The 71,916-nt window shown below is 41.7% G+C and overlaps 3 protein-coding genes across 5 annotated transcripts; 2 read left to right on the forward strand and 1 right to left on the reverse strand.

Annotated features, from left to right (window-relative positions):
- Positions 1-2,685: 2,685 nt before the first annotated feature.
- On the reverse strand, positions 2,686-17,273 carry adamts15 (ADAM metallopeptidase with thrombospondin type 1 motif 15). Its single transcript, XM_022768088.1, has 8 exons — positions 16,320-17,273; positions 13,355-13,487; positions 11,441-11,608; positions 7,657-7,940; positions 7,407-7,584; positions 6,684-6,859; positions 5,169-5,344; positions 2,686-3,856 (listed from the first exon to the last, which is right to left on the reverse strand). The coding sequence occupies exons 1-8, from the start codon at positions 17,271-17,273 to the stop codon at positions 3,079-3,081; spliced, it is 2,847 nt and encodes a 948-aa protein (XP_022623809.1). The 3' UTR covers positions 2,686-3,078.
- A 1,925-nt stretch (positions 17,274-19,198) lies between these two features.
- adamts8 (ADAM metallopeptidase with thrombospondin type 1 motif 8) lies at positions 19,199-35,304 on the forward strand. Its single transcript, XM_022768084.1, has 9 exons — positions 19,199-20,117; positions 22,182-22,421; positions 26,689-26,821; positions 26,970-27,137; positions 27,873-28,165; positions 30,882-31,068; positions 31,900-32,072; positions 32,507-32,682; positions 33,598-35,304. The coding sequence occupies exons 1-9, from the start codon at positions 19,398-19,400 to the stop codon at positions 34,340-34,342; spliced, it is 2,835 nt and encodes a 944-aa protein (XP_022623805.1). The 5' UTR covers positions 19,199-19,397; the 3' UTR covers positions 34,343-35,304.
- A 3,534-nt stretch (positions 35,305-38,838) lies between these two features.
- On the forward strand, positions 38,839-54,607 carry zbtb44 (zinc finger and BTB domain containing 44). 3 transcript variants are annotated; one of them, XM_022768080.1, is made up of 6 exons: positions 38,839-39,366; positions 43,152-44,255; positions 44,582-44,666; positions 44,930-45,081; positions 47,337-47,637; positions 50,427-54,607. In XM_022768080.1, exons 1-6 carry the CDS (start codon positions 39,303-39,305, stop codon positions 50,842-50,844), a joined length of 2,124 nt encoding a protein of 707 aa, XP_022623801.1. In that variant the 5' UTR covers positions 38,839-39,302; the 3' UTR covers positions 50,845-54,607. The 3 variants fall into 3 exon arrangements, with proteins under 3 accessions (XP_022623801.1, XP_022623802.1, XP_022623803.1); XM_022768081.1 differs by having other exon boundaries at positions 38,839-39,122; XM_022768082.1 differs by having other exon boundaries at positions 47,337-47,420; positions 50,427-50,547.
- The last annotated feature ends 17,309 nt before the right edge of the window (positions 54,608-71,916 follow it).

The following is a 71,916-nucleotide window of genomic DNA, read 5'->3' on the forward strand; positions in this document are numbered from 1 at the left end:
GGTTAATCCGGTGTGGAGACAGCTCTTGGTGAGTAAAGGAAATCGTAACATTTCTTCTAAACTTGTAAGTCTTACAGCTGCTAATGCGAAAGTTGACAGTGTAGGGATAGCAAAACTTACAAATAGCTCCTTTTTAAACTTTTTCTTCCACAGGGAAATAGTCTTGGATCTTACTTTGTTTTCAGAACTGTGACCTTTTTCATCCCACTTGAGTTTTAGGCTTAATCTGTTTATCTGACTGTAAATCAGCAGATTACAGGGATGTAAACAGGGAAATGTTTCACAAAATGTTTAATTTTGCAAATACGTGGCCTTTAAATCACCTCTCACCTGGGGTTAATAAAGTTAAAGAGGCACTCCACCGATATTATATAGGACCATCAGTTAACTAGTAATGGTTAGTTCTCTTTACCTTGTGGAAACAGTTTCATGTCGTGACTCATCCACATTTTCCAACCACAAATATTGATTTTAGTACCTTCAAACCTGCACGTAGGTCAAATCCTCAGGGTGAGGGCATCCAAATCTGAAAGACATCTGTCCAACAATGCGTCAGGCTCAATGGGCAGGCGCTGGCCAAGCTGGGTGTGTTATTACAGTACAGCTGCGACAACAGAGCTTGAATCAGCAGAATACCAAAGTGGATGAATGACTGTTCATCGGTCATGCTTCAGCTGGAGAAGACTGTCTCATCTAATGTAAAGAGAGACTGCAGGCGCAGCAGAAATCTGATGTAACAGATACTGCAGGAGCACAGGGAGACATTCAGGAGACAACAGATATCCGTAACGTCCTTATTGTCTTAATGTAAAAGATCTGAATAATAGAAACTTTCACAGACAGATCATCAATCATGATTCAGCATATGGGTATAATCTCATATATATACTTTATTTTATGCTGCTAGATGAATGTATACATAGTATACAATACAAAAGACAACTGATGAAAATAACATTATCTGTACATGATGTAAAAGAAAAAAAACTGTACAAAACCATCTTTTAGATGGTGTAACTGCTGGTCCCTCTGAACCAAAACAAACTGGGGATTAAGACTGAAGGGTTTTCCGTTAAATGTTAAGACTCATCACCTTTAAGTACAAAGAGTTATCTATCATCATTTTGTGATGTCTGATGGATTTTTACCAAATATTTGTAAGACTGTCGATTCATTTGAACTCCACATATTTCCAGGTGTGTTGGAGATGTAGTAACAATCCCATCGAAACAACAAAATGCAATGCCAGGATGTAAAGTACAACAATATCTGTTTGGTGGTTGATTGTTGTTTTAAAGTGGATTTTACCTTTAATTTCACTATGGGTATGTTTCATGGGGAATACCTACTGAGCATATAGATATTCAGTATTTATGCTGCTAAGAGTGGTTTGAGAAAAATACAGATATTTTGATACTTCCTGGTCGAGAAAACTAGTGAGAAATGTTGGTCACATTTAGGGCTGGCTATCGTTCGTAAATATTGGATATTGGTACTGGCATCAATTCCAGTTCTTAATCATACTTAACATACTCAATTTAATCAACTCCTTTTAACAAAAAGAAAATTACACACTGAAACGTTTGTAGTGTTCGTGTAAATAAACAACCAATCACCAGCGTTATTAGATCTAGGTCCAAGCATGCTTCATGCTCATTGGCTCACTGACGCTGATGAGATTTACTCATTTATTCCTTAGGTATCAGATGACAAGACATTTTTTGATTCTTAATAGTATGAAACCAATTTGGTTGGGCATAAAAGTATTAAAGTTCATTATACAGCGCTAATCACAATTTACCACACCTTGTCACGATGTCTTCAAATTGCTTCTTTTGTCCAACAAACAGTTCAAAACCCAAAGATTCAATTAACCATCACATAAAAGAGACACAAGCAGCAAAACCTTCACAGTTCAGAAGCTGGAACCAGTGAAGTTTTGGCTTGAACATTACTCACTAAAGCCACCCTTTGATTATCATTAATTTCCTGTTGACAGATTAATCGATTGGTGGACTAACTTTTTACAGCCATCTTTAAAGCCTCCAGCCGCAGGAGGTGGGAGTTTTAACAGTCAGGAGAACATTTGAAGGTGATGACAGAAATGTAGCGCAATGGTTCTTTGAGTAAAGCCATACTTCTGTCCAGCTCATGCAGAGACGTGTCTCTCACAAAACTAAGGCTTTGTAGAAGGTTATAACTCTTTGGCAACACAGAACAAACAGTTGAGCAGAACAGGCAAAGACGCATTAGGATTGCACCATAACAACAGCCTACATTTACTTTAAAGACGATGCTAACATCTTAATTCTGACTCAACTAATTTTCCTTTTATAAAAAAATATTTTAAATTTTTGGTCTCTAGTAAAATTCAGGGATTCTTTGTTATTGATCCAATTGATAAAGACTGTTTCAAGTGTGTAGGATATAATGTTGACTGTCATGTTGGAAGCTTGTAAAGCCATTTTTTTAAGATGAACTGACTCTGAATGGCAGACCTCAGCCGATAGCACCGAATCAAGAAAAATAAACAAAGAAAGATGTAAGAACTGCAATCAGGTCTTGAACATGGCAGATACAGTACTGTGTTTCACATATCGATTAGTTCCTCAGTGAAATGAGAAAAATGTCAGTTCACAGATATCAGCACAGTGTGAGTCTCACAGACTTTCATCCATCCTTAACTTGGAATTTCATCCTCTGCATGTGTAGAAATGATGTTTGTGTGCAGATGTGTGTGATCACTGTCTCTGCATCTTTCTGCTCTGTGTACAGTTCACACAGGCATCATGTCGTCGTTCCTGGTCGAGGTAGACTAACCGAAAGTCAAACCTGCCACAGATGGTTTGACAGTTTACGAGCAGACAGCTTTTCGTCTTTATTTTCATGTAAACATGATGGGGGAGGATCCTCTCTATCTCCACTGGGTTTCCTCTGCAACTACAGTCAGACTGAAGTTGAGAGTATTTCTACCCAACACAGCGAAACAATCATTGTTACGCTGATTTGGGCTAAAGGTCGTGTCAAATCATCAGTTTGACTTCCAAAGATAAGTCCATGGGCCGCGTCAGTTCTGCTCTAACATGGTTTTAGGTTGCACAGGTCCAGTTCCTGAGGCTTCCTCCTTCCAGAGCAGTGCTCTCTGGGTAGATTCCCACCATTCTCGGTCATGCAGCGCACTGGCCGCCTTTTAAAGCCCCTTCCACAGGACTTGGAGCAGTGAGACCAGGTGCCAACATCCCACATGGGGCATGGATCCCCACATGCTCTGACTGCTGCAGGCCTGTCAGCACTGTCGCAATCCACTGCAGGACGCCCCTCCATGCTCTGGCACTGCACCAACCTCTTCTGGAGACCGCTGCCACAAGTCACCGTGCATAATTCCCAACTTCCTGTCACCCAGTGACTAACTGGCCTCTTACCCATCACCTGCTTCTTCGCTTCTACTTTGTTGCTGTCCACTAAGACGCTGTTCTGCGCTTTGATGCTTCTCTCCTCTTTCTGCAGAGTTTTCTCCTCCTTGCTCTCCTTGGAGATGTAGAAAGAGTAGCGCACCCTGGGTGGAGTCATCTTCCCCACAGAGAGCACCTCCACAGTCAGAGGCTCCTGCAGGGGTCTGGTGGCCTGCAGAATCTCCACGGACGTGGAGGTGCCGCTGTACCGCAGCAGGCTGCCCTTCACCAGCAGGTCGCGCTCCACAGCCGACACCACGTAGTTGCCGTTCAGGAGGTACTTCCCGTAGCGATTCTTCACAGCTAAGTAGTTTTCATCACTGACCATTCCTCGATAGCCGCGCTGACGGATGTCAATGTTAGAGGCTCCTGCTGGCAGCATCACCACGAAGTTGTAGCCATGACTGGAGAGGAAGAGTGGAGATGTAAACTATTAATTATGCTATACATTATACATCAACACCAATGCATTAAGGCAAAGTAATAGTAGATATTATCCCTTCAGGATGTAAAATCTTGCGAGTATCACCTCGTGTTAAAAAAGCATTGTGTAATGCAACAAAGCAATGAAGATGATTTCCTGCCAAATCCAGGATGTTTTGGTGGGAAACATGAAATAGATTCTACATGAGTGTCCTGTACTAAAGGAACACTGTGACATTTTGGCCCAGATATGGTCATATATCATATATCACATATGGTTGACTCATGAACAGAGATGTTCATGCTCCAGTGATTCCTTTAAGCCTTTAGCTTTTACTCTGGGCTTCATTTTTACCTCACTGATCTTTCTTAGTTGTGTCTTTGAGTGATCTTAGCTGGGCGCCCACTTCTAGGGAGAGTAGCCACAGAAGTAAATCATCTCCATTTATAGACAATGATCTGGAAGAGCCAGAATAGCTTCGGCCCTCCTAAGAGCATGCTGATTAAAAATGACAAAAATCTTTGACTTTGTCAAGACTCTTGAGACTGGACATGTTGAGTCTTTTACTGGACAGGCTGAGCTTTTAATACCACACTACAGTGCAAAAAGATGAAACAGATCCAGTCTGCTGTCCCGAAATGTTTGTAAGTATCTACCCGGGAGACTTCAGAGCCTAGCTGATGAAGGACAGTGGGGGATTTCCTGAAATCAACAATCATGTTCTTTGTTTTGGTAACATTAAGCTGAAGGAATGACTGTTGGCACCATGAAGTGCACCATGACCCTGTTTCTGCTGCTGTAAGACGCTGACGATCTCTGTATCCTCAGCAACTTTTATAATGTTCGAAACTCTGCGGAGAACCAGTTATACATTGTATATCTGTGGAAGCGAGGTCTAAACGTAAATACCAATATACAGGCACTCTTATATTCCCAAAGAGGACAGACATCGGCCTGTAGTTCCTCATCTTTGTTTCAGTGACTGCAAATTTGCCAAGACAATAGCAGGGAGAGGAGTACGATTTCTTCACTGTAGTTTCTTTACGTGTCGCTGCACGCCTCCCCTCTGGCCCTGTCTCCTGTTTGAAGGCCCTTGATCGTTGCGTCCTGCTTTAAAACTCTGGTCGTCCCGAGGATGAAATACTGTTTTAAATTTACTTCTTCAATCTTGTCATTATCATTACTTTGGTCGTTTAACAAAAAGAAAACCCCTAAACATAAACCTAATAATAAAATATAGTCGACCTCCACATTGACCTTTTCCAGCGCTTGAAATGTGCCGATGGACTTACACAGGTTTGGTGAACATCCCCGAGACCTTCTTGCAGCCCTGGTTGTCTCCGCCACACACACCACACTTGTCAAACTTCTTGTTGGAGTCCAGCTTGCCATCGCAGCCCGCCTTGATGCATTTTCCCTGAACACATACGGCTGAGGTGTCAGGAGAGCAGGGCGTCCCATCCACAACCTGCAGGGTGTGAGGTTTTAGAGATTACATCATGCTGGGCTGATGTCATTGGGTTATATGTGAGTAGGAGCAACAGTAAGAGAGTAGAAAGAGAGAGCAAGACAGACGTTTTTTACTCCCAGTCTCCAAAAAAAACAGTTAGAGCAGAGAGAGTGTGCAGTGTCCATGAGTGTAAACGAGATGTGGCCTTGTGTTGCTGCTACATACTTGTTTTCATGCTGGTTGCATAAATAGTAGCTGACTGGCCACAGCTGTGAAGTGATACTATCCCTGCATGTTTCCCTTTCTCACCGCTCCATCCATCCTGCAGCAGCAGCCACCAGCACAGCACCACTCACTGCTGTGCCGCTGATGGAGCTAGCTGTTACTTATTGCATTGTGGATAAGAGCCAAATCACACTAGGCAAATAGTTACTGTAAACACAGAGCGCCTCAATAAATGCTTCAATTTCCCCTCCCATGAGGCTTTGACTCACGACTAAGTGTTCAATGACAAGGAGTTCAGATTTCATTAGCGAGCACAAAAGCAGCTCAGAATATTGAGAGAATTTCCCAAAGTCACGTCTCATGTTTTTAGGCAGATCTAAGGACATTTTTATTCGTAGCCGCATGATGGAAGCTGACAGAGCTGCTGTCTACAGGCCACATGCAGCCACATTCACAACACAGCCAGCAATTACCAGGCTCAAATCAGCCTCGGGTAATTATGATTGGCTGGTAATGCGAAAGCAGTGAATAGATTTGCCTTTCTCTACTTTATGAACACATCCCGTCCACAGGGTTGTCTAGTAAACTTTATGTTCTTGAACTTGTTGCACTTTTTCAGTGATTAGAAAAAGTAAACTATGATTGAGGCTACGTCCCACTACCTTGTGTTTATTTTAAAACAAAAATGACCTCCGTCCAGATGACCGGTTTAGCTCCGCAACAGAAACTATGACCATCCACGTACACTGGGCATGCATGAGCTGGTGTAAACAGGAAGCAGATTGTCTACTCTGCAGTTGATTAGTTGCACAAAATACAACAAATGAGAAACAGCAAAGACAGTTGTGGCAGTAAAAGCAAAGACAAAAAGGTCAGTAACTCTTGTATTTCGTTATTCATGTTGCTTTCACGACTCGTAGTCAAGCCTGATAACCGGGGGTGTCTTCAAGTTCAAACAGGGACAGCAGCATTTCCAAAGGACTCAGTTTTAGGGGCTGGAAAACTAGCAAATATGTAGCAAAACTAATGCGTTTTGAAACTAACACGTAGTAGCCTGTATGTAGCCTCAAACGGATACAATCTGATGTTTGATATCAGAAATGATTAAGTGTAAATAGTAAGTTGGACACACCTTCGGAGCGAGGACGTAGAAGTACCCAGTCCCGTTAGCGCGGCAGATGAGCTTGCATTTGTCCTTGGGAGAGATGCCTGAATACTTGGGAACCCAGACCACAGATGACCCCAGCCGGTTGGTGTTCAGGTTTAAGCCGTTGAATGCCTCACATTGCTCCTCACGGAAACTCTTACCTGGAGGTGGAGAAAAACAACCATAGAGTAGATTGACAACTCCTCGAGGGATCGTGATTGCACTTTTGCAACCCCACTGCCCCCAAGTTAGCATGGCTAAGCTAATCAGGCTTTCTGTTCTTGTATATGCATTTTACAATAATAATAACACGGGCAATTAAAAGGGGTCTTATTGGGTGTGTTTTGCAAACGTAATGTAATCTTGGTTAACTTCGACTGTGGTTGCTGGAGTATAATTTTCCAAAAACCAATGTAGCATGTAAGCCGACCATTTAAATTTGAGACATTTTGAAAACTTATAGCTTTCCATTAAAGTGACAAAAACAAGCTTAACTAAGAGACCGACTAATATAGTTTGCAGGTCTTTTAAACTGAGAACAAATAAACTGACTTCTCTATAGATCTAATCCATGTTGCAAGTAAATTTGTATGATGAATTTAAACTTTTCATAACATTGTGAAACATTGTGCTCCCTCAAAAATCTGAATGCATGATGCCCTTTGTGTGTCTTCCTGTGTGAACACACTCAAACAGAGATGAGTGTACCTGTGTCAGGGCAGGGGTTGAGGTTACAGGAGCGATATTTGATGCGAAGGCCGTAGCAGTATTTGCCTCCGTTCTCAGGGACCGGGTTGTCGCACTGTCTCTTGGCGAGCTGAACTCCTCCACCACAGCTTCGGGAACACTCTCCAAACGCACCCCACTTCCCCCACCGGCCGTCCACCTGCGAGGGACAGTGGTCCATCAGTTGTGCTCATAAAAAGTGACCAAGAAGGACTGATGGGTCAACACTCACCTTGATGTGCATGGTAGTGTTCTTGTCAGTGCAGGCTCCTCGGTAGCAGACCTTGCTGTTGCCACAGCTGGTGCCGTCCGCCCAGGGAAAGTGTCGGGTCTGACAGACCAGTTGTCCACGGGCCTTCCCGGTGCACCACAGTTTGGAGCAGGGCTGCATGTATGGGCACGGTTTGGAGGCGTGACCAAAGGCTAGCTCACACTGACGGTGCAGGCTGTAGCTGGAGCCAGGCAGATTATCAGGGAGAGACAGCTGCCTCTGAGGCTGGTCCAGCAGGCAGTCTCCTGTGAAACAAACCAACAGCACGGCCATAAATCAGACTGCAGCTGCATTCCCTCATATGGATATTAAAATCGAGGTGACTTAATGACTAAAATCTGGAAGTGTGTTCAAATATCCTTCCATCTGAAGCCACCATGACCAGAGTTTTCTGTGGCCTTTGGTTGCAGCTTTTTTAATCATTGACTGTTTTGATTTCCAGCATCATCCCTGTTTCCAGCAGCAGCTGTTTTCAGTTTATAGAACAAAAGCTCTAACAAACCGACTGTATGCTACCAGTCAGCAGACAGACGACGTTAGTGACTAGCTGGTGAACATTTCGAAACGTAAAAGCAAGAAACTTCCCTCTGGAAATAAATAAAGAACAGATTAATATTGACACAAGCTACACAGTCCAGACAAAAGCCAAACAAATAGTTATGTTTATTTATATGCATACACATGATTACACATGTGCATACGTTTTCTCTGCTGGCAAATGTGGTTTCTTGCCAGGAGCAGGTGGTGGTGATTGTTGCTTGACAAGAGCTTTAGGTGTCATTGTATTCACAAGATAAGAGGTTATAATACGTCCTGTGAGCAGCGCTACATCATCAGGGTAGATAGAAAAGTGACAAGACGGGCCAGGGCTAACTGGTTAGTGTGCTAACTAAGAAAAGATGTGATAGAGACAGGAGTTAACATTGGCGTTGCTTTCCACCTCTGGAGACAGATGTTGGTGAGTAAAGGAATAAAGTTTGATACTGAACTCACAATGTTTCTTCCAGACTCGTATGTAAACAGCTGTTAATGCTAATGTTAGCTATGTAGCAATAGCAAAAACTTAGAAATAGCTCCTTTAAAGTTGGTATTTAAGTTTCTCTTTACACGCACACTTTTAAAAACATTTGATGATGAACAAATTTGTATGAACTTTATACATTATTTGTTCAGTACTATAATCAATCAGATCATGAAATTTTAACAGAGCAAGTTCAGCATCAAACTTGATTCCTTTACTCACCAACAGCTGTCTACAGAGGTAGAAGGCAACCCTCCTTATTAGCTTTTATTTGTATAACATCTAATGAAGTTAGAATGCTAGCCAGTTAGCTACAGCCAGGCTGGCCTGTCTTGTCACTTTCCGATAGGGAGTCACTGTAGCGTCCACTCTACCCTGAAGAAGTAGCGCTGCTCACAGGACGTATTATAACCTCTTGTACTGTAAACACAACAATGGCGGAAGCTCTTGGACTGGTCACTAAACAGCTGTTAATGCTAATGTTGGCTAAAGCAAAACTTACAAATAGCTCCTGTTATGTCCAGTTATGATCTGATGTGATGATAATTCTTCTTGTAGTATAAGAACTGGATTTTTTTACATTTTGTTTGTATTTTGTCATATTTCTAAGCAATAGATGACGTACGGAACAATAACTGAGCAGTACAGGACCTCTCCCATCAATCTAATTGTTTAGATTTTTTTGCTGATCTCTTCCTCTTCGGTGTTTGATTTTTCTTTGGTGGTATCTTCAGTAATTTTAAAAGGTTTGGAGCCATTAGTGTTCCTCGATCTGCACCATGTCCAGTCCATCAATATGAAAATAATATGAATCAACTAAAAGGGTAACGCAAACTTGTTATCATCTCGTGGGAAGAACATGAACTGTATCATCTTCCTGATATCACGTCTCAAAATCAATTTTGCTCTTTAAAAATATTCATTGCAAGGATGGTCAGGGAAGTTCATGTAAGGTAATGACTGCAGGTTTTACAAGTCTGTATGGTTTATAGTATTAAAGCAATATTCAAAAATGACTGTACAATATGAACAACAACAGATATCATTTGATCATATAAATAATGCATGAATGAGTTTAAAGCAGTTAGTGCTATATGATCAATAACTTTGTCTTCAGTCTGTAGAAAAGCAGAGATAGCTCCATGTGAGAGAGGACAGGCACCTGATAATGTTTAGATTAAGCAAATTACTTATGTAGCAGAGACAGCGGTGTTGCTTTCTGAAGTGAGAGGTCTGTTTTAGTGGAGGTGATGAACTGGCGTGTAATTCCTTCTATTACACACAATCCACTTGCAGTCACTTATGGGAGTTTACACTCAGGCAGGAAAAACTTGGCGAAAAGGAGCTACTGAGGAGATGATATATTAAAACATTTATTAATGTTGATAGTGGAAGAAGGAAAAGTACTAGGATATACACAGTTCTTTTCCTTTCAAATGTATTTGTGCATATTCATTGCAGTCGATTCCATTAAGTATCTTTTCTGACTTTAATATAACAAATATTTTTCTAGTCCCATCCACTGATGCAGATGCTGGATATCTGGAAACAACATCACAGTACAGCAGAATATACCCAGATATTCAACAATCTGACCAGCCGACAACATAATCCACTTTATTAGTTTTTCATTCTCCAACACTTCACAAAGCTTTGCTGTAATCTTCTCTGAGAAGCTGAGAGCTGCGTCACTTTGAGTTTACTGGATTGGAAACAGGATTTCTGGAGACGGATCCAGAGCTCTGATCCCATGTGAGGTATTTTAGCAACACTATCAGAAGTTTTAATGTGTTTTAGATCGATTATTCCATCATTGTACCGTGAACAATATGCCCTTTCTTTCAACATGACATGGCAACTGCTGTACAGATGCCTACCAACCAAAATTTCCTGATTTTCAAGGGAAATATCCTCAACTAAATGTACGAAACCTCCGAGAAGCAACAAACTTGTTGCAATTTCCCTTGAAATCTTGCAAAGCCCCTTTCATGTGAGACAAAGCTCAAACGGATACATGAACATTTAGCAAGATATAAACAGTATCCTGATTCAAGAGACATTGCTTGTTTCAATTCCCTTTGGATGTTAGCAGAGCTTTAGTAATCTGAGATGCAACTCAGTATTATTTATTACTCTCAGATGAACGTACCTAAAGATGCTAATGGGATCTTAATACGAGAGAAATCTTACAGCCAAAATCACCAGCCACAACCAAGTTTGAGTAAAATATTCTTCAGTTCAATATCCTGCAAAAAACAGCGTCCTACAACTTCAAACCCTGACAGAGTGGACCACCGAGGAAGTGGGCAGCAGCAGATGCACGAAACGCCATGATCGCTTACTCCTTAATAAGTTGTCCGAAATTAGAAGCACCAGCGACGTCAGGTCAGAGTAACAGTGAGGAAGGGTCAGAATGTAATGTGATGTACACCTGAATGATTATGACTGGCTGTTACTAGCTACACAGCTGTGACTGTAAAAGATACTTCAAAGCCAGTCAGTCAATTCAAGAGTGACTTTAGTGCTCTATGCTTCATTTTCTTCATACAAGAGAAATATTTTTGTCCTTCAGTCATACTACTGAAATAATCAGTATAACTGTGATAAATTAGAGCCAAGGTCTGTTTCTTGTGGGTTAGATTACTACCAGCTGACAGCGTGAAGCCTGGACAGAATTAGTGGTCCATCTGAGTCCAGAGACATATACAGGAAGTGTTTACTAACCATGACCTCTGTCCAGGAACTCGGTAATGATGGCGGCGCTGCACACAGACCAGGGTCGGCTCCTGTCAATCTGAATCAGCGTGGGAGACATCATGTGGTTGTCCTTTAGTTTCCCAAATACCTCCTCACATGCCTTCACATTGTCGTGGGGCATGTTGAAGACGTGGCCTGGGGTGGGGGGGTTGGTGGGAACAGAGACAAGAAGGTCACGGCTGTTGTTAGAGTCAAGTAGGTCTATTTACAGTCGCACCGTGATTTAAAACACGATAAGGAGTTAGTAACAATTGCCTGGTAGACACAGTGAAGTTTCTGTGGTGATGACACTGAAATATGCATCTGCTAACTCTGTGTTAGGCAAAGTGGACTCAAATTGGACTGGTTTGAAGCTGATATCATAGCAGACAGGAATGCATGTGTGCATGGGAATATACAGCGTGGCATACATCCATGTTCTAAAGCTAGACTGATGGTGGTGGGGGGGGGTTGGTTCCCAAGGAATTTGTGTCCTTCCCTAAATATGAACATGAAGTACTTTCCAAAAGAAAAAAAAACAGACTGTTCAATCATGGGGACAGGATCATGTTGAGAGGAAATTGTGTAATTACTTAACATACATGAGGTTAGTGTAAACCAATGCCTCTCTTGGGGCCTCAAGAGTTACTTGTGCATCTGGTCTGAGGCAGGAGTCCTGCTTCTTTTACAGACCCCACAACCACTGATTATTGAAAATGTGAAATAACAAGTCACTTGTATTATTAACAGGGTTAGCATTAGCAATGAGTAAAACTACATGTATTTTAATGCTATCTATTAAACTGCATCTGAAAACAGATTAGCAGTGTTCAACTTTAGCTCTTTTTCCATTTTAAAATCTCACATATTTATCAGACTAAATCACAAACTCCTGAGGAATAAAAAAAGTATGTATTGTCAGTTTAGTTGCTGTGAATTCATTACTTTAAGCTGTACTGGACACATAAATCAAATCAGTATAATCTCATAATTCAGGTCCATGAAACGTCTAATGTAATGTCAATCAACAGTTATCAGTCTCTTGTCTGTGCGGCTCAGTTAGAAGAAAACCTATAACATAACAGTTTCAATGTGGTTATATGGTTTTTTTCTTGAAAAATAACAGTTTGTTCATCTGTTTATCCTGTTATGTCCTATTATGGCATCTTTTTGGTTTTGGTTTCTGACACGTTGGAGCCAAACCTGGCAACCTCACTGGGACATCAGGACTTGATAAAACTTGATAATCTGCGCACAGTTACCAGACATAGCTGTTGATTCTCAGGCAAAACTCATGGCATGTAACTTCCCCTAAAACCACAAACAATCATTTTTACATTTCTCTTTCTGCACATAAAAAGATGCACCATATAAATGAGTCGGCTTTTAAAGACGTTATAAACTTTGGATAAAGCAGGCTAACTGTTAAGCTAGGCTAACCATGTCCTTGCTCCAGCTCCTTAATTAATACACAGACATGAGAGTGGTATCAAACTTCCCATTTCACTCTTGGAAATCTAAACTTTCGTTTGGAAGACCCAGAGATCTGCTAGTTTTGATTCTGCTCGCCTGATTAGGGACTGATTTACAAACGAACATCAGGTAAATGTAATTAAATAGCTGGTAGGACTGAAACCCTGCAGTGTTCTGGGATCAGGACTGAGAACCACAGCAAGACCAAGAAAGTTGCAAAGCCCTCCAGGCAGGCCGGTTTGCACACTGATTATGTGTGTATACGTCCGTCAAAGCAGACTGCATAATTCCTCTGACACTTTAAGTTAAGGTTATATGCAGCTCTTGCCTTGAGCGCATCTCACTCTGAGGCCTGCTACAGCTCAGGTGTGTATTAGCATAAATCCAGAATGCATAGTATGAAAGTTCAGCCCCTGCCAATCAACTGACCGAGTTCGTGGGCCGTCGTGAAAGCGGAGGGCAAGCCGTCGTCCTCGATGACAGAGCAGCTCCTCTTCGGGTCACACATGGTCCCAACGTCAGCCATCCCCAGTGTGTCACAGGTTGTGGCCCCGCAAAGATCCTGGTGACACACAGAGAGTTAAGGGTTAATTTTTTCTTTATTCTCATAGGAAGCATGAAAAATCAGATCGGACTCATGTTCCAAACATGCTTTGTGTGGTTACAGCATTAATAGACCATAGAAGGCACTAATACAAAGCACATGGCACATGGGTTTGCTTATTGCTGCTCCGCTCTCAAAATATATTGCGGCACAAGGTCAGGGGAGATAGCCCATTACAGATTTCCCCTCGGTGTTTGGATAAGGGGTAAGACGTAAGGAGATAGTTTGGGAGGTCTAGATGAGTCCCACCTGCAGCCCAGGGTAAAGGGAAACCATGTCAACTCCACTCTGCACTACAGCTTAGTCTTTATGAGTTAATGGCTAATTCTTGCTGTTTACTCTTTTCCCCTTGGGGTACTTCCACTTTTGCTAATTTTCCTGGCCTTGTCAGACATAAACTTCAAAACGCCTTAAACAAACATCCATACTTGTCATGTCATGGTGCTGTGATTATCTTTTAAGCCTCCTCAGCAATAGCAATGGCTGTTGGGATCGGTCGGTTGGTTGTTTGGTCGGTCGGTCGGTCGGTCGGTCCACCACTTTGGTACAGACTGAAATATCTCAGCAGATGTTGGATGGGATCCCATGAAATTTTGTAAATTTTCTTCAATGATGAATCCCATTGACTACAGTGATCTCTTGACTTTTCCTCTTTGTGGATTTGAGTTTGTTGAATTTGTTTAGACATCAGGAGGAATTGTAATAACTTTGGTGGTCCCTTAGCTTATTATCTAGCACCACCTACCTGCATGACATTATCCTCAGCTGTACTTTGTGTTTTGTGCTAATTAACAAATGTTAGCATTTTTACACTCTAAACTGATAAGGTAGACATTACACATGCTAAAGGTTAGCATGTTACCATTGTTTTTGTGATCATGTTAGCATTAAGCTCAAAGCAGCAGTGGTCCTCAGTACATCACATACAGCTAACACAGCTGTAGACTCTTAGCATGTTAGCATTTTCACACACAAAACTAATATGGTGAACACTAGAGCATGTTGGCATTGTTTTTTCTGAGCATGTTAGCATGCTGACATTAGCATTTAGTTCAAAGCCCCAGTGGTCCTAAGTAGATGTGCAGCTTCACTAGCAGCTAGCATAACTGTAGACTCTTAGCATGTTAGCATTGTTTTTGTGAGCATGTTTGCATGGTGATGTTAGCATTTAGCTCAAAGCTTCAGTGTAGGTACATACGCAGCCTAGCAAGCAACTAGCATAGCTGTAGACGCTTAGCATGTTAGCATTTACACACACTAAACTAACATGCTGAACATTACACCTGCTAAACGTCAGTATGTTGGCATTGTTTTTGTGAGCATGTTAGCATGCTGATGTTAGCATTTAACTCAAAGCATCACCGTGCCTCACAAGCAGCTAGCATAACTGTAACCTCATTGTCTTGTCACTCAACATCATAGGAAAAGTTACAAGCCTTTTCCCTCTCACACAAGTCATTATTAATGGAATATTGGCCACGACTCATTGGTTTTAAGGATGACTGATGCTTTGCTGCATCCCATGGCTCTCTGGGTGTATCTAACATTTATTTTATTTCTGTTTGGATCTTTCTGGTCAGGGACTGTGTTATTATGTTTCATCAAAATAACTTTCTTGTTCTTTTGTAGTGTTCAAAGTAAATCTGAAGACACTGTGGATGATGAACTTGTTAACCCAGTGTTTCAGTGAGGCCCTGGGATGCCAGAAGCGATTTCTGCCAGCCATGTGTATTCCACACCACTTGCTCTCCGTAACCTATTACAAGATTTTTTCCAACGCAGCAGCTGCGCTCATTGTGCCCTACAAGGACAACAACACTGGACATGGACTTTCCTATATATAAGTGGCCTCAGTGTAAATGAGGGATCTTTCCCGTCACTGGGATGATTGTTCAGTCGTTCTGACCTTGAAGTGTTTTTATATGTTGCTGTGCAGTGAAGGAGAGAGGTTGTGTATCAGATGGCCAGCCGGAGCCAAAGACTGGACCTAATTGAAAGCAGGCAGCAACAGCGAGACGTCAGAGAGAAGTTAGTGACTGTGGAGAAAGATTTACTCGTCAGCGGTCACAGCTCTGGTGGCCACATGGGATTATCTCACAGTTGTGGCTTTGCTGAGAGCTTCAGATAGTGTCAGCTCACATCAGCTCGAATGAAGGAGAAATTTGGATTCTAGTATTTTTATAAAACGCTTTGGTCTTTATGAAGGTTCCTTATGAAGGCAGACAATGACCCAGTTATTATTCCGTAGAAGCATAGGTGAGGTCTTTCATGGAAAGAACTGGCTCAGTTGATCTTTTCCAGTGACTCATTGAAGCAGCTAACACAGAACTAAATGAAAGGCATTGAACAGCTGTGCAAGATAACACATTGGTTCACAGATGGATCAGTGAATGCGTGCAACAGTCACAGGTCAAGTGGAGAAAGTGACCACAAAGATGCAAAACGACTGCAAAGAGACACAAAATGAACCCAAAAAGATGCACAATGAACACAAAACGACAACAATGATCACAGTGTAAACACAAAGAGATGCCAGATGAGTTGTTTCTGCGTGGCTGAGTCTTGTGGTTCACCTGTACAGACTACAAATGTCATTTTGTGTCCCTTTCAGTCTGGCTGTCTTTCTCATATGTCTGTGCCCAGGACCCTTTATCTTATAATCTGTCTGTGCACACATGTATGAGTGCAGCATGTCTATTCTCTTCCTTCTACCAGCCACTGTATTAGATGAGTTCAGAGTTTGATGGAGCCCCCTCCTCCTCCCCTGCTGCTGCTGCTGCTGCTGCTTACCTGCTTGGTGAAGAGTATGGCCGTGTCCCAGTACTCAGGATGCTTGTCATTGTGTTTGTTCAGCTTCTTCTGCCAGGAGCAGAAGTTGCGCAGAGTCAGAGCGGCATTAGTGGAAACCTTGGGTCCCTTGTCGGCTTCATTCAGCACCATGAAGCCCACCACCACTATGTTTATGGAGTTGAAAATGCTGGGGTGTTTGTACAGCCTGGCTGCCACTGACATCAGGGTCAGGAGGTAATGCTTCAGGTCGTCCCCGTGAAATTTAGCCATAGATTCATCCGCCACCACGAGCACCTCCACAAATCTGGGGATGGAGGCGAACCTCTTGGATCTCCCCAAGGTTTTCAGCACAGTTTCAGTTAAGCCATCGTTATCCAGTTCACTCATGTACTTGTATTTCTCCAGGGAAGCGGTGGAGCTGGTGTCAGGTGCAACTCCACACCTGCTGGTGAAGTTGCCTCCTGAGTGCGCAGCGCGTCTCCTGCGGCGGATGACATGCGTCCTGTCCAAAGAGTTTCTAAATCCTGCTGCGTCTTCAGTCCTGTCCTGGCTGATGAAATACTCCATGCCGTTATAGTAGAACCCCCCGTGGAGACCTTTGCACAGGCTGAGCGCGGCAAAGGAGTCCGGATCTGTGTTGACATCACCGGAGTAGAAGCATTCCCTGAGGTCGGAAGCGTTGGATGCTAAGGAGCCGCTCTCAGGAGGGAAGGTTCCCGGTGCAAGGAAGCTAGAATCCGGCTCGAGGTGCAGGTAAAATTCCTCTTTGAACGCATTTAGTTTAATAACGATCTGTCTTTCATTCACCTGCTCCGCGCGCCGGTGCAGATGCTTTTCATCCTCTTGGTGATCCACGCGAACAGGTGTGAAGAAATCTACCTCCATGCAAAATGTTAGTTTCAGATAAAGAATGAATTTTATAAAAACAACGAAAGAATGAATTAGTGCAGCCATGTCTGCTCCTGCACGGGAAAAGTCCTCACTGGAACTCAGCTGCGGTGCGTTTGCGTGCAGTGAGAAGTTGTGCGCAATGGCAGGCAGCGCCGCTTGTGCGTCCTCACAGAACTAAGCACCTTCACTGGCGTCCAGCTGCTGTCCCATCCTGCACCGTCTCCACTCTGGACACCAACTTCTCTGAGCAGCTGCGCTTTAAAGTCGCGCACAAACACTGACGGTGATCACTGATGTCAACTGAGACCTGAACGTGTGCGCGCGCGCGCGCTAGAGAGAGAGAGAGCTCATTGGTCATAGCGTCTCGGTTTGCGCTGCAGACTGCAGCCACTTGTAACTCTCCAAATATTATTGTTGCTGTACAGCATGTGTGACAGGAACTGGAGCATCAGCCCCCCTCCCACCGCCCAGCCTCACTGAGAGGGGGACACACAAGCAGCAAAAGGCAACACGCACGCGCACGTGCACATACACAGACTGGTTTAATTTGGAGGTTTTAAGATAAGATAGTCTTTTATTAGTCCCACACAGGGGAAATTACTGTGTCACAGCAACAAGAAACAAAAACAATACAAGAAACAAAAACTGCAAAATGTCAATAATAAATACTCAGAAAGATAAATGATAGACAATAATACAATATTTACAGTTCGTCATTCATTTCAAACGAATGTGTCTGCACCATAAACTTAAACCTCATAACTGTAAACTTAATGAAGGAACACATATCTCCACAGATCTCTCATGTCCTTTTATTTTTTGTGGATCATTTTCTTTCCTTTTCAAAACACCAAATTTTACCTTCTTATCAAAATCAACATAAACACTGTCATGCAAACGCAATTGTAATTTTCTCTGCGCATCCTCCTGCAGAGGACAGAGACAAAGGGGGAAACGCAAACTTAAAGCAAAGGCAAAGAGCGACACCTGTTTGCGCCTGAAATCTGCTGGAGCATCATCGTGTCTGTATGCGCGGATAAGTTCGTAATGCTCTGGCGCCATCTGCCGGTTAATGCGTTAAACTGCGTCTCCAGGATCATTTTTATTGATGAAAGTTCTCACATTCCTCGCGCACAGGCTCAATAAAGTCATTTACAATGCGCCGGACAGAACATGAGTCCAGTCTTCAGCCTGTTAGAATAATCTTCTATAGCACCGTGAATGTAATGCAGACTTTATTGTACAAAGAAATATTTATAGATATAAAAATGTTTCATATCTGCAGCATTTGATTTTAAAATTGGACACATTTGGTTCTTTGTTTTTATTGAACTTTTGATTAAAGAAAGAGGTTTATTGGAGGCATTGCTCCTTTATAAGTGAAGTATGGTTTTAACAAATTCACTTAAAATTATTCAAATGTTTTTGGGTAAAGAGCACGTGAAGAAAACAGATCTTATAGGTTTCTCCATGTTGAGCAAAAACACACAATTAAATGATAATATTCTTCTTATTGTCTGGCTCTAATGTGATTATACCTTTCTCACACACAGCGCCTGTCAGTGTCAAACGGTGGTCTTTTGTGCAGGGATAAAGCAGAACACCCAGTGTGTGTGTGTGTGTGTGTGTGTGTGTGTGTGTGTGTGTGTGTGTGTGTGTGTGTGTGACTCCGAAATAACTCGGAGTAGCGGACTTCCAGCTATGCATAGTATTGATGTCCTGCCGCTGCTATATAGCCCGCTGGGTTAATAATAGGAACGCGGTTGTCAGGCTATTTCGGAAGGGGGGAGTGTCGACCTATTCTCATTGGATCCGTTTTATCCGCCAGTTTCTCCTGAAGTGCGAGTGGGAGGAGAATTTCCAGGATATCAAAAATAAACCCCCTCATGTCCAAGGAAGAGCAGAAAGTATAAATACCACCGATATGTCCAGACTGCAGCGGTGCTGGTGAGTGGTACAACAAGACTTGAGCTTGGCTCTGGGAATTAGAAACGACTCAGACAGACTGAAATTAAATACCAGACACATTTGACTGAGACTGGTTTTATGTTTTTACAGCACCGGAAAATCTCTTTTAATTTGAAGAGATCTCTGATTTTGAGAAGTTTCTCTTTCGCCCGGAGAAGACGCGCCACTTTCCAGAGATAAAGGACTTAATAACATTGTGATCAACTCCCTCTGCAGAAGATGTGTCCCACTGTGCGTTTGATCGTTTTATCCATGTGCGTAATGAACGCGGCGCTTTCCGCTCCGTTTGAATCAGAGGATGTTGTACCTGTGCGGATTAGAGTCAGTGGCCGCTTTTGGAAAAGAAGCGAGGAGCTGCCGAGGTTTGTCCTCAGCGCGTTTGGCAAGGACTTGACTCTAAATCTTATACCGGACACCAGCTTCATCGCTCCTTCCTTCACCATACAGCGTATCAGAGCCAGAGATGTTGGCGCTTTACGCAGCGCCTCAGGTGCCAAACCTGTCCCGGACACAGATCTCCAGAAACTCATGAGCCAGACAGAGGACAGTGAAGGCCAGCTGAGGGGCTGCTTTTACTCTGGGAACGTAGATAACGATCAGAACTCGGTTGTGGCAGTCAGTTTGTGCTCCGGCATCTTTGGCTCCTTCATCACGGAGGGCAGAGAGTATTTGATTGAGCCCAAACTCAGCGGCAGCCTGGGGCCAGACTCCGCCGAGCAGCTGCATGTCATCAGGAGGAGGACATTCACCAGGAGCCCCAGTGTTTCCCTCCTGTTTGATCATGCGGCGGAGAAGCACAATGGGGAAAGTTTTACGCACGGGGACGGTGACGCACAGAGGGAACCTCGCCGGAGACGCTTTGTTTCCGCGCCACGGTTCATAGAGACCCTGGTGGTAGCTGACTCAACCATGACCCACTTCTATGGAGATGAAATAAAGGTCAGACACGATGAAATCATTCTTTCCTGCACACACAGTTGATAGGAACCTAAACACACCTTAGTTTAATTTCGCAACTGTCCCATAAACAAAATCCAGCAGACGTCATCTGTTTTTTTTTCTCCTTCTTTATTTCCACCATCCCTCCCGCTCAGTCAGGATTCACAGCCTAGGAAATATAAGGCAGGGATTTGTTTTTCCTTGCTGCTTCATAAAAATGTTGGGAGCTGGGGAGGAAACCGGTGGGCTCCCTGTTTTCCACAGGCTGAGAAAGAGGTCAGGGAACAGAAATGCAAGCAATGCTGAACCACATTCCTCGGGACTTGGTCATGATTTGGCAGCAAATCTTCAGCATCATCCAGGGAAGATTCACAGGGCTTACAATATCTGTTCTGCTCCGTCTTATAAATCCATTAAATCCTGCTGCAAACATTCAATATTTAAATTCAGCAGAATCTAATGGATGGTGTCTTTAAATGACAGATCTCCTGAAATAATCCTCCATAACAATATCAATCCTTTGGTTCTAACCAAAGACATTTATTTACTTTAAAAAAGTAGGACAATCCGTGATCCTGCCACAATCTGCAGCAGCCAGATTCTAGTCTGTTTGTGCTTAAAAAGCTCCTCAGCTGCCAAACACTCAGCCTCAAACCACAGTCAGTCACAGGCACCAGAGACAAGTGGACGAAAGTTACGCTGAAAAATTGACAGACAGGTTCATTTTAACATTCATTCATGTCACCCTGGTTTGTCTATGATGCAAGGATGGTTTTTGAGTGCTTCAGATAGAGAAAACAACCAAACACGTCGCTGTGCGGGTGTGTTTACAGCACATGTGGAAAATCTGTTTATTGGAGAATATCATCCCACTCTGGATGTTCTCTAGATAAAATATCAAGAGGACGTTCATTATGATTTACAAGCTGTCCACTAAGACACAAACCCTGCCCATCCCTACCTCCCACAACACAATCATCCCCAACTAAACTATTTGGAGGCAGCTCTTTATAAACAAAGGGATTCTTTCTGAATTCTTCACATAGAAGAAGACATTAAGGTATAAAATAACTTTTTTTTTAACAGTTTAGTCAGAAAACTGTTCTCCAACAGCAGCAGCAGAGACACAAGGCACAAATACACATAATAATAACAAATTATTACAATACAAGACAGAAATATGCAGCACTCCATGCTTTAAGTTCCAATGACGTCTCTTTTTGAGTCAAGTTTCCATTTTAAGAGGCACAGTAATTCCTGTACATGAGTAATGATGCACACGGTTATTTCTGTAAGCAAATTTTATTCATGCTCTCGTACTATGACTAATGCTTCAGTTAGCCACTGCTGTAGTGCAGTGTAATGCGTTTTCTTAATTACTTAAGTCATCTTTTTTTTTGTTTAAAACACAGTCAAAATGAAAACAAAACAAAGCAACAACCCTAAATAGGAACCTCAGCCAATTTAAGCCATGGAAATTGCTATTTTCATTTGCATGTGTGATAGGAGGTGGTGTGTGATGGAGCCCAGCTGAAACATCAGCAGTATTGGCCACTTCTAGCTCATTGCAGATACTGTATATATTTGTCGGCCAAGAGATTGCAGCACATGATAAGATCACAGCTATGTTTTGAATTATTTAGAAACACTGTCACCGGCAGAAAGGTCCTGTTTAGTACATATCTCAGTCACAGCTCTTTAATAACCAATTCTACATGTCCCTTAAAAATGTTTACGTAACACTGGCCTCAAAAATATAATTCAGTTTGGTTCTAGTCTGTGCAGAGATGGAGTTGCCCAGATATTTCAAACTATGACCCCAAATATGATGAAAATCTGGACTGCACATGCTCCAATCACGGCATTGTAAGATGACGTATTTAAAAAATGTTCCAGATTCTTTCAAGAACCTAACATGGATACAGTGTCTTTGGATTCTTGGTGTTGTGGTGCGGTACATTTGGCTTTAACTATGCCCTCAAGCTCTTTAAATGTCTTGTGAGTAAAAGTTCATGTTCATGGAGGTTTCAAGTTTTTAAATGTCCTGTCTCTCCTCTTTCTCAGCACTACATTCTGACCCTGATGTCCATGGCAGCCCAGCTGTACAAGCACCCCAGCATAAAGAACTCAGTGAACATAGTGGTGGTGAAGATGTTGGTGGTGGAGGACGAGGATGTTGGCCCGGAGGTCTCCAGTAACGGAGGCGTGGCTCTGAGGAATTTTTGCTCCTGGCAGCAGCTCTTCAATCCACCGAGCCAGAGACACCCAGAGCACTACGACACGGCCATGCTGTTCACTAGAGAGGTGAGGGATGAGTACAGATGTGGTTTACAGCTGCAGGACGGTTGTCGAGGCCTCTGCAATAAAACCCAGCATCATCTGCATATAACGTTGTAAATATATGATGTATATATATATGACGTGGTGATAAGAATGTGATGACATTTGCCTGAATTTCAGCTTGAAGGTTCAGCTTGACAAAAAGCTTTCAACTCAAGGTCCACTTATTAGCTTCTTTCTGGAGCTTTCATCTGCAACTCACAGTCTTCTTGGATAGAGTTTGCTCAGTTGTCACAGAGACTTCATCACTGAAACAACAGAAACCCTAACCCTGGACAAGAGACTGAATTAACACTGGAAACATCAACTTATCTAAATACCGGACCAAACCCAAACCCAGTTCCAATACCTGGGTCACGTGATAACAACCGAGCCATCTCAGTTTTAAAGAGCAAACTTCATCTACAGAGGAAGACTGTGAGATGTAGTTGAAATCTCTGGGGGGAAAAAAGCTAATAAAAGGACCTTGTGTTAAATTTGATGGAATATTCATGCAGATTTAAAACAGCAGTGGCCCGAGAACAGATCCCTGGGGGACACCACATTTATGGAAGGTTTTATTGTAGAGTTTTGGCTCCTGGAAATGCTGAATTCTTATAATATTTGGGCATGAACTGTAATTTAGAGCTGCATTTATAAATCTTTTTATATAAACAATGGGTCATGAAGAAAGAAGACACTTTTTTGGTTATGCCTTTCCACTCTCAGCAGCTGCAGGAACCTCTTTTTAGCGAGAAAACTCTCATAAACTGGCTGTTTGTACATTAGCTGCCAGCACCAAATGGAAAACAAGTTAGTTAGTAACTAGCTCTCAAACATTTGGGAGGGGCAGATATATTTCAAGAACTAAAAGAAGAGTGAATATTGGACTTATGTTTGTCAGCTCACCAGAAACACAGTTCAAAATTAATATTAATGTTTCTCTGGCTAACACATTAGCTGTAAAAATCTTAATCTTATTGTGGAGCTCTGCCCCCAAGTGGCAGAAAAAACAAAGAAAATAAGATGAATGCAACTTGAAAACACAAGTATTAACAACAAAATATCTAAACACTGGAATCAGGCTACAAGAGGGACAGTGATCATGACAGATAACAGTGATCAGGTTTCTCTTCAAAGCATCAAACAGTACATACAGTGTTGTGAGCTATTTACACTATATTACTAGAATGCAAAATCAATTCACCCACGATATTCTGGAATATTTTGTTCTCCAACCCAACAAGGATGAGTCATGAATTAAACCCTGGTGGAATTCAGCGTCGGGCCAGCTGCGGCGCATGCTGCGGTATTAGAGGCATCACCCTCCACCACACAACCATTCCTTAAAACCAGAGTGTTTTATAGCAACACAGGTGAATTTTTGAGGCAATTTACTTGTAATGTGGAGGAGGTCCCAGCTGAAATGGGCAGGTTCTTGTCATATAGTATATTGCTCTTAACACGTGTGAGACTAGAAACAAGATGAGGTCAAGAAAATGAATTGTAGAGATGGAGTTAGCTGTAATCTTTTCCAAGCAGGGGGAATGTCAACAGAGTCCAAACAAGCTGCTTTATAGGAGCTTCGACAGGAAATAAGTTCACAAGTCCTTGGGGTTTGATATGTGATTGGCTTGTTCTGCTGTATTTGGCTGCTGTCTTTCATCTGGTGCGAGCATGTGGACAAGGTGTTAGCAGACAATACATCAGGGGAGTGCCCTGGTTGCAGCTTGATATTTATTGGTTTGCTGAATGACGTTAGCGTGTAAGTCTGACCCCGGATCAGGGGAAATGATGATGAGAACATATGGGATTCTGCAGTCTTGTTGAAGCAGCGTTCAATCTGGGGAAAAAAAAAAACCACTGTTCAAGCCAAACCTGCTTTGTGTTTGTTTTTCGATTTCCGCGGAGATATGCTTTGAAATGTAGAAGATGGAAGGATGAGCTAACTTTAGTGCCCCCACAAATCAGCCCAGACACGATGACGACACTCTAAACGGTCAGGAGTTGAGTGTGCAGCCGGGTAAGAGTTGAAACCAACAGTCAGTGGAGAGAGCTGCCACTGGTGCTGGATGTTGTGAGAGTCAGAATCTACCCTCCGCTGCGTGTAGTGGAAACATTTTTCTCATGGATTTTTGTGGTTTTATACTGTATGTGTGTGTTTGTATGTCTGTCTGCTTTGACCCACACATCTCGCTTTGTGTGTGTGAGTGCGAGTGTGTCTGTACATGAGTGACAGATGCTGTTGTGGAACGTGATGTACAAACACACGCTGGGCTGCATTCAACTGCTGCTCCAAGTCCAGATGTGTTTTGAATCACAGAGGGCTCTGCCTTGTGGGGTTTTTTTGTTTTTTTTTGTGGGGGGGCTGAGGCAAAGCCACGGACGCTTCGGTCTCCGTCCTCCACAGCCAGACGTCTTCTCGAACAGGGGAAGGTTTCTGATAGACCACACTATTCTTTTTCCCACACCACAGCTCCGGACAGCTGCGAGCTGCAGATATTTATTTGCTGTGTTTTACGACGGAAACACTGAGCAACGTGTTTTTGATTTGTTTCTTTAAAAATGGCAGAAAAAACAACTGGACGTACAGTAAATAGACGGTGAAGGTTCACCATCCTGCATGATTAATATACCAGTCTCTCAGAGCTGCCCAAACACGTACTATATTTATTATATGACAGAATAATGTCTTTAACTCCTCAATCGTCCAGTCTGCCAGATGTTTCTGAGCAAACAGTCACTGTGCTTCCATTTAACAACATTGTCCATGTATGAAACCTCAGATAAAGTCTGTTCTCCACACTGTCATTGTCACAAATTGTTTGATTACAGCTGATTCTACATGACGAGAACTAAACCTGAATTGATTTGAATGAAATAGTTTGATTGGATCCGCTACAAGTATGCATTTTTTTTTTTTTTTTATTAGTTTCAGTGGAAAAATCTTGGTGTTCCATGACATTAAAGCTGTTTGGCAGCAGCGCAGAGATTGAGAAGAGGCTGAGTGAACGCAGCTCTTGTTTCTGATTCTGAGTGGTGTGTCACTGCTGGTTATTAAGGTGGCGCATGGCTTTTACAGTTAATGGTGGGTCGTGTCTCATGTTCCCCTGGTGTTCCACAGGTAGATACCAATTGTATGTCAATATATAATATATATAGATACATATGACGTTAAATATATAAATAAATACATAACTAATAAATAAAAATAACATTTTCTAACGCACATTAGCATCAATCAAATTTTGTCGAAGGCCAACTCCCTGAGCTAGCCGTGCACGGCTAATGTATAGATGAAATAAAGAATAAGAAATCTAAAGACTATAAAATAAAGAATATGAAATAAAGCAGTTTGCTCATAGAATTACTGTCCAGAGGCAGATTTGTCTGCAGCACACGTCCTAGCATTGCACGCCGCTTTTATTTTTAACCACATCCCATCTTTGACTCCCGTCAGCTGGCTAGCTAATGTGAGAAAGTAAGCTAGTAGCAATATAAATGCTAAACAAGCATATACACAAAGCTAGCTCCACAGGCAGCAAGAAATGACCTAGAAACAACCAACATCACTGGTTGATAATCCTGCAGCCTCTCACACAGTGAAGTTTAGCATTGCAAGAATTGTATTTGTAATATTAGCTTGTATGAAAATCCTGCTCGTTCCTCATGATATACCAGTGACTGGATATCTGCTAGGTGTGTGATATTAAAGTTAGAGCAGACTGCAGTGTAAACTCCTGACACAGGGTTTAATCAGGATCATTGATCAGCCGCGCAGGATCACACAAAGAGACTGCACGTCGTTTTGAACTGTGGAAAGTTACAGCCGTAACAACATGATAAATTTTCCATCCAAAGCAATAAGTCTGCTCCTCTGTCAGCTGTCACAAACTGAAACACATCAGACGCAGAGCGGCTGGAAAACATTAGCAACATTCATTAAACAGCTTTAAACACACAATGAGCTGTTTTACATTAGAATTGGAATTTGTTTCAGTGCAAAACCGTCACTGGAGTCAATAACCAGTGATATACCATGAGTGCTGTGGTGTATGCATGTAAGAATCATCATGTGTAGGTGGGGATGGCGTGTTGCACCATCACACCAGCGCTAAACTGATTTCATGCACCGTATTCCAGTCAAACAGCAGAGATATACCACTGGTCAAAGTGCCATACTACTAAGAACTGACAACCTTGTGACCTCGGTGCTCCATTTTCTTTAGTGTTTGCTGTGTTTGTGTTGCAGGACATCTGTGGACAGAAGAGCTGCGACACGCTGGGCGTGGCCGACGTCGGGACGATGTGCGACCCCAAGAGAAGCTGCTCAGTCATCGAAGACAACGGCCTCCAAGCCGCCTTCACAGCTGCACACGAGCTCGGTTAGATTGAGTTTTATTGTCGTGTGTGTGTGTGTGTGTGTGTGTGTGTGTGTGTGTGTGTGTGTGTGTGTGTGTGTGTGTGTGTGTGTGGGCTTTATGGAAAAAACAAAACATCACATCCTTATCACCACGTCCTCTCCCGCTGCAGGTCACGTGTTGAGCATGCCTCATGACGACTCCAAGACCTGCGAGAGGCTGTTCGGGGACCTGGGAGGACATCACCTGATGGCCCCTCTGTTTGTCAGCCTCAACAAGACGGCGCCGTGGTCGCCCTGCAGCGCTCTCTACATCACAGAGTTCTTCGACAACGGACACGGTAGGAAATATTTCAGGACACTGCGGCTCTGTTACCAGTTGAATAAAACATGCTCTTCTTCCTCTCCTGCTCCGACTACAGCTCCCCTGCTCAAACATGTCACTCCCTTCAAATTATGGGTTTATCTTGCCCGGGATTTCCACCTCTTCTCTTTCCACATCCTCCTCTTCTCACTCTTTCCCTTTTGTGTTCCTCTCTCTCTCTCTCCCCGCCTCGTGCCGTGCATCTTGTATTGTTTGTATCCTTGCTAGACCTATCAGTGAACCTTCTTTCCCACTGAGTCATACTATGGACCTCTTCCTGTTCTCCACCTCCGCAGCCAAAAGCAACAGCTGGTGTCAGCAAAATATGCTCTTTATCAGTTGGAAAATGTCTCCAACGAAAACTCATGTGGCTGAGAATGCTCATACCGAACTGTGCATGTCATTGACAACTCCAGACAAGAGCTTATTGAATGTAATAAAGAATCATTAGTGGAACAATGAATAAATTCAGATTTAGAATAGCTGTCAAATGTCCAGATTCAGAGCACTGGCCTGCCTATAAAAAAATTTAAATTACTTGTTTTTATAGTCGGGACACAACTTTCCCTGAATGTTTTTCCACTGGTGTCACGCCACACACAAAGAGCAACACATTCACCATTGTCCCACTGCTGCCATTGTCGAGTTCAGAGTCTCCATAAACCACAATATCATTAGTCTCATACAGTATTGCTTTGTGTTGCGAGCGCAGGGGACTGTCTGCTGGACGTCCCAGAGAGCACCATGCCTTTACCAAGAGAGCTTCCGGGCACCAAGTACAGCCTGGACCAGCAGTGCCAGCAGACCTTCGGAGAGGAGTTCATCCACTGCCCCAACACGTCAGACAGTGAAGTCTGCAGCCAGCTGTGGTGTCAGGAGGACGGGACGCCGCAGTGCACCACCAAGAACGGCAGCCTGCCCTGGGCTGACGGCACTTCCTGTGGCCTCAACGGGACCTGTCTCCATGGAGCCTGCATGGCAACCCAAGAGGTGATGAAGCCACTGGTAAGAAAATGGTGTTTTTCTTCCACTGTGTTCATTTTGAAAGAAAAAATGAAAAAATCATGTTGGTAATAAAACCACCCACTGTTCAACTCATACACTTCGTTGGTCTGGTATGACCAGTAGCTTATGGTGGCTAGTGCTAGCTAATGTTAGCAAACGTAGCTGCGTAACTGACATTAATGAGACAGTTCACTGACTTTATGACTCTTCACTTCTTGAATTGTCAATTATGAACACAGTTTCCACCGTTACTCAGAAGTTACTTGGTCTTTACATCTGCAAGAGTCGATATTGGTTTGAACGACAAACCTACAGAGATTGATCAGCTGATTTTACAGCGATTTAGCATCTTTTAGCTCGCAGCTCTCATCAACCTCGTTTTCAGCAATAGCAGACAGATGCAGACAGATGCACATACACACAAAAAAAAAAGCTCTAATGAAGCTACTGTTCATTACCTGCCCACCACCAAACAGCAGACAGGCAACGACAGCAACCTGCTGGTGAACATAGTGTATTGCATTTAGCAGCTAATGACAGAATATTTTCTAATGAAGTGTTGGAAACAAAATAGATCTAGAAGGAGAGAGAATATACACTGGACATACACGACTCCAGAATAATGCTAATGTTGCTACTTACCTTTTGATGCAACGACCATATCAAGCTCATAACGCCGTAATGTGATGTGTAGTAATGTGTACATAAAGATGGACGACGTGTCTCCACTTCCTCCCGCTGTGCAAAAATGAAGGTTAGCAGGAGTTCAGACCAAAGAACGGCCCTCTGCTGAAACAGTGCAGGCGGCTGCGTTGATGGGGGCGTGTTGTTTAAAAAGGTACCAACAGGGACAAATACAATCTCTTGAGTCAAGTTGCAGTAAGAGATTATGTGTTTAAACACTTATCAGACAGCAAAACACTGCACAGCGGTTTGTTATACTTACTGACAGGATTTTATAAATGGAAAGTTGCCACGGTGCCAACTACACAATCGCAAGGTAAATACAGTGTTCACCTTCTAAAATAATGTTCAACCAGGAACCAAATCCAGGCAATGACGGAGAGACTGTACTAAAAGGGAGGTAGCTTTGGAAAATACGCTGCTGAGACCTTGTATTAGCTTTACACAGAGCGAGGACTGTGGACTTTGTCCCCCATCACTTATAGTTGAAGACACAGAATGAGCAGGACGAATCATCGCATCAACCAAAAACTGTTTCAGTTGTTTTCAGAGCAACTTGAAGAACTGTGAAGTCACGACAACACGTTGCTCTTCCAGAGTAGCTGTCAATCATTTCTGACCACATTAACCTTGAACGCATGTAACACGATGTCGATGCATTCACACTCTGTGGACTTCATGTACATCGAGTTTGGTGCTGCGTGCTGATGGTGTGTGTTTTGCTTGCTGCTGAGAACCAACTGCAGGTTTTTGATGAGTCACTTCCTTTGAAGTTCAAACCTCATTTTCTCAGAAACAGAGTAAACGAACTTGTAGTCGTGAAACTCGTGAGTCAGCAACTTTTGAAACAATCTCCCACCACGGATATAATCATAATTAGATCTGTGATTTCTTTAGGCCTGATAGAGTTTCATGTTCTGTGTTACAACATTAATGACATGGTTATTATCTTAAATTAACTGTGAGTTTGCATTTTGCCCAGATCAATATCTGGTTTAAAATTATAATTGTAAATTTGAACTTAATCAAAGTTCTTTCTTGACCTTGAAAACAGCAGCTGAAGAAGTTGTGTAATATTGTTGAAAGGGACCTTGAGGTAAAACTGTTTTGTCATCTGTTTTTTTTCTGAGGTAAAGACTGAACGTTCATGCTCGACTTTTAAGCCAATCGTGATGAGAAGTCCCGAAAGCGCCAAGAAAAATGGAAATTTAAACGTCTACAATTGCATAACAATTGGGCAGAAGAAAACTGTGTGACACAACTGAAAGCTGCAGTTTAACAATCTTAATAATTTGTTTAATTCAGACTTTATTTTCCTTTTTAACCAACAACCCAAAGAACTAATGCAAAAAGCTGCATTAGAAATCTTGTGTTTTAGGAGAAGACTTTCAGGTTAAACTACGAAAAGTAATAAATACAAAGAACTTTTCAGTACTGCAGCTTTGTGCAGTTTTAAGTAGAAATACATGAATGAAAGTTCAGGCTGAAAGAACAGATTACAGCATTAAATCCAGCTGCTTCCTTTAAAGAACGTTTCTACGTCTCACAGTTTTATTTTAGCTTGATTGCCTTGATATCTTCTCCTTGTGTTTATAATGACACATCTGTTTATGAATTGTGATGTTAGCTGCTCCAAACTCAGAAAACATCTGGAAAGGACACCCACGATAGCAAACACACGCCCATATATCCTGCACACACACACACTCACACTCACACACACACACACACACACACTTACTTTCATACTTTAGCCTCACAAAGCTGCAGCATGGCAGGTTCCCCCAGCGGTGAGTGACACATGTGGCAGGAACATGGGTTGAGGCAGACAGCAGGCGCGTGCCGAACTTCAGCTCAGATCTGGGCTGGAGGCGCGGCACGCCAACACACTGTGCGGCCTCAAACCCAGAAGCCCAGACTGTGGTTTTGGACCGAGCAGCTGAGATTGCCTTTGGCACCGAGCTCTAACCAAATACTCTGACTGCTCTTTTTTTTTTTTCCCCCCTCTTTTCTCGCTCGTGTTGTACCGCAGGTGGTTGTGGACGGCGGCTGGAGCTCGTGGGGACCGTGGCGGCAGTGCTCCAGAACATGTGGAGGCGGGGTGGAGTTCTCCTACAGGGAGTGCACTGACCCCGTGCCTCAGAACGGGGGGAAGTACTGTGAGGGCCAGAGGGTCCAGTACCAGTCCTGCAACACGCTGCCCTGCGACAACAGTGAAGGTGAGAATCAGCGCACACCTGAGGCTGCTGATAGTGATGACATAAACTGATATGTTATACATATTTTTCTTTGTAATATTTTGCTATTTTATAATAATGATACTAATAATCTTTATTTATACGGAAACTACGTTACAAAGTGCTTGAAAAAGAGCAGATAAAACTATAAAAACAATCAGGTGTAATTTTAAATAAATGTAATAAACATTTTTGAACCAAATACAAACATTCGATGTTTTGACCAGACTTTTATTCGTTTGGCAAAGTAGAAATAATGACAAAAATCATCATTCACCAATCATCATCATCCTCGTCATCATCATGCTCATGGAATCATACCAGTAATCCTCCTGGAATCAATTTACCTCCCACCTTCAGGCAGCCAGGATAATATTACATTTCTCACAACTGAAACTAATTAGTGGTATTTTTGTTTGATTAATGACTTGGCAGTTGAATTCTATCAATATATTTCCTGATTAAATTTGTATTGATCAATTAATCGACTTATCGTTTCGGCTTTTAGACCGGAACACATCCAGTGTATCAGCCTGATATACAGGTTACTGCAAACAATCAATCATAACATCATTTAAATATTTGACCAATATAGAAACATAAATACAGACTTATTCACTTATATTAGTAACATATATTAATTATATTATATATAATAAAAGTTTTATTATTAACTTAGTTGATTGTAGGGTTATTTTATAGAGACTATGTTTTGGTAGGTAGAGAGTTTACTTTGAAAATGATTTGTTATTATATTTTGAAGAGCTTCCTGTTATCTGATCTGTTGTACCCGACCTGGTGTTTGACCCACAGGGAAGAGTTTCAGAGAGGAGCAGTGTGAGAAGTACAACAGCCTCCACTACCTGGACTTCAACGGGAACATGAAACAGTGGATACCCAAGTACGCCGGCGTTTCTCCCAGAGACAGGTGTAAGCTGTTCTGCAGGGCCAGAGGCAGCAGCGAGTTTAAGGTGTTCGAATCCAAGGTACAGTGTCTGCGCTCAGCGCCACAGCTCCAACACAACCATGTTACAGATGACGTGCTCCAGCTCTGATATGATCTGATGCTTTCCGATCAAACTGAAACTATTTCTTCAAATTCAGTTTTGTTTGTCAGTGACATGTAGATCTTACATGACACAGCAGGAGTCTGGCAGTTTGTTTAGGTGTTTTCAGTTGCATCTCATGGTCTTCATCAGTGGGTGGAGCTTTAAAATCAGGTCTTGCACAATCAGGATGTTTCATAATTGTATCCTGTAACCTTCATCCACTGATGAAAACTGTAACCTGTTATTGAAAGCTCTGGAAAAAGCTTGTAAAAAAAAAAAAAGACCTTGAGTTAAACCTATTTGCAGTTGTCCTTGTGACAACATTGCACCTGTATGTGTAGAATCAACACCCACTTGTTGTGTCGACGCAGGTGATCGATGGGACGACCTGCGGCCCCGACACCACATCGGTGTGTGTCCAAGGCCAGTGTGTGAAGGCGGGCTGCGACCAGGTGATCGGATCCAACAGGAGAGTGGATAAGTGTGGAGTGTGTGGAGGAAGCGGGCTCACCTGCAGAAAGATCACAGGCTCCTACAACAAAGCAACGTAAGTGGCGTAAAAACAGAAAATGTAGTTACACTTCATATTCACTGAAGTGCACGTCTTCATTTCCTTGCTCTACAGTTGCAGAGCAGGAGAGTGCAGAGAGGGTTTTGATATCAAGTTGTGAGAGTGTTGATCTCTGATTGGATCAAGACTGTGGCAGAGAAACCATAACTTCCTTTTGCTTGCTTATCTTGATGTTAATATTTTGAAGCTATGAGAGCATAAACATATTATGACCTGGTTCTGTCTATAAGTGTATTTTCCATATGACAGAACGAGGCTAACTGTTTTCTTTATGCTAAGCTAGGCTAACTTCCTCCCAGTTCCAACCATGCACTTAAAACTCCATATTTTCCTCTTCCCATGTGTTTTATTTTGAAGTGTTGATCCATAAGAAGATATATTTGTGGTTTTAAGAACCAAAAACCATCTCAGTGTAGTTTTACATCTCCTCTCTCAGGCTTCTCTCTGGAGCTCTAGTAACAACAGGTCGGTGAGCCAATCAGAAGAGAGGAGGCTCTGAGCCTGTGTTTAAATGGCTGGCGGTTTTTGTGAGTGATCCAATAAAAATATAGCAGATTTCAGGTAAAAACACTCAGAGAAACCAAATCCTGCAAGGTTTGGATGGTGGGTCCAGGTGGGCGGGGCTTGGTGACTGCTTTGTTGTGACATCACAAAGTTCCAGAAGTCCTGACGGCTGGTTTTAAGGCTCAGTTTCTGAATACAGGCTGTGTGCATTTCTCTGTGGACTGAGGCTTTGATACTTTCACAGTATTAATATAGAAGCTAGACCTGCTTTTATCCATTTTCTATTCTGTCTCTTGAAAGAAAACATTTTCCAAAAATTTTAAATCAGTTTAAGGCAAAACAAAGTCTATACATGATCAAAACAAAGTTCTGTCTTTTCTCTACCAGATACGGATACAGTGACATTGTGACAATTCCCATTGGCGCCACAAACATCGACATCAAGCAGCGGAGCCACAGAGGGATCAAACATGACGGGAACTACCTGGCGATAAAGAGAGAGAGCGGTGGTTACATCCTCAACGGTAACTTCTCTGTGTCCACGGTGGAGCAGGACATCCCTGTGCTCGGTGCCGTGCTGAAGTACAGCGGCTCCTCCACCACGCTGGAGAGGATCCAGAGCTTCAGGCAGCTGAAGGAGGCCATCACCGTGCAACTCCTGGCCACTGCCGGCGACGCCAACCCGCCTAAGGTCAAATACACCTTTTTCATCCCGAGAGATGTGACCTTCAATAAATCCAAGGAGAGGAAGGGCTCGTCGCTGTCGTTGCATATGATTCAGCCCTTCGGCGTGCCTGACTGGGTGCTGGGGGAGTGGTCTGAGTGCTCCAAGAGCTGCGGCTCTGGGTGGTCCAGGAGGAACGTTGAATGCCGAGACAGTGCAGGCATCCTCTCCAGCCAGTGCGACAAAGACCTGAAACCTGTGGACATCAGGGCTTGTGGGGACGCGCCGTGTCCCATGTGGCAGTTGGGACCTTGGTCCGCCTGCTCACGAACTTGTGGCCAGGGCGAGCGCCGCCGCAGCGTCCTCTGCATAGACTACACTGGGAAGACTGCTGAGCCAGAGAAGTGCGACCCGAACAAAATCCCAGAGCCGGTCTACGGAGAATGTCTCAACCAGGAGTGCTTATGAAGAACATGAGTACAGTGAACTCTCCCGCTTTGGTCTGACTGCACTTACCAACCATGGACGGATTACTGAGCAGTCATACTGGGCACAGGCACCGGGGCCCCGGGGGTCAGGGGACATAATGACTACAGAGAGACACGAAATGACCACAAACAGATATAAAACAACCACAAAGAGACACAAACTATCTGCAGAGTTGCAAAACAACCACAAAGAGACACAGGATGACTACAAACAGATATTAAATGACAACAAAGATACAAAACAACCACAAAGAAGCAAAATGACAAACAACATCTCTGAGTCGTTCTTTTGTGTCTCTGAGATTCTGACAGTTCTGGTCCTATGTCGGGGGGTGGGGGGGGGCTTTACAGGTCTGTGCCCAGTGGCCCACTGTCTCATAATCCGTCCATGTTACCAACTGGTCACATCGAGTCACATCAAGGGCATTTGCCTGAATTTTTGCTTTGTCATCTTTTGTTGACATTTGACAACCACTATTGAAATTTGAAACAATGGAAATCTACCTCATGTGATGTTTGTATAGATGCTAGATGAAGGTGCTGTGTGTGTGTTTTCTCCAGAATGAGAAGTTTTTCTAGTTCCGCTTTCAACACAAACGCCCTGTTCGGATAACGTTTGGTAACACCTGCAGTTTGTCTTGGTGAGTTAGCTGTCTGTTTAAAGTGGGGCTAGAACAACGGCACGAAACCTGCTGTCAAACACCAGCACAGTGTAAATATACCTCCATTCAATCCCCTATAAAGCTTTGATCAAGCCATTTACCTGTTATTGAGGTAGGTCCATATGATTGAGGCGCTGGGATTCAAGCCTTGTGGAAATGTGCTTCTGTTTTGATTCCTTATCTTTTATGCACACATACCAAGATGTGACTGTGATGAAGATGTCATGTTTTTATCCTGAAACTTAGCATTGTTGAAATATGCAACAAAAAAAAAAAAAAACATCCACTGACGCTAAAACCTGACAATATTTTGGACTTTAAAATCTGCCATCTGAAGCCTAAATCAAAATAAACTGTTTGAATTGGTGAACTGCACGTGTAGAATTTATAGAAATGAACAGAATTTGAGTTTTACATGATGTGTAAAGATTTTAGTTTAGATACCGACTGGTCATTCCTGACCAGAACAACCCACGACAGAGACTTTCCTTCTGCCCTGTAGTTGAACTTTAGCCTTTTCCCAGGTGCATTATGATGCAGTGGAGACGAATAGCGGTACAAACAATTTGCAATGCAACAAATGTTTCTTTGGAGGTGTTATTACTAAGTTAAATTATTAGCTTACTATCTATCGTGTATAAGAAAAAATAACATTGATTTTATTCATTTTCAGACTTTTATTTGTTAAACCCTCACAGTTGTTTTCAGACTCTGGTATGTATATTTGATTTCTTCATTCCTGTTGTTAATTTACAGTATGTTATAAAACAAAAGAGATGAAGTATTAGGCCTATATCCCTTCAGTGAAGGACCATACTATTTTATTATTACAGCTTCCTTTTTAAGCTATTTATTTTTGTAAAGTTTTTACCTTGGACATGTAATTAAAATGGCAAATGCTGCTGTCTTTGAGATTTTTGTCATAAAAATGGTCAAATAAACACATTTATGTCAGTATGTTGTTCTCCTTTACTGATCCTTATCCTCAGTGACAAACAAGAGGCAACAGTTCCTCAAACGTCTGCATCCAAAACTGTAAAAACCAGATTGTTGTTTCCAGAACGGCGAGTACACATACTTGAAAATGTCCCATAAATTCCAAACAAACATTGAAGTTTTCCATGTTTTCCACAGCGCTCGTTTAGACCGTTACGGGACACTAAACCCGACCGCCGAAGACCAGACTAATGGAATTCTTTTACGTAGGTGGGTCGACTGCTTTTAACAGCTGGGCGCGGCAGATTTCACTGCACGTTTTACTAACTCAAACCCCTTAAGATGCTCAGTAAAATCCTCCCACATTGGAATAGTTTCTCTGCTCAGACATCTGAAATAAAGGGAGAAAATACTCAGTAGCTGTGGTTAGGGAGGAACCTCCGTTTAACAGGCAACAGCTGTAACTTAACAATGTCCTATTTTTGATGTCAGTCGTGTTCTATTCGCAGCTGTCTGAGCTCGGCGGACGTGAAAATCATGATGGGTTACAAATACCGGAGTGGCCGTAATATCATTCACAGAATTTGGTTTGGTTTGGATCATTGACAACGTACCAATGTATTTATAAAATACAACATATCAGACTTTAAATCTCTTTCCATCCTGGTGTTCTCACAGTTCAACAAGCTTCATGGAAATGGAAAAAATGAGTTTGATGTCTGACATTAAGAAATATTAGAAAATAGAAACAGCTATTAAATCTTTCCATCATTGCCACTCCCACCTGCCCTGCAGTGACCCCACCCCTTCCTGTCTTTCCAGTCGCCTGACTCCACCACACCCACCCGCTGACCTTTTCCCCTTTCCCTCATCAGCTCCCTGGTGAACACCGATCAGACACAACAGTGAATAACGCTGATTATCTTGTTACAGTGGCACCTGTCAATGGGGTGGGATGTATTAAGCCTCAATTAAACATGGACAGCTGCAGACACCGCGGACACATAGTTGTTCTTATTATACTACTCTCTAGTCCACTTGGAGGACGCTCGCACAGTCAGTGCCCTTGTAGTGTAGCGTACACGTACGTGCACACAGAGCCTTGTTTACACCCTCTAACGATGACATTTTTGTCACTCAAACCTTTGCGTACTTGCGGATGAAGAAAGTATAACACTATCCTTTTTATATGACTCTCTCGTCTGCTTGGAGGACACATTAACAGTCGGTGTCCTTGTAGTATAGCAGCCACATTGGAGGGTAAACAAATGTCCACACAGAGCCTTGTGTACACTCTCTGATGACGAACTTCACGTCACTCAGACCCTAACAGACTCTTGTGTGCTTGCGGATGCAGATAGTACAACACCAGCCTCCAGCAGCATGTCAGCAGTCAGTTCTTGAGCTTGACGTGTTGGAATCAGGAAAGACGACCGGGTTGGAACATCAAACTGCAGGTCTGCAGTGGTTAGTACCTACCAAAAGTGGTCCAAGGAGGGACGACTGTTAAACTGGCGTTAGGGTAATGGGCCCCCGAGGGGAGTGAAGGCTGGCCTGTCTGACCCGATCCCACAGAGCTGCTGCAGCACAAATTGCTGAAAACCTAAATGTTGGCTATGACAGAAAGCTGTCAGAACACATGGATGTGTATGGTGCTACGTGGTCACAGACCGTTCAGAGAGCTCATGCTGACCCCTGTCCACCACTGAAAGGGCCGTCAGTGGGCACGAGAGCGTCAGAACTGGACCATGGAGCAGTGGAGGAAGGTGTCCTGGTCTGATGAATCACGTTTTCTGTTACATCATGTGGACGGCCGGGTGCATGTGCGTCATTTACCTCAAAAACAGATGGCACCAGGATGTTCTGCTGGTCTAACAAAAGAAAGCCTGCAATAATAAACAAACTGGCTACCCTGACATCACGGTAATGTCACTGATGTCACGAAGAAAACAAATCCATGTTTTTTGATGTAGGTAGCCTATCAGCGATAACTCCAGATGTTTGCGCCTGAAATGACAGCTGTCAAATTCAATGGGCTCCATTAAAGCACTGAAGGGAGCGACCTGCTGAGTCATAATACATATATAGGCCTATAATGTGCTCTGAATGTTGTGTAATGGTATACGTGAAAAGCTCATATTAAAAACAGATACTAACTGACAGATGATGGCGACATGACATAGAACAGAAGTTGAATAAAGTTAAAGTAATAATAATTATTCTAAAATTATTATTATTTTCTTTAAATATTCTATGGCGAAAAATCTGACCCTACAGGGGCGGTAGCAAACGTCTTGCCTAGAGCACTGGTTCTCGAACTTTTGAGGACCCCTAAAACTGACACAAATGAGACTACAGACCCCAGTTTGATAAGATTTTTGCTTTTAGATGTTTTATCACAGAAAGTATTTGAAACCCATGAAACAAAATACTCATGCATTCTGTCATTATGTTACTTAGGGACAGAATTAAAGTGAAAATAATAAATTTTCCTTTTTGCTGGGGATCCCTAGGAACCCCCTCAAGGATCCCTGGGGGTTCCCAGACCTAGGGGACCAAACAACAAGTCTCATGGCCTTTTATTCGGGTGTCAAAGAGTTGAGTAAGATGAAAAAAATGTATATTAAATTCAAAATCCATTAAAAAATAGAAGTAAATGGTAATATGAGGGAAAAATGTATGGACAGCACATATAACAGATCTGCAGTTCTGATAGATTAACATGTCTATAGAAAGTCATATTGGTGCATGTGAATTAATATAAACTGTGGGAATTCCTGGGCAGCATGTGAGTTGTGTTGTACATGTCGCTAAATGTGACACTTCCTGTTTCTTACAGTACAGTACAGTGGAGGGGTGCGCGTTGCATTGTGGGGATACAAATACAGCGCAGAAAGAACAGCGGGGAGCACAAAGGAATTAAAACACAGCACCTCGAAAACTTTAAATGCCCGCGCGGTGTGATGTGAATTCGTGCGAGCGTTGTTTAAACTGTGAGGTTTGGCGGATGGCAGGCGGACAACTGCCCGAGAAACACAAGGAATGTGAGTGAGCGGAGGGGAGCAGCAGGGCGAACCGCTGTCTCCGACTATCGCTGCTTTTTGTCAGCTGAGCTGTTCGCATCCCGAGGCCCAGCCGTTACCTCAGGCCTCAACTCAGAAGGTAAATTCCCTTCATACAGTCTGTCTGATTACGGTAACCCCACGTTGTACGCTCGTATCGGGCTGCTTTGTCGTCTAAGCATCGATAAGAGCAAACGGAGCGACTATTAGCGCCGTGTTGCGTTGGCTAGCGCTAGCTTGATAGCTAACGGCGGTTAGCTAATGTACAGCAGCTGCGTCGATGTGTGCAGGGTTATCCACGGTCAAACCCGGAATGTGGCTGAATCGGCTTCAAAATAAATGGGGTAAAAAAGACTTATTTCTGCCACTTGGTCATAAAACTTTTCTTTTGAATTGTGTATTGTTATGTTGCATTTATGTACAAATGAACCGGAATGGAAAAATACTGAACTCAATACAGGACAAGAATAGAGCTGTTTTTAAGATAACGTACGGGTCAAATCAGGTGATGAGAATAAATAATGGGTTTTATTTTCTTATTTTAATTTATACTACACAAATTGTAACTACACCTTAATATGTGTAGGCAATAAAAGTATCTGATTAAAAAAAGAAAATTATTTAAATGAAATATTGAGATAAAAGATGTTGCACGATTCATCTGTCTTTTATTTTGACAGTTGAAATCGGATGTGCTATTCATCTCCTGGCTGACTTGACCTATTAACTTGACACTGTTAGCTAGTGCTAAACTGTGATTGTAGGAAACATATTTGTTCAGCAGATACTTCCCCCCTCTTCCTTACATACACACACGCTTTCTTGTTTTTGACTGTCAGCTCTCTGCAGTCTCTTCCTGCCAAGTGTCTGTGGTCACTTTCTCATATGTGATGTAAACAGAGTGAAAGTAACACAGGCCTGCACCACGGAGCGAGATAAGTGGGTTATCCAGATGTGTTTGGGCTTAACTCGGGCTTCAACGGAGGAGATCACCATGGTGACCTGTGATGGAGCAGGTTAACTTCAGTCAATCAGATTAACACCTGTCAATAGCCCGACTGTTGACCAATCAGATCACTGGAAAACCTGATTTAACATTCCTACAGGATCCTGACAAAGATGTTTACAAAAAAGTATTAAACAATAAAGACTTCTAACAAGCAAAATACAAAATGACAATTAAAGCTGCATTTTAATTGCACAAAGATTCTTCCACTCCACTCCTAAAGATGATTTAACGTTCATATTCTACAACTGAAGCTCTTAATAACACAACGTTGTGATAATAACTGTAAATAAAAACTTTGCCTTCTTGTATTTTTTTTATTAGAAAAATATTCCACACACTTGAATATTGCGATTTATGTGCATCACATATTCATAAAAGTTTGTTTATTACCAGACAAAAAATACTCACACTATACTAAATATTTATTATATAAGAATTCACTTAACTAAATGAAATAGCCTTAACCTTACTTTAATAATTTGAAATTATTTCTAGTGTTGCATGAACGCACTTGTAACTAGATAGGTAAACCTAACAACCTAGGTTAACTGAGCCAGTTGATAACTAGCTTCATGATACTGGTGATCCAGGCTTAGTGAAGCCAGGTGACCCAAAGAGAGCCAGACCAATCTGAACTCGCTTTGTGGTACAGGCCCAGAGGACGCGTATCCTCCAACCTGACCCTGCTGTGATGTAAATAGTTACCGTCTTTGCCGATCCGCTGCAGGTCAGCTGACAATCTTAAAGCGACTCTAGAGATCAAATCTACAAGAGTGACAGATTGAAAAAAGACTGCTCATGAAGCTGTGGGATTCTATTTTATTCAGTCTGTCCCTGCCCGGTAGATAGCGCTAAGCTAGCCAGCTGTGTGCAGATGTCTGGCTGATGTCTCTTCAATACAAACAGTGGAGATGAATTAGTGAGCAGACTTTCAGTTCCTGACCTGTCTGTTCTCAAAGCGACCATTAAAGTGAATGTGGTGTACTTGGTTTAAGCATCTGCTGACAGTCCACGCGCAGCTGTAGCGTTTATTTTTGAAAATGTGCATAACGATGACGCCCTTGTAAGTGGTGCAGGTCTTTTTTTATATTCTTGCTCAGCTGTTTTTCACTGAGCTAGTCTAAACGTATCATGTTTTAGTTGTTTTGCATTTGCCAAGGAAAATAAATTCTTGTTCCACAGTTTTATAACCGGGAAATTTGTGCACTTTACACAGTTTTATATTCAAGGAAGCAACAGTGTAGTTCACCTGTTGAACAATGGGAAGATCAGTGAAGATATCCAGCCCTGAAAACTAGAATACACTGTAGAAACACAAATTATTTCCAAATATCAACGTAAAACAAGGACATATTATAAAGGAAAACTGTCGGGAATGAAAGAATCTTTGTGCAGTGAAAATTCAGCGGTAATCGTCTTTATGAATTCATTTAGTGAGATAAACTAAAACCAGAGTGAATTTATTTATATAAAGTAACTATTGCCTTTTATTAATATTATTTGTAAACTCTTTTGTCCCTGTTGGGATACCATAGGAATTATTACTCCCGTTTGTCTGGTGATCTGATCGGTCATTAATTGGGCTGTTGGCAGGTTCTGATTCTCTGAAGTTCCCTACAGCAGCGTAGGTTACCATGGCGATCTGCCTTGGTTAAAAGTGAGCCAGCTACGTGATACCGGAAAACCAGAGATAAGCCCAAAGACAGCTGGATAACCCACTAAATCCTGCTCCGTGGTTCAGGCTCCTGCTTTATCACCATCATAAATATTTTTGTGGCAAATTTTTTATTTTTTTTAGCGTTGCTGATTTTTAGTTACATAACTGTTGATCAATCAGTTGATCTATGAGTGTATAAAATGTCCCTGTTGTGTCTTCAAATGGCTTATCTTGTCTGACAAAGCAAAATGCTCAGTGCACAATGAAGTGAAAGTGAAAGAGTCAGCAAATCCTCACATTAGTGAAGCTTCAGCCAAGAAAAGGTTTTATATTTATTGATGAAAATATCATGAAATAGTCACTGTCAGGATTTTCTGTCCATTGAATCTATTGTTGAAGCTTTGCAGTGAGGCAGGTAGGAGATAAATGTAATCATACATGTGTATTTGATGCACTGCATGACCTTTAAGATGTAAAATGGTCTTTAATTTGACCAAGGACTTATCAACAAGTGATAAGACATTAATTTAGATCATAAGATAAAGTAAAATGTTTTTGGTTTTACTTTTTTCTTCACTGAAGAATTGTCGAATCTTCTCTTAAAGATGTAATTTGTATCAGAGGTCAAAGTTTTATTGAAATCATTGTGACATTTGATTTTTAAACATCACCTCTTTGTCAAGTTCATCTACTCTTACATCAGGAAGAAGTTGATAGAGATAATGTAGACGAATAATTCTCCTTCAGTGTATGAAAACTCCTTGGTGGACTCTTTTCTATTAGCGCTGTTTGCTGGTTCAGACTAGGAACTCTCTTGTTGCACCACCGAAGCCCAGGTCTATAATTCACTTTGCCTTCACTGGGCCAACATAGCCCAAGAGTATTTTCCTTTGGTGTGTGTGTGTCTGTGTGTGTGTGTATGTGTGTGTGTGTGTGTGTGTGAGAGAGAGAAGGGGAGCGCGCTCTCCCTGCGAGAGCCCCTTCACTTGAGCTTTTGTTTGATGGAAAATCTCATGCCTCAAAGAATCCACATGTCTCACAGACAGCTGCTGAGCATCCTGTAGTGCACTGGCCTCCACATGGGTCTGGCTCGCATCGCTGCGCATCTGCTTTGATTGTTGTTACATAACTTGGCATTTTGTCCCCCATGCCCCCACCTTTCCTTCCCCTCAGAGCTCAGAGAGCACCGTAGTATTTCTCCCTTACCTACACCCACTGCCTTCCACAGTGAATCTGACTCTTTTCACACTTTATTTACTGTGGAGCTGGCGTTTTGTGTCGTGTGACATCTGAGTTTTGTCTCTGAACTTGGTGATTTTTGATGAAGTGTTAGTTAGGTAATCATTGGACACATAGGTATTGTTATATACACTAATGATGACACTTTTCCCACCAGAAATAGATCTTTGACTCCTGAAATACTTTTACAAACTGAAGATGTTTTTTTTCACCTCTCCCTGCAGGACGCATTTCCTGTACAGAGTCAGGACCTGACTCCAACATGGGGGTCAAGACCTTCACCCACAGCTCGACCTCCCACAGCCAGGAGATGCTGGAGAAGCTCAACGCTTTACGCAACGAGGGTCACTTGTGTGATGTCACCATCCGCGTCCAAGACAAGCTCTTCCTGGCTCACAAAGTGGTGCTCGCCTGCTGCAGTGAATTCTTCCGCTCCAAACTGGTGGGCCGGCCGGAGGAGGAGGACAAGTTTGTGTTGGACCTCCATCATGTGACTGTTAGCGGCTTCGCACCTCTGTTGGAGTACGCCTACACGTCGACCCTCTCCATCAGCACGGAGAACATCATCGACGTCCTGGCGGCTGCAAGCTACATGCAGATGTTTGCTGTGGCGAGCACGTGTTCTGAGTTCATGAAGTCAAGTATTCTGTGGAGCCCGGGCAACAACAACAACAACAACAACATGACGGCAGACAAACCGCACGAAACAGCACAAGAGAGCGCCTCGTCTAACTGCGCCCTGACGCCTCTGGACGGCAGCGTGTCGCCGGTGTCGTCGGACTGCAGTGTGATGGAGAGAAACGTTCCTATCTGCCGCGAGTCCCGACGGAAACGCAAGAGCTTTGTAACAATGGCGTCACCTGAGAGTCCGCTCAAATGCACTACACAGATCGTCACCACCTCCCCTCAGATCCCCAACCCCTCCCCTTCATTCTCAGACAGCACAGCCCAGCCCGTGGAGTCCTCCCTGGCCTTCCCGTGGACGTTCCCGTTCGGCATCGACCGGAGGTTCCACTCGGACAAATCGAAGCTCCCGGAGAGCCCTCGCTGTTTAGAGCAGGGCGCTCCGGCGACCTCGGAGGTGGTGGTGGGCCGGCGGCTCAGCGACTTCCTGACGTGCGAGAGCTCCAAGGCAGTGTCGTCGCCCGTGCCGGCAGAAGAAGAAGACGTGAGGGTGAAGGTGGAGCGTCTCAGTGATGAGGAGGTTCAGGAGGCGTCCTCTCAACCGGTCAGTGCCTCCCAGAGCTCGATGAGTGACCAGCAGACGGTGCCGGGGAGTGAGCAGGTCCAGGAGGAGCTCCTCATCAGTCCACAGTCCTCTTCTATAGGTGGGGTGCTAAGAATTACTTCTTCATGGGTGTATTAAAGACACATCACTGTTACTATATCTACCACTGTTATAGTAGAGGCTGCATCCTGACCCAGTTAACACAGTGTCGCTTTGTAAGACACACGATCAACCTGCTTCACCCACCAGCAGGATTTTTATTTGTATTGGTGTCAGCAAAAAAAAAAAAAAAAAGGAAACTGGTCAGCAGCATCAACCCTTAAATAACGGATGAGTCTTCAAACACCTGCAGTATACTTTTTAACTCTGCTGTCAGACATTCAGTAGACAGCTAACATATGATTTCCTGTTTCTTCGTCCTCTCAGGGTCGATGGATGAGGGAGTGTCTGAGGGCTTGCCGTCAATGCAGAGCACCTCTAACGCTGGAGGACATGCAGAAGATGACGAAAGGTATCACGATTTGTTACAACTTGCAGCGAGGCGAGTCACAGGCAGCGAGAGAATATATAGACCTAGAGATCATTAGTGGGTGTCTGGGCCACACCTGGATTGGTAATAAATTTAGACGTCTTGTTGAAGACATGATGCACATTAATATGTGAGAGCATCTCACAGCTCGTGTCGTTAAATGACCAGAACCACGACAACAAGATATTTTTTGAGAAGAGACAAAGAAAGTATTCGATTTGATTCTCTGTGTCGTTGTGTTTCAGGCTGGAGGGTATTCAGTACCCGTACCACCTCTACATCAGCCCTTCAGCCCGACCCGGCACCAACGGCCCTGACCGGCCCTTTCAGTGTCCCACCTGCGGAGTCCGATTCACACGCATTCAAAATCTGAAGCAGCACATGCTCATACACTCCGGTAGGTGAAACGGGGGAAAAGAAACTTTGAAAAGATTCATTCCCAGTCGATGTTTTTGACACTGATCAACAGAAACAGTGTTGAACAGATACTGTTGGTTGTCTGGTGAGCTCACTTCTCTGGAAACTCCACACCCTAAGATTTTATTTTTTTTGCAATCGACTCTTTATAATCACTCGGGGCAGTTTATCAGATTTGTTGCAGCTTTCACAGAAAGCTTTATAAAACTTTTTCACATTTAGCACTGTCCAACACCTGTAAACACACTTTTATGTTTAAAATCAGTGGCGTCTCACCTAAAGGTGCATCACAGTAAAAAATAGTAAAAGGTTTTTGCTTTTATGTTTTTATTAGTGTAAAAAATCCAAATAACATCGACTGTGAGCCAGTAAAAAAAAAAGGGGGGCAGTCAAAAGGGTGTAAGCATTTATAGTCCGTGTATCTCACATATTAGGACATTGCGAGGAAAGTTTTGAAACGCTGCCTGTTGTAAGATGTTTTGGATGTTCTGTCCTCGCTTATTTTTAGATCATGTAGAAATTACCACGTTGGCACTCTTTACCCACATGACAAAACTGTTGGATTTAATCTTGCATCTTGAATGTTTAGTTACATCAGATGTTATTAAGTGAGATTGTAAAAAAAAAAGTAGAATTTGCAGCCTGAAATAGAAAAAGTACAAAATCAAAAGCTGCTCAGGTCAGAAAAGTTTAGCTGTTGTAGGTCTGTTTGTGGGCCGTTGTGTTTGTCGTTGGTGTGTTGTTATTCCTGTGGAGAAAGATAAACATGTCAGTGTTTTTACGACCTGTGAAAAGTGCAGTTACAAGAGCTCTAAAACCTCTACGTCTAAAGGCCAAAAACAAAAAATATTTCGGCCTGTAGTTGACAACAAAATAACAAGTTGTCCATTGTTGATTTATCTTCGAATAGTATCAACTGACCTGCAAAGGAAGATACTTGAAATGTTAATAACACCGTGGATAAATCATGTTTAATCAGCTGGAATTATATTTCACATACGAAACAACCCAAATGAAGAATTTGGTGACTTTTGTCTCAGTGGAAAGAACCAGTCAGTTCTACATGTAAGGAAAGCTGCTTTCCTTTGATCACCTCTGACACGTCTTCAGACTTTAGCTGGAGTCTGTCTGTGGAAGTTTTAAATCATTTTCTACGACTTAGTGAGAGTCAGACCTGTTTATAAAAGGCCAGACAGTTTGAAGTGCACATCAGAAAAACATGAGCCATGAAATCTGCTGAACTCTGCGCAAACCTGTCAAGGTAGAGCTGGAGCGCAGGTCTGTGAGTGGAGAATACAGTCACTGTGCTGTGCAGTGGAGAAACCGGCTCCTAAGACCAGACAATAAAGGTCTGTGGATATCTGGATAGATGAGTGACTATCAGCTGCAACACAATAAACTGTGGGAAAAGTGTAAATATGTTTGAATGGATGTTTTAAAGTGGATGTTTCCTTTTTTAAAAGGCAGTGAAATTAATTCTGTACCGTTCAACTCATTCATAATAAAAGCAGCTTGTTTTACAGACGAGCGTTGAATCATTTTGACGTCTCTCCTCCGCTCGGCTCAGAGGACGTTCTTTTAGGGGAAGACCAGATTTAAATGTATAAACAAAGTGAAGCATGAGTCAGTCTGAAGCGCTCAGCATGACTGCGATTAGCTGATGCAACACCAGGGAAAGCCTCAGAAATATGTAAACCTGTATTTTGTCCTGAAATGAGGCTGGAATGTGTCTCACTGAATCTGTTTTGGCAGAGAGTTTGTGGGACTTAATATTTCTTATCAAATTAACGTTTTAAAAGAACATTTAAGGGGCTGAATTACTTATTTGTCATTTAGCTAAATTACCACCTAATTGTTTTGTTCCTTTTCTGTAGAAGTGGAAAATTAAATTTGAGATAAAAGAGATTCATTAAACTTTTAATGCTGGATTTAAACATGAACTGGAATTCACATAGAGAGTTGTTATTATCAGTGGATCTGCTAACAGTAGCACATCAGCCAACAGAGGTCTAAATAAAAGGTGAAATGACACTGGGCATCTTTACTTTCCAACACCTTGTATATAACTTAGTGATGAATGGATGAAACTTTTTGTTCCGGGGATTCTGGGAAACGCTGATTAGGAAAACAGTTGAGGCTCCCTCCCCACCTCACCTCATGCACACTTGGATTCTAACACTTGAGTGATGCTAATGTACAGATGGGCTAAGCTTTGGTTTTCTCCTCCTCCCTCAGGCATTAAGCCTTTCCAGTGTGACCGCTGTGGGAAAAAGTTCACACGGGCCTACTCCCTAAAGATGCATCGGCTGAAGCACGAAGGTAAACGCTGTTTCCGGTGCCAGATTTGTAGCGCCACATTCACGTCCTTCGGTGAATATAAGCACCACATGAGGGTCTCCCGACACATAATCCGCAAGCCGCGGATTTACGAGTGCAAAACGTGCGGCGCCATGTTCACCAACTCTGGCAATTTAATTGTACACCTGAGGAGTCTGAACCATGAGGCATCCGAACTAGCAAACTACTTCCAGAGCAGGTGAGAAGTCCGGGGGCGCTGACCCCCATCATTTACTCAGATCTCACCTGGATCAGAAAATAAACTACGGTTTAGATTCTCATACCTGAGGTTCATTTGATCGTTTTTTCCTTGTGTAGGTTTGTTTTTGAGATGACTGCAGGTGATTTGAATGCTCAGATCAAGTGTACCTGAAGTATTTGGCTGTATTTACAGGGGAGTTTGAATTTCACTCATTTAAAGGGATATTTACACATGAAATTTGGGAAACGTGCTCCTTCATTTTCTTCAGTGGAGTGAGAGGATTGATAACACCCTCATATCTGTGCAGTAAAAATGCAGCAGCAGCATTATAACAGCAAAAACAAACTGTCTACCTGCTTCTTTTAAAGCTCACTAATTGACATGTATCTCATTTGTTTAATCCGCACAAAAACTGAAGTGTAAAAATGCCAGTTCCTTGTTCTGCAGGGGGGTTGTGTGTCTGTTTTTCGCCTCTGTGAATTTGGCGTTTTTACACTTGAGTTTTTGGATGAAACAAACGTGATGTAACGTGTTAACTCCTGATCTTTAGAGGTGATAGTCGGTGGGTTTTGTTTCCTCTGAACAGACCCAGACGAGCTGTCCCCCCCCCCCGTTTCATATTTACCGTTCAGACATGAGTGGAATCAATCGTCTCTAACTGGCGCCAAGAAATGGAATAAACACATTTCCCCAAAAATGCTGAACTATTCCTTTTAACATTGATCACTGAGAGGAGATGGTAAATATCTGAAGCACGTTTTGGCTGTTTATGGACAAAACTCCATGAGATGTGAGGATGAAGTGGGAATTCAAATGCCAAAATTAAAGCACCGTACACAACTTCAGTGTTGTTTAAAACTTGTGTTCTCAAATGTTTTGGTCCCGTAAAAACACAACTCTGATCATTTAGTCATCTCTGTTTGTTTCTATATGAATGGATTTTCCTTCACCAAATAGAGAGGGCTGTTTGTTTTTATCAGAAGCCCGGCCCACAAAGCCTCGTGAAAGTCTGAACACAGTGTCTTTATGGAGTCGAAGTGTGTTTTTACTTCCCAGACTTTTCCACTTCTTAATCAAGTCAAGTCCTCACAGGTCAGCAGGACTCAAACGGGCCATTGACTCCTCAAAAGTTTTATAGTAGAAGGTCTACGTCTGAGATCATGACAGTATGGAAAATTCTCTGGCAACCCAGTCAGTCTCTTAACTCCCATCCTCAGTCTTCACATAAAAAGATATGTTAACTACACTGTATGTTTTTGTCTCAGCTGCTGGTTTCCAGATTCAGCTGTTGTCTGTGTCACAGAGTCACACTCCACCATAACTGTTTATTCTGGATTATGAGCTCTGTTCCCTCTGTTGGTCTCTACATGATAAATGTAGTTACAACCATGGTCACACACGTGCGCTCACACATTTTAAAGAGCCTCTGTTATAGGAGTCCAAGTGTAGTTCTCTGTAATGAAAACCCAGCCACGCTTAGATTATGTTAAGATAATATTTAAAAAGCAACGCTCTTGACAAGGACCAATTTCTATAAATCCACTTTCATGTCGTTAATTATTATTGACATGTCTTCTGGTTTACCTGCGTTCAACACATTGGACACATATAGAAGCAAATCAATGCCAAAATAATAATGATAGTAATAATAATAATAATAATAAACAACTGAACACCACACTTTTAAATTCTTCTGAATTAATGTCGTCTGAATTTGCCTTTCTGAAATCCTCAATAGTCAAAAAGTTGCTCCATTCAAGCTGGATTTGCTTTTCATTGGTTGCGATCTGAATTTTATATCTTGAATTTCTGAGATAGATCTGAGTTGAGCTTATTAAAATAAAGCAATTTGAATACAGCTTTTGAATATTAGGCATGTGAATCTAAATTTTTCGAACCCTAAATTATAAATAAATGAAAATAAAGTTTTTGAAATTGCACAACCTGAAATCGACTATTGAGGAAGATACACTCTAATATTTCAGTGGTATTTAAATGTGATTGAATTTCAAAATTCAGTCGGTGATTCAAATTATTATGGTAATGACTTACTTCCATTCATATCAAGAAACAATCCACTCCAACGCTCTTATAGACCAACCAAAAGGTTGTTTGTGATGCACCGTAGCTTTGTGAGATATTTCTGTTATTGTTCTCATTATACTGGTGTGAATTATACGTACAGAAAGTGGGAAAGTAAATGAACCTGTTAGATATCATCACAAAATAAGAAACTGCTTTTTTAATAAAATACATTAACTTGTGATCTCAAGAAAACAAACTTATTATGTCAATCATAGGAAAACATTAAAATATGGTGATTATTCATGTCCTCTTTGGGCCTCCGTAGACGTGCCATAAAGATGTTCAGTGCAGCTACAGTGGAGATTTAGAGCAGAAATAAAATCAGGAATGTAGATCCTTGGCAGTAGATTCATTGCAGATAAATTTTCTGGTGATTGACGAATTGATGAATCGATTTATGATTTCATCTTTAACGATAATCCAGAAATATATTTTATTTTCAGTAAAGCCTCCTTCTCTGTTACTTAGATTTATCATGATTAGGGAAAACGTTCTAAACGTCCAAACTCAGTTTCAGCTCAACACCAGAATCTGATAAATGCATTTTGTTATTTCCCAAAGTTAAAGATGGAAACTTTAAATGTCACTCTTTTATTGCCTGATGTGACGTCAGACTTTCATGTATCGTTTACCTCAGAAACTTGTGTTGAGGCACCAAATAACAGGACAGTGAACTCAACATCTTCTCTTCATCCTTGCAGTGATTTCCTCGTGCCCGACTACCTGAGCCAGGTACAGGAGGAGGAGGAGGTGCTGGGAGTCCAGTATGAGCTGGAGGAGTCCCAGCATCACCCCGTCTACCCGGTCAGCACCTCCACCTCCACCACCACTGCCGCCTCGTCCTCCTCCTCAGTCCAGATGCCCGTCATCTCCCAGGTCTCCTCCTCTACCCAGAATTGCGAGAGTTCCTCCGGCTTCCTTTCACCTGAGCCCCTGGATCCCCTGGAAGCCCCAGCCTCCCTCAAGATGGACGCTGACGAGACGGCAGCCATGACAGAGGAGACCAAGATGGACAACAGTGTGGGGGGCAGTTCCCCAGAGGTGTTTGAAGAAGAGCAGCAGCAGCAGCAGCAGCAGCATGCCCAGGCACAGGAGCTGGTTTCCATTACCATAGAATGATTCAAGTCTTCTACTTGCCCATCATGTCTTATTTTGCAGCCATGTCATATGGGAACATCTGTTGGGACGCCATGACGGCTTAAAGGGACGACTCGGACACGGTGAAGCTTCGTCGTGTGAAGCCATCAAGACGCCATGATCGAAGTTACCTGAAGACTTCAGTTGCCTTAGTGTTGCTTTCCACTTGCAACTCAGATGCACTTATTTGATTTCATGTTTTACACCAAACCAAATTCAGCAAAGTAAATGATCATTTTCTTTGTTTATATTATAATTTCTTGAACTTGACTGAAGCAATTTCCTTGTCGGCGACATGAGATTTCACTAGATCATAAAATCTGGGTTCAGTTCATCCCCAGACCTGAATTTCAAAATAGTATTTATCACCCGGGAAAGCAAGTGAACAGTATTTTTTAAGAGTAGTTTTACAGAAGGTTGTTTTTTTGTTTTTTTTTCCCATATGACGTGAATGCAGCGCTAGCTAAAGTCATTTCTGTCTTAGCCAATTTGAGGTCTGTTAAATCCAAGCCTTGTCCTATTTTTGGAAAGTGCCTGAGTTCCCATTTTAACAAGGTAACCTGTAGAGGAAGAAGAGGTCTTGACTTTGCCAACGGTGACAAATCAAGTCTTTGCAAACTGAGCTAAAGAAAAAAAAAAACTTGTATTTCATTTGTAGTGATAATGCTAGTTTGTATGGGCAGAGACTGTGTTATTCCTTCAGTGCCGTCGCTATAGGCAAACTGTTAAATGTCTATATTATCTATATTGCAATAGCTTGTACTGTAGTTTTACTATTTGAATGCTGTGTAAGTTGGGTGTTGTGAAATATGACATGTCAGGTGTGTGCGTGCATTTCTTTTTATCAATATGAACACAGTACATTTCATTTTTAAATGTTTAAAACTTGAAATTATATTGACAGAGTATTCCCTTTAGATGTTTGTGCAGTTTATGATTTTTCTGACCTACGACAAATATTTTCTTTCCTTTTTTTTTTTTCATGTTCGATGAACACTGTTGTTACATCAAAGCTAAACTCGAGGAGTTTAGAAAAACTCAGATCAGCACTGATGCATCTTTTTAAAAACAAAAAAATCCAAACAAATAATGACAAATGTTGTTTAAAAAAAAAAAAAAGAAAAATAAGAATTTAAAATTTGAAGTTACAAGGTTTCCTCACAGCTGCAGTGTTGTAGTCCCAAATGGGCTCTAAGATATGAGATATGGTAATGTAGCATTTCATCCTAGCTGAAGTTAGGCCTGCTTAATGTCAAACAGCATTTTAAACCCAGTTTGTTATTGATATCTGATTATGGCTTTCAACCTCTGGTCGTCCTGATTTACCAAGGTACACTGCTGATGTTCTAAGGTGTTGCATGACTGTTACAGTGATGTTTCATTTCGGTACACCATGATTGTCTTTTTCAACGTTTCATCCTCGTGAGACTTTGTGGGTGAAACGCCAAGAATATTACGTTGACCCCCAAAGTGTGGACTGACCACCAGCACCCTCTCTGTTGTTTTTTTTTTTTTACTGAAGTTGTCACAAATTTTAAAGCTACTTTGTGAAAATTTCCCTGACTAAAATTTTGAAATTTACTGTACGCCTGCATCCAGGGAAGCAGGAAGTGATACACACAGATGATGGTGGCTGTCTGTGATGGCCTGTGTTCAGTCAGAACAGATTTTAAGGACGTTGGGTGTTTATGTGATAATATTGCTTTGGAAGCAATGGGAGCGTGTTCGTGTGAATGCAAATACTGTGAGTGGAATCATTATAAATGATGACTTAAACATGTTGTGTCAGGCAAGAGCCGATAACACAGTTTGGCAGTTTGTTACTAATTTCATCGACGTTTTATTTTATGCTGATTTTGGGTCAAACCTCCGGCTCCTGTTTCCTGTGTCGTGCCAACATGGTTGTAATTTTGTACTTAGACATTGTTGTGCCTGTATTTTTGAGGAGATAATGACGCCCATGGTGACGATCCATGAGTTGAATGCTACTGACTGTGAGTGGGTTTCTCGTTCAGTGAAATCTTTTTATTTTCTGTTGCCCCCCCCCCTCAGAATCGTACTTATGGCCCACGTTTGGGATTATCACAGCAGGATGTAAGCCCTCACACGCAGGGTTGATTGTAAATGCAAAGATGAATATTGCTGTGATAAGGGCATCAATATTACAGTGTCCTGACCATTGAAATCCACTGAGAGCTGTCTTAATAAGAGCCCCCCCCCCGTGCCATCCTATCAGACACTTTTTAGAAGTTGTGCCATTTGCCCTTTTTGTCTGGGTACAAATCAAGCTTTTTTCCTCCAGGACCAAATGTCCTCTATGTCATTGGGGATTTGCCATGGCAATCAGTAACTGCACATAATAAAATAGAGATAATCATTTTGAGTGGTCCATGCTATTTAGCAAAGGGGGTCCCGCTGTCTCGCCCCTGAAAACACTGTATGATGTTGTGCATTTAAGAGGCTAGCCTTAGTAAATGGACCTATTAACTCTAGTTGCACAATATCGAAATTCAAAAAAAAAAAAAAAAAGTTTTCTATTCTCCATTTGTACGTCATGCTTTTTTCATCTGTTGTGTTCGGTGTCTGTATTCAAACAACGTTTTTATAATGAAATGCTGCTGTTTGTTGAAACGCAAAGTGCCCAAAATATTTTTGTGAACCAATGGTGTGCAATAAATGGACAGGTGGTGTTTTAAAAGTTTTAATTTTGTCTTTGGAATGATGAATTATATATATATACATACATACATATATATATATATAAAAAGAATGTACCATTTTGTTTTATTCAAATGTGACTGAAGGTAGGCAAGGACCCCATTTGATCTGTGAAACAAGGAACAAGGCTTTGATATCAAGTGACTGGTTCTGTTCAGTTCCTTTCTGTTTGTTTCTGAAGTTGCATGTTCATATCGTTGTGTGAAGTGGAGAGCATGTCTCCAGGTGGCGATGCGTTCTGTCAAGGCCTTATTTGTTGACGACTCTTCATCCAGCATAGCTTCGATCTGTTGTTCAGCATGCCCTTCTTCTTTTCTGTACGTTTTTCCCTTTTTATGTGCAATGTTTTAAAAATATCTCGATTATATACAGGACATGCCTTTTCAATGTACACTTGATGTTGTATACGTTTTCCAGTCCTTATGGTTTTATTTAAAAGTAGGAAAATATAAGAAAAAAAAAAACATGGTAGCTCTTCATAATGGCATATATATTTTTGGTGACTTTTGTATGGGTGCTGTTTCATGGCATCTTTGGATATTCTTGTTAAATGTGAATAGAACAGCATAGTCTGGGAGTATGGGGGGCCTTGGTAGTCTTCACTTTGTGACTGTCTGCAGTGTGTGTATATGTATATATATATATATAAATATACAGTATATACACTCATACTATGTTGCGTATTCTTTATACTGTAGGCTACTTGATTACAACCTGCTTTGAGACAGATGTTGTATTTTGTGTCTTTGATACTGTATTTAAACTGTAGTTCGGAGAAACTGTACAAAAACATCCCAGATAGTAACACAACCTGCACAGTGATAAGGGAGAACTGATGTTTGTGGTGTTGAGTGTTTTAACTGGATCATATTCCACAGTTGGCTTTTAAAAACTGACAAGACCACTCTGTATTTTAGGGTTTATGGTTGTTCTGAATCTTTACTAGTGCTCTGGCTTTGCAGTCCTGTTGTTATTAAAAGAGTCGTTTTTTGTAAAAGTATAAAATGTAAATAAAAAAACTAAAAGTCAGAATAAGTCTAAAACTTGTCTGAAGTTGTTTTTTGTCACTGTAATATCTTTAAGTTTACTTAAAATTAATTTCAGCACATTTTTTCCTTGTAATACACAACTTTACTAATATGTTCTACAACATCACAGAGCAAAGGTTATTTATAACATCATTAACAAAGAGAATTTATAATTAGATTGTAATTACATACTCATAGATTCTCAGTAAACTAGTACAAACCAGTTGACACACAGTCGACCATCTCTTCCCGTTTTACATAGTTGGAAATATATTATTTCAGAAAATGTGGGACTAAAACAACCTATATGGTTCAAAATATTTTTTTTGTCTTCGCCTAATAAAATTCATAATTGATAACAAATAATTGGAAGATACTTTATGCAAGAACAATGAAAATCATTATATCCCTTCTACATTTAGTCAAAAACACCTGTGTGAAATGTGAAAGCCTCCAGGCCTAGCCTTATGGGAGCTGTTGACTTTTTACTCTTTGTCACTGAAGTCCTCAAACTTTTGGAAAAGGGCTCCAAATGACCAAATTGTGCTTTTACTCTTTAATTTGAAACACTGAAAAACATACTGAAGCATTTTGATCCCTAAAAAACCTTTTTACATCATTAAAAACAGTGTTGATACCTGTTTTTCTCACCCATTTTCCTCAGCTGTGAGGTAGGACATTTTTACAGCTTTACAGCCAATCAGCATTTGCTCAGAAGAGCCCAGCCCCCCTGCCTTTGGTTCATTGGACAGCGCAAATGCCTGTCTTCGAGCTAGAATGATTGACAGAGGCGGCAGCCAATAGCAGCGCATTCTACGACTAGTAGAAGATCGTCATTGGGTCTATCATTAAGGTACGCTCGCTGTCTTTACCGGAGCTTCCCGAACGGAAGTTTGAAGATAGACCGCCAATTTGTCGGCAGTTAGCTAACCATGGATGTAGCTAACACAAGCTAGCCAAAGCCAAGAGGCCGGAAGGAGGGAAGTGATGGGAGTTGTCTCTCGACAGACTCAATGGACTTCACCATTTGGAATACTTTTATGGAAAACCCTTTTTATTTTTATTTTTTTATGTGTGGACCCTTTCGGATTCAAGGAATATAAACAATCGAGGAATGGACAAAAAGACGGACTTCGCAACTTTCAAAAGGTAGGGAGTTAACACCTGTCGCCATCTTGCTGATATGTGATGCCGGTACATTATATGTTTGTACAAATGGTTGCTGTAAAATTAACGGATCTAAGGAGGTGTAGCATGTCAGGAATTACAAAAAATATTATTAAGAATAAAAAACCGAAATCTCTTATTTACAAAAGTATTCAGACACTTTGTCATGTCACTCCAAACTTTGGTCAGGTGCGTCCTGTTTGCTTTAATTGGATGTGTCCAGAAGTTTATTGCAGTCACCTGTGTTGGACATTCGTTTAGAAAGCCACACACCTGTGTATGAAAGGTCCAACAGGTCACTCTGTATTGTCAGGAGCTTCCCAGTTGGCTTGTGGTTCTGTTTCTCAGCTTTATTCACATACAAGTTAAACTACAGCTCATATAAACAGCCATGTGTTTCTGTTGGTAGTGACTGTTAATTCAGTTTAGACTCTGTCCCAGAAATCGGGGGTTATGCTGCTATAATGTGGCATTACTTATTCAATTCAAAATAAGTTTAATCTTCAGTCATTTGCACAATAAGGCATAAAAATCTCAGCAGTCCACAGATGGACTGAGTCCAGTAAACATAGCTGCTACCTTTAGTGGCACCACTGTCTCTGTAGTAAAACAAAGGCTCAGCCAGCACAAAATGTTTTTACTGCTAATCATGTGCTGTCACAGTGAGCAGCCTCTGAGCAGTACATCTGTTTCTTCTTCCTTTGATTTTTGTTGATGAAATCTGAGTTCTCTCTTTCTCTGATTTGATGACTGCTGCCGCCAAAGCTAACTGTGTTTTTCTCTAATTTATAACAAAAAGAAAACCCACCCTTGCTGTGTCTGTAAACATAGATCCTTGTGTGGTATTTAGAAATAGAGATGTTACGTAATTCAATATATTTGTATATATATATATTAAAAAAAAAAAGATTGTTTAAATTCCACTTTGTCTGTGGCCCTTACACGTGTGGCTAAAAATGCTGAAGCTACAGCATTTAGTGAGGGTTTATAGGATTAATGAAACAGCTTTAAACCTGAAATATACTCAGAACAGGTTAGGACGATGCACTATCGACCATATTGGAAAAAAAACATACATTAATACATACTTTTTTAGGGTGGTTTGAAAATGGGGGCGGCAATCTGGTGGCCCAGTTCAGTATTTCACAGGGATTATGTCCTTATTGAATGATTCTGCACCGTGTGGTCTGCACTGGCTCTAGTGAGACTAGTGGTGCTAAAATAGCCATTTGGCTTTTGGTTGCTCTTTTTGCTGCATTATTTCCTCCTGTGATGTCATCATTTCCCTTCCTATGTGCTTGGCATTTGATTATGGAAAGTTTTGTAGGTTGCATCGTTGCCGAAATGAGATGAGTAGTTTGTTATAAATGTTGAATTGGAGTCCCGTCTGTTTTCGTAAAACCCTCTTTGTTCCCAGACTGCTCTAAATAGATGGCAACCGCAATGAGCATATGCAGAGTCAGTCTACACATTAGCAACTTGGTTTCTGGCTACTTTGCAAGCTTCAGTTAGAGCTTTCAACTGTGCTAGTTGTGCTGAGCATGGCGGATCACAACTTTCAGCCTTTTACTGTCATGAAACCTCCATTTTCCTGGTTTACAACAGCAAACCAGACATGATTACCCTGATGGTCCGGGGACACGACATTAGCAGTAATTAATAACGTGTTTTTCTTACCGGCACCATTATCTTTCCCTGAACATAACCGAGTGTTATAAGCCTAACCTTAACCTCACCTTCACCATATTTAATTCACTTTAATGTATCTGTATTTTTAGAACATCACAATACTGGTATGTTGCAACACAAACGCATCACTTTTTAGTGTCCCCTGGAAACACTTGTTGTTGTTGTTGTTGTGGTCCGTGCTACTTGCAGTGCATTTGTGTATTTGGTTGTGTTGTGAGTATTTTCAGCACGTGTTGTCAAATTAATTAAGATGTTTTCTGCATTTATTTGTGTTTTCTTAAGTTGCAGTGCGCTGAGCTCTCAGGGCCACCGCACAAAATTCCTAAAGAGTATAAATTGGTCTTGAATTTCTTTGGATTAACTTCATCATTGATAAGTGTTTTTGGTTTTGGAAAAATGAACAGTTATTGCTTCAACAGTCGTCTGGAATAACTCGCACAGTAGAATCATTAATAAATAAACCAGTCATTATGAATTTATCACTTTCTAAAGCCACATTCATCTCATAAAAAACAAGAAGGGAGTATTTATTTGACAGAAGCATCATTAACATGTGGCATAAATCTGGTATATATCTGTTTCGTAAACAACTTCTTTTTTTTTTTTTAATATTCCTGGAAATCTGTGATGAAGAAGACACAGAGATTGGTGCTATTGAAGCTGAAGCTAATCTATTCCATCATACAGAGCCAGAGCTTTGTTGCTGTTGGCCTCTGGTCGGTTGAGAGAAAATTCATCCCAGCACTCCCAACTTGTGTTTTCCAAGATGAAGGCAATTACCTAAAATTTAGAGAAGAAAATAGTGTTTTTATTATGTAATGAATATAAAATAGAATATTTCTTCCCTCGCTGTCATTTCTGTGCAAATATATTTGATAGAAATACTCTGCAGAGTGTTTTCAGCAGCTGCAACCTGTTACTGATGAAAGACTGAAACAAAAGGTGCAGCCTCTCTGCTGGGAAAAGACAGGTGGATGAATGTGAATTACTGGGACCCATCCTTCACCCCCTCTGCTCCCCTCTGCATGTGTTGCCTCCATTGCAGCCCCGTTGCGTAACAACGGCGGGCTCTTACTCGGTTCCTTGTAAACTTTTACTGCAGAGCCAAACATGTTTTTGCAGATGCATTTACGGCTTGTTTACATTTCGTGCTTATCTGTTGGACGTGCTCGGCCCGAGGGGAATTTCAGACGAACCGGATACAGCAGTTTGTGAGGAGAGTGATAATGCTGTGCTGCGCTTTCGTGCCAGGAAAAATAAAACACACTGCATGACTAATACACGTCATACATTCCTAATCAATGGAGGGGTTGGATTCAATGGAATATTCCACAAATCACATCCTTGCCAGATTCATTAGGCTTTTGTATCCACAGAAAATAATAGTTAGACGTTCAAACTCCTGCGTTTCAGAAGTGACCCCAGGACCTGGGTAATGTTACCGGCCATTCATGCGGCTGACATCTTGCAGTTATGCCAAAAGTGAATACATTTGTTCCATTATTTTCCAACATCCAAGGACAGTGATGACAGCCGTCTGAAAAGCAACGACCAGTGTTTCTCCCCTCGCCACAGCTCGCTGCATGTCCGTCCACCAGCAGCTCCACGCCACCAAATACCTGCTAATAGAAGCAACGAGAAAGAAAATCAGTTCACCCTCCCGCAGCATTTTCCATCAGTTTCCATTCATTTCTGATGAGCTTCTCGGCACTTGACTTGATGTTTTTGATTCTTTCCACTACAGCTCAGACTTTAATCTGCTCTCAGGTTTTGGAAAAGCCTCGTTTTAGCCAGACATGGAACATCCAGCCTTCATTCCAGTGTAAATTCCTCTGGGTCACGTGACGTCCCTCAGTGTAGTGGACTGAGGAAGGAAGAGGAGGTAAACATGCGAGAGGGGCTGTCCACACGGCTTGTAGCAATTAACCACGGGCTTACACCTTACCCTGCTGCTCCACCCTGTAATCACAGCTGCTAAAGACACACACTTTGATAAATGTCCCCCAGCGCATGAACATCGCAGCGGCCAAAGCAAAGCTTGTCTTATATTGTTTCATCGGGCAGGAGCTCGAAGTAAATGACTTTGTCTTTTTGAATTTCAAACAACAGAAAGACGTTGACAGAAACATCAGATAATATATTGATTAACTTCATCAACAACGTCTCTTGGTGCTCTTCATGTTGTGTGTCTGATCATGATGTTCCCGATTAGAGCTGAAAGATAAGCAAAGAAAATCCTATTGTCATTGTTTTTGGCAGAAATTACAGAACAATCATTTTTATGTTTCACTGGAAATATGAAAATGATGATGTGATTATAATTTTTTTTGTTGGGGCTTGTACTAAACAAACATGTTCCTCTTACATGTGAATAATATGATTTCAGTTGTTTTGACACATTTTACATTTATCAATAAAATTTGCAGCTCCTGGGATTTGGAGATTGCACTTGGCCATATTGAGATTTCGATAATTAATTGATTAATTGTTGATACATTTCTTGCATCATTAGGTCATGACTGTGATGTTTCAGTGAAGCAGCATGTGAGTTCTGTCATGCCTTTTTGTAGCTGAGTGTCTCTATGAATTACAGAGTGAAACGCATCAGAGTTTAATGTGGATGTGTGGAGTTTGCATCCTGTCACAGACGTGCAGTTACTGTTTGCTTCTTTGAGCCATGCTACTGCCTCTTATTGAGTTGGTTATTGAAGGGATGCCCCTATTGATCGGCTGCTGATCATTATCAGCCGATTTTCATAAAAAAAATATGTGATCAGTAGATCAGCATTAATGCTTCTAGTCACGGATCACCTGTGGTTTATAACCTGGTGTCTGCGGCGCCTCCAAGACGTAGTCCCCGGCCCCCGTGACGTGTCGGCCGTGTGGAACAAAGTGTGTGAGACTGATATAACGTGCCCCATCTGCAGCGCATGACAAAAATAATCGGTATCAGCCGATCTCACTCACAGATGATCGGTATCAGTATTGGCAGCAATAAAAACGTGATCATATGCATTGACACAGAAATGTTTCAGAGCGTAATCTGGGGTTTCGCTGGATTGTCGAGTTCTCCTCTCTGGTGATTGGGCGACTGTTTGGATGGATTTAAGCCCCTCGTTATTTGTGTCTCTTTCCCTCTGAGCTCTTACTGCTGCTCACGCAAACTACCCAGTGTCTCCTCTGTTTGTCATAAACATAATTATACAAGATTACAGTATTACAGAACACTTTCTGAATGCAGGGATAGGCAAGATGGCTTGAATTTGCAGTGGTCAGTGTAAAAGCTTTCAATTACAGTTGAGTGATAGTAAGGAGTAAAACATATTTATTTATATGAAAATGTTCCAGGTTTTTGACTTGAAAAATCTTTTTCAGCTACTGTTTCCAAAATTTATCCTCCCACCTGCCTGTCCTGAGGCCAGGAGCACATTTTCCAACAGTATCAGACAGCTATCCAGTCAGTTACATAACAGAATCAACCTTTAATGCACGTCTTGGTCACCGTACAGCCACGGTGGTTGCAACCTCGACTTCCTGCTGAAGTCCTGGGAAGCTGGCTTCCTGCCCCCAGACTCATTTCACACGCAGAAGGTAGAGCCATCAGAGCAGCCGTCTGCTGTGGGATGGGACTCCACGCATTTCTGCTTTAACTTATGTGACACAGATTTATTGTTTTAAAAGAATCAGTTTGAAACTGCTCTGTCTGGACTCCTGTAATTGACCCATACGAGGGGGATGGTCCGGTGCATTACCCCTGCAGTGTTAAGTCAGAGCTGGAGATTTGTGTGTTTGTATGACAGCAGTGGTCAGACAGCGTGTACTAGACAATTCAAAGCTTTCATATTGACCACTGCATGTCATTTTCTTTTCTTTTTTTGATCTTAAATTTGATTTTCATTTAGTTTTATTTGCCACTTCTCTCAGTTTTCCTTCTGTACATTCATGGTGACATCAACATCACCAAGCATTTTATTAGGAACACCTGTACCCCTGTTTGTTCATGCACTTATCCAGTCAGCCAATCACGTGGCTGCAGTGTGATGTATAAAATCCTGCAGATACAGGTCAGGAGCTTCAGTGGATAATTCTGGTTTATTTACCAGAAATATTATTCTTGTAAAAACTGCCTGATTTCTGGTGCTGAGAAAGTTTGTGATGGAAAAATAATCATACTGTTTCCATAGTTACCTGCCAGGTTGTTACACTTCCTGTAGAGTCAGGTTTTCAGTGTAAAAGCATGATCTATACCTGTCGTATTTTATGTGGATAAATGAGGATAATCTAGGATGTATTCATTAGTTTTTCTTCTTCGTTTGGATTCTGTTTTGTCGTTCAGGCTGATATGCAGAAATACTGCCTGGTGTAACTTCCCTGAGAAACTAGAAAACAGACATTAATGATGTAGTAAGCTGCAGGCCTGGTGGAGTACAGTGACAGTGCCTGTGGTGTTTGAGGGGATTCAGCTTCAGATGAAACCGTCTCTGCACGTCACTGCTGCTGCATCTCGTCCTTTGTTCTGCAGATGTTTGGCAATTTAAGCGTCTTAAATGGCAGAAATCTTTTGGAACATTGCACTGATGTTTTTGTGTTGTAGAGTAAGACATGCTTCATCAGGCTGTCTAATAGTACTCGCAGCTCCTTATGTAAGCTTGATTTATGAAGGATTTGGCTCTTAGAGGCTCCTTTCTGCTGTCACACTGTACAGTTTGATTAACAGGACCTGGTCTTAAAAACAAAAGCTGTTCATGTGAGTGTGTATGGTGTGTGTGTGTGTGTGTGTGTGTGAGTGTTTGGGTGACCTGTGGAGCCTTTTCCTTGCGAACTGGCAGAGTTTCCCAGCAGTGTATTCCTTCAGACCGCTGCCTTATATGGTCTCTCATCAGCAGGTTATGGGCTCATTGTCTTCCTGCCTTCACACTCCACATAGACGGGGCTTCACACAGTCGCGAGCGTCAACGTTAGAGCTCTGCAGAACTTGGACCGGCTGCACGCTGCAGCATAACATCACTACCTGTCACTTACTGTTCCAGGCGTAATGCTGAACTCGCTTTGTTTTGATGACTCTGGGTGTTCATTTGCAAAAATGTCACCGGGCGTTCGCCAGATCCTCTCCTCGGAGGAATGGGGAAAAATGATTCTGCAGGCATGAGTAAACTTTGGCAAAAGCTTTACGAGGGTTCACGTGTATATTTGTGTGTAGCTGCTCTACGCAGCCTCAGAAATGGAGACCAGTGGACTCGTTCTGAGACATGTCTGTCTTATTTAATTCTTTCCAGAGTCTTTAATGTCAGCACTATTCGCTTTCTTAGATGAAATCATCCATTTATCTCAGTGCAGAAGAAAAAAACATCCCCTGGGCTCCAGCAGCAGAAGACGTTTCATCACTCAAACTAAAAGCTTCATTAATTCAACTTGATAGTGGCGGTGAGGTGGGGGTGCAGATATTTAATGTAGAAACCACCTGTTCAAGAAGACGCCCTCAGGTCCTCAGGTGATGTCATGTAAGTAATGACACTGAGAAGAGAAATCCAGTCTAATGCGTACTGAGCCTAATACCTAATATAATTTATATGTAGTTCAGTCCATAGAAACTGTTTTTAAACATTTTAACTTTATTGAACAATGAGCTGCACTGATGCATAAAAGCAAACCCCATCCACCCAGTATGGTACCAGTAATCCAGTGTGTAAGGGAGCAGGCCTTTTCCAGTAACCCCCCCCCCCCCAACCTGCTGTGGAGTATCACTTACATTAAAGAACAGAGCTGACATTTATTTAGTCGTTTTACTGCCCAGCACTCTGTGTCCCAGCAGTGTCTCCATTAATGCTGATGCTTCTGAACAGAGTGATACAGAGGCCTGGAGCCCTGGGAAACAGAGTGGAGTAGAAAAGCACTTGTTGGATGCAGATGGTCTTTACTGACACAGAGACAGATCGAGGTCGAGATGAATGTTCGTTTAAGTCCCCAGGAGACTAAATGACTCGGGGATATATATGACAGGTCTGTACTGTATGAAGTCTGACTGGTCACATCTGCATTAATGGTCTTTATAGTTTGTAAATCTGCACAGTCAGTTTCAAACTTTCACTGTTGTCACTGACTGTTCAGAGTAAACACAGTCCTACTTTCAACCTGCATCAGGTGTTACACTTATTATATAATACTATTATTCAATTAATATTAAATTTAGTTTGCCCTGCCACAGTTTCACGTATGTAACCACATATAACCAAGGCTTATAGTGGTCTGTCTCTTTACATTAAAGCAGATGCAGCGCAGCATTAGCCTTCATTTGGAGTCAGGTGATTGTAAGTTCAGTATTCACTGTTCTGGCTTTACTTTGGTCTCCACCAACTCCAAATGGAAAACTTTAACTTTCAGCTGTTTGGCACTGGTCAGGTAAAGTAATCAGAGTTTTTTTGTTTTTGCTGAAAATGACTAGAAACAATGTCTGTGAGACTGACTTATGGGTTGTAAAACCAAAACACAGATTTAAAAGACGATAAAATGCTCCATGGATCTGAGGGGAACTTCAGTGTTGGGTGATTAATATTCTGCAGGTGCGGCTACATCCACACTGACACATTCCAGTTTTAAAACAGAATATTTTACCGATTCGTTCAGTATCGATTACAGTTACGTTTCCTTTTAAAACATATTTTTATGTGGTATTTACACGTCGTTTCTGACAGGGTTGAATAAGATATCTGAACCTCCCCCGTTGTTTGTTTATTTAATCCATCACCAACATTTATTTAAAACCACTGACTTGACCAAAACACGTGTTGAGTCACTAGATTTACTGGATAAAGAGCCAGTTTATGGCAGTGGACACACATGCACAACTTTTATTTGACTTTGACAACCAAAAACATTCACGGTAAATTAAAACCGTTAACCTAACAGTGTATCTGGAGAGAATGAATCACTTGTTTTCACTATGAGAGATAGCTGGCACGCGTCTGCACATGTGAGCATAAAGTCATGAATTCAGTCACATCTTTGCTATGCAAAAGAAAAAAAGCAACAACATTTATTTTCTCTTTTTGTTTTTTTTTTTTGTTGTTTTTTTGGCAAGTTCAACCTAAAAAAAAAAAAACTGACACTGGTTTTGTAGATTCTCAACATTTGAGTAACTAATTCTGTAACTAGAGGATTAGTTTTATTTGCTCGCTAGCAGCTGTGTCTGCAGATACAGAATGAAACTTAGAGCAAAAGTCAAACATAAAGAAAATGAAACCGTTGAATCCTGATTCCTGTCATAACCGGTGAAGGTTTCCATGAGTAGGTGGCAAATAACGTGAAGTTACATAAGCTGAAGAGGAAAGGCTGTAGAGAAATAAAAGTTTGACGGTTGCACTTTATGTCCTCTCAAGGCATCTGCACATGTGAAAGCACCGTTAAATTCCTGTTTCATCTCAGTGATCAGACCACATGGTGTGAATAACAGTCTGTTTCAGCATCTGTACCTCAGTGCTGCACAAACAAGGCACCTGAACGCACCTGCTGCTGGTTCATGAGCTGACAGATAAAAGACTTTAGCTGTGATAAACCAGAATGATCAAAATGATTCCAACTCAGTGTATTGTCGAATTAAAATGAGTTATTATTGATTATGCTGTCATTATGGGATGTTAAGGGGGGCCGAACTGAGAGGGTTGGTTGTCCGTCTGTACGTCCGTCCAATTCTCGCAGACACGATATCTCAGTATCGCCTTGAAGAAACTTTTTCAAATTTGGCACAAACATTCACTTGGACTCAACGATGAACTGATTAGATTTTGGTGGCTAAAGGGTAAAGGTCACGTTCATGGTGACCTCTCAAAACACTTTTTAGCCATTACTCAAGACAAATAGTTGATATTTTATATGACTCTTGATAAACAGGGATGTAACCTGACACTAGTCTGAGTGGAGGAGGCAGACAACCACGAGGAGGTGATTCTAGTTTATTAATACCTTTTATTTGATAGGGAAAGTGGAGAGAGAGACAGGAAATACGGGAGAGAGAGTGGGGGAGAGGCGCTCAGTAAAGGGTCGGACCGGTCGGGAATTAAACCGGGGACCAGGGATGCAGATTCAGTACGCACCCTAACCACTCGGCCATTGGGATGCCCCTGAGTCCAGTACTTTTAAAGCTTTAAATCTTTGAGCCTGAAGGTCGGTGGTTCGATTCCCAGCGCCCCCAGGCTGCATTTCGAGGCGTCTTAGATACTGGACCCCCAAATTACCCCGGGTTGTGTATAGTCTATATTGTACTGCGTGTATTATTTAGTAGTAATGTGTTAACCTCATCTGCTGTCGGAAAGTTATTTGTCATGATTCTTCTGTTTCTGTGGAATGACAGAGGAGAATGAGTTGAGCATGAAGTCATAGCTTTTACTGACGTTACTGTAAATGAATCAAGCCTCAAAAAAAAAAAAAAAAAAAAGACAATAAAACCCACAATAGTCTGTTTCACTAAAGTGGAGTCTGTTAGCATTTCTCTCATCAGCAGAGGTTTCCAGTGCTGGGGGGTGGCGGGGGTGTAGGGATCAAACTGATGACTCACAACTGAGCTATTCAAAGTAATTTCCAAGAATGTGTTATTCTTGTAACAATACTGGGATGAGGTCCTTGGCTACGCTGCTCTCAAAATCGTATTTGTGATCTATTGTTTTCAGCTGTTGCTAAGGACACTATCTCTGCCTGACAGCGACTCTGACGTCAAACGCTGGTCTCATCCTCCCAAATAATCTTAGCAGAGATCTCACAGGTACCGGCTGGATAGTTTATCCCGCTCAGGCGTGCGTGTGTGACAAAGCGATGGTCTGCTTTTTCACTCAGCGGCGTCGTCATTTCATTCACATTCTGTGACGCGTTCACTTGCCCGAGCTGCGAGTGTATTCAACCGGCTCACATATGTGTTGAAAGTAGGCTCTCCCCAGGATGACAGATTTGTGACATTAGGCACGTGCTGCAGATATTAAAGGCATGCTTTCACTTTTTCCCTCATTAGTGTTGCAGCCATTGTCTGCAACGGCTGCGTTTCATTTCGAGACGAGGTTGAAATTTATAGGACCGATATTTGGAGCATATAAGGATTTTCTTTAAGCGTCGCAGTGATTTCCAACCCACCAACCAACCATCAGAAAAGGGTCTGGAGCAGTTTTTTCCATTCTTTCATGGCAAAGTCTTTCCATTGCATTTCTGGGAAGTCATGGAAAAGCCGACCTGACAGCAGTGACAGTAAAACGCCTCTGACACCTGTGACATTTTCCAGTAGTCCCGGTGTCAGCCAGCACATGTGGCCAATTTGTGGGGGCTAGAACCTGCATATGATTTTCAGGGAACATGGACGGGCACTTTTCATCTTGATAGCTCACTGAGAATATGAATGAATTCTCCACACGTGGCCGAACGTAACGAAGCCTGAAGTAAACATGATGATTTCTGATTCTCCAGTTGGTTTAATCAGATTTAAACGTCTTGGGGAACAAATCCAGAGGTGGTTAATTACTGTGCTCTCCTTCAGTGATGCAGGATAATTAGTAATTATCTCTAAATAATCATAGTAATAATTATAATGATAATGATGATGATGATAATAATGATATTTTTTTGTCTCTCAGCTACTTCTGAATACTTTCACGTCAAACAACCAAACACAAGCATAAAACTTCAAGTTATATTTAAGACTCTTTTCACATGTGAATATCCTTTTCATGATATTACACGCCAAAGTTAATTCCTAATAATATAATTAATTCAGTTAATGAAACTTGAACAAATGGATGGATGGAGTAACCAATTAAAAATGATTAATTAAATTAACTTAATTAGATAAACCCTAAATTGACAGGTAGCACAGTTAGTAACATTTCAAAAGATTATTAAGATTCAACTGTTTCACTAACCGTAACCCCAACTGTTAAACGTTAGCTAACGCTAGCATTAACAGCTATTTACTTACCAGTGACCAGGCTAACTGGGCAGCATGCTAACCTCAGTGGGGGGGAAAGAAGCGATAGAAATAGAAGCTTCTTTCCACCTCTGGAAACAGCTGTTGGTGAGTAAAGGAGCGAAGTTTGAACTCGCGTTTCTTCTAGACTGGGAAGTAAACAGCAGTTAATGCTAACGTTAGCTATGTAGCAATAGCAAAACTTACAATTAGCTACTTTTAGTGGTTTACTAATTGTCGGTTGAATATTTGTTTATACATTTTTTTTATACATTAGTGAAAATTTACAAATGCCTTTTTATTTCTTTCCTTTTTGTTTGGACACAACTGAATTCGATGCTTTTCATGACTTTTTAAAACCTGCAGAAACCACTCATACTTTTAAAGATATCCACTAGTTTCATCCTCTTCACACTCAGTGGTTTAAATCATCCCCAAGAAACTTTTATTCCAACTTTAAACCAGTCACCAGATTTTTTGTACATGATGGTGTTATTCTGCTTCTTCATACCTCTCATAGTTTTCCAGTCAGATCTTCTTAAATCTGTTGGTAATTTTTACATTTCAGCTGACAGCTCATCCACTGACTCACTCCCCACAACTGATACTTTAACTATTTACGGTGCACTTAAAACCACCTCTGGCGCTTCGACTTCATTTGCTTTCATTGTTTATAGTTCAGCTGCCATTTCAACTGCTGTCACATACCAGCTCAGACCTCAACTATTTACAGTGCACTTTATCTCTGGCACTTCGGCTTCAGCTGAAATTTCACTTGCGTTCGTCGTTTGGAGTTAAACTGATTTTCATTTCATACTCTTTAGAAAAGATAGTTTAACTGTTTTCATTGCTCAAGCTGCCCACAGGACGATTTACTCTCAACTAAAGTTTAAACTGCTTTAACTTCAACTCATACTTCAACTGCTTTAACTCCCATTTAACATCTCAAATGCAAACAGTTATTACTCCAAGACATTTTAACCTGTTTTACATGTTCTTGTCTTTCTAACTTTGAGTGAAAAAGGCACAAGAGAAGGTCATTTTAACGCTTATTTAATATTTAATCCTATTTTTAATCTTACAATTATAAAAGAACTGAGACGGTCAGACTGACTTACATTTCTGATGCAGACCAACATTTCAAACCAGCTCGCAGAGATAGTGGAGGTATGTGGAAGGGGCTTTCAGAGTAGTATTTACTAGCAGATTTACAGGTCCTGTAATGAGCACAGTTAAAGTTCATGTTCCTAAAAGCAGCACGGCACATGTTCTACAGGGATGCAGTTGCATAGTAAGCTATTTTGTGTTTTTGAGCAAACAGCAGTGTGTGTTTAGTCTGTAAATGCAGAAGCTTCCCAGTGATTTGTGGAAGACGCAGAGAACAGTTCGAGATGGTCGAGCGGCAGCCTCAATATATCAACAGTAAAAACTGTTAGAGAAGAATGAAAGGATGATTTTCCTTTGGAAGAAAGGTCTCTTCTTGCCAAGACGTCTGTCTTATGAGTACACTCAGTTTAAGTGTTTTGCATAATATGAACGTTTTTCCATATAACCAGTGCTGTATTCTAAAGTCACCGTCCACCCGGTCAAAGCAGGTTTGTACCTGGGTTTCTGGGTCAGCAGTTGTACCTCATAAATAAACCCCCCGCCCACCCCCACCCCCCGTCATGTGACATGTTAAAGTCGCTCTGCGTTGGCTGTTCAACAATAATGTCACATAGTTGTGTTGCAGAAAAAGAGCCACTGTGTCATTCTTTGGCAGCTATGAGTTAAAAAAAAAAAAAAGAAAGGTTAGCTCAAATTGATCCATCAATCAGACTGTCTGCAGAGAGCTCTGCTTGTTGTCCTGGCTGATAAGTGCAGTGCAGGGGGAGAGGAGGAGGGGTAATGAGCCTGGGTCTGGATCCCTCCTCATCTCAGGAATGTGTGCAGGTTCCTCTCCAAAAGTGCTGACGTCAGGAGTGGCCTTGGATTAAAAACAGCCGGTTTATAATAAAGATGATGAGCAGATAGGCTGTGTATACAGCTGATCTGCTTAAAGGCTCAGCTCAGGTATGTCCACTATAGCAGAGCCAGCTCTATGGTTTGAGATGAACATTTAAGTTCACCTCTTGTGTAAGGAACTGTCAGTGAGGTATTATATAATAAGTAAATTTATTTGTAAGCCTGAACAAAGGCTTTAATTGTCAGTGTGTTTTATAGCAGCTTTAGATGAAGACATGTTGACTTTTGTTCCTGTAACTGAGAAGCTTGTATTTTCTGAGTAAAGAAAATCACTATCATGTGTTTTTGTATTGTTTGAAATCAGTAAGTCAGTGATGTCCGCTGCATCTCAGCATCTTTCAGTTCGTCTGCACTTCTGTCCCCCGAATTCATTAAAACCCCAGAAAGCAACCTGGGCTGCGTGAACAGGTTTCATTGAGAACAATTTTCTACTGAAACAATAATATAATAATAATAATAATAATATTCGATACTTCCTTCATCGTCAGCAAATCCCATGTCTGATGTATCTTATTCCTCTGCACCACAGAGCTCCATTGTCGAGCTATTGAAAGGTGATGATATGTCAGTGTTGTGTTTACACTGCCCCCAAGTGGCCAAGAAATCTGTTCTGGCCGGTTTAGGAAGTCAATGGAGTTATCATTTCACAAAATCTTATTTTTTAATCTTTTTTTATTCCACATGGAACGCATGACAGAAGCTCTGTCACAATCTCAACATTTCTTACAGCTTCACTTCCTTTTTAACTTATAATTTTATGCTAAAATTTTTTACAGTTTTGTTATTTTACTTTTATGTTTCGAAGTTTCAGGACATCAGACGTCAGACGATTTTTTTAATTTCGACTGTCGACAGCCGTTAGCTTAATTTGTTTTTAGCCTGTTGGCTAAGTTTGCCGGCTACACAGATTCCTTTTCTGTGGATTTTAAGCTTTTATTAATATATATAATATTAGTTTTGATGAAGTTGCTTTGCCCTCAATGATTTTGGAGTTTAAATAAATACAGATTATTAGGTGTAGAAATATAAATGTTTATCATTAAAGAGACTAAAGAGACTCTGTCTTGTCTACATACCAGAAAGCTCACATAAAAAATTAAATGAATTAGTTTTTTAACAGTTTAAGCTCTTTTTAAAACGTTTTACTTCTTACTGAGATATTTTACAGAATCAAATTTGCTTTTCCTGAAACATGATTCCAGTAAAGCAGCAGCAGTTCTTCCTCCTTCTTCTCTGAGCAGCATTTCAATGCATCAATAGAAACAGCCACACCCGCTTAAAACACACACACACACACTCTTAAGTAAACATCTGTACACACTGTACCCTGGACCGCAGAAGCACCTGCACCTGTTGAGGACCACTTGCAGGTCCACACAGGTGAGTAAACCAAACACGCATATCTGAGGGAAGACAATGTACATAAAGGAGTGATTTAAGCAAACTTTGTTTTCTGTTTTCTTTTAATCCTTCGTGTCAGCTCATGCGGGGAGAGAGAAGTCGACTGACAGGCCCACCTCTCTGTGCTTCTGCACCACAAATGAATTGAAGTTGTCAGTCCTGCTTCTGTCAGCCAAGAAGTTATGAAATGCAGTCATCCTGGGCCTATATGTTTTCATTCATGAGGTAAGTTTGGAAAGCAAACACCCAAGCTCGCGCGCAAGAGGACAGAATAAGGAGAGGGTTAATGATGCCTGCTGCAGTGAAAAGAGAAATACTTAGTGTACTGAGACTGAATCAACATTTGAACTTCTTCAATCAAGAGAGCAGACAGCCAACGCCTGCCCCCACTGTGCAGACTCCTTACCTTACATAAGTCGGGGCCCGAAGACACATCTGGAAATCAACATCAGGCCTCGGAGTGCCCATGGCAAAAGGCTTCTCAAATAGACCACACATTGTACATCAGTTTGGTTTGGACATATTCTTTTTCAATCTTGCAGGCCTCACTTCATATGTCACTGCTTTCCACATTTTATTTCTCTCTTGGCTGTTCTGCAAAGCATCAAATGAACAAAACCTCATCGACAGATGCAAACCTGCTGACGACAGACTATTAGCTGTAATATTGCCTCAGGTGTTCCAGCACTGACGCATTCAATATTACACCTGGAGAGAATTTAAGACTCAAACACCTAATTCTTGTATCAGCTCAAATAGTTTAGCAACATTAGTAGGTGTAAAGAAATCCAGGAAAGAGGGAATAAAAGTTCATGTGAAGCTCTGGACGAATGTTGAAATAGAAGTTTAGACAACATGCAGGATTCAGGATTCAAACGAGCACAGAAGAGCTTATAATATGTAACTTTTCCACATTTAAATGTCTAAAAGCAACTAGACGTATGTTATATATGTTAATAAGTTGTGTTCTTACATTATCCCAAATGTCTCCGGCACTTTTCAGGCTTAGAGAAATACGTGATTTCAGTCACGTGTCAGTGTTGTGGTTGCCTGCCAGAAGATCAAAATAGATTTTTATCCAGTTTTAAGTCACATTTTTAGCATTTT

This window comes from Seriola dumerili, unplaced genomic scaffold, assembly GCF_002260705.1.
Source record: "Seriola dumerili isolate Sdu_G_001 unplaced genomic scaffold, Sdu_1.0 BDQW01001414.1, whole genome shotgun sequence".
NCBI classification, from domain to species: Eukaryota; Metazoa; Chordata; class Actinopteri; order Carangiformes; family Carangidae; genus Seriola; species Seriola dumerili.

Bases quoted from the DNA above. Each gene is read 5' to 3' on its own strand.
- adamts15 (XM_022768088.1), bottom strand. From the start codon at position 17,273: ATGGCTGCACTAATTCATTCTTTCGTTGTTTTTATAAAATTCATTCTT. The intron at 13,488-16,319 runs GTAAGCAGCAGC...GTGTGTCACCAG, and splicing joins CCATACTCTTCACCAAGCAG to GATCTTTGCGGGGCCACAAC. The intron at 6,860-7,406 runs GTACACTCATCT...CTCCACCTCCAG, and splicing joins CAACCCCTGCCCTGACACAG to GTAAGAGTTTCCGTGAGGAG.
- adamts8 (XM_022768084.1), top strand. From the start codon at position 19,398: ATGTGTCCCACTGTGCGTTTGATCGTTTTATCCATGTGCGTAATGAAC. The intron at 20,118-22,181 runs GTCAGACACGAT...CCTCTTTCTCAG, and splicing joins TCTATGGAGATGAAATAAAG to CACTACATTCTGACCCTGAT. The intron at 22,422-26,688 runs GTGAGGGATGAG...TTTGTGTTGCAG, and splicing joins CCATGCTGTTCACTAGAGAG to GACATCTGTGGACAGAAGAG.
- zbtb44 (XM_022768080.1), top strand. From the start codon at position 39,303: ATGTGTGCAGGGTTATCCACGGTCAAACCCGGAATGTGGCTGAATCGG. The intron at 39,367-43,151 runs GTAAAAAAGACT...CTCTCCCTGCAG, and splicing joins TCGGCTTCAAAATAAATGGG to GACGCATTTCCTGTACAGAG. The intron at 44,256-44,581 runs GTGGGGTGCTAA...TCGTCCTCTCAG, and splicing joins TCCACAGTCCTCTTCTATAG to GGTCGATGGATGAGGGAGTG.